A 72089-nucleotide genomic window follows, 5' to 3' on the forward strand; every position below is an offset into this window, starting at 1 on the left:
ATATTGACATAAAAACAGATATATAAACAGATGGAACATAATAAAGATCCACAAAAAAATATCCAAATTATCTTCCACAAGGGTGCTAATACCCACACTGGAGGAAGAAAAGTGTTTTCAATAAACAATGCTGAGAAATTTGCAGATTAGATAATCTAGACAGATACCTATATCACATCAATTAAAGAGATCAGCTCAAAAAGAATTAAAGATTTAAATCTAAGATGAGAAAATCTGAAACTATTAGAAGAAAACAGAGAAAATGCTTGAGGACATTGAAATGAGTGAGGATATTTCAGACAAGACCTACAAAGCATAGGAAACAAATGTTAAAGTAGAAAAACAGAATTGTATTAAACTACGTACTTCTGCATAGGAAAAGATACAACCAATAGAATGAAGAGATAATCTACAGAACAGGTAAGAATATTTTGATCTAGATGTATGATAGTGGATTAATATTCAGAAGACATAAGAACTCAAAAAGTTAATAGCAAAAAAAAATCTTTTTAAAAATAGCAATGGACCTAGACATTTCTCAAGCAAAGATACATAAATTGCCAACAGGTATGTGAAAAGTACTCAACATCACTTGTCATCAGGGAAACACAAATCAAACCTACAATGAGAAATCACCTCACTCAAGTAAGAATGGAGTAAGAATGGTTAATATCAGAAATGAAAAAAAAAACAAATATTACTGGTAAGGGTGTGGAGAAAAGGAAAGCACTCTCTTGTTAGGAATGTGAATTAGTAAAGCATGGAAAACAATATGGAGATCCTCAAAAAATGAAGAACAGAGCCATAGAAATCCACTACATATCATGAGAAAATGCCACACTATGTCATGGACAGGCACACTCCTATTCACTGCATCATTATTCACAATAGCCAAAAAATGGAATAACCTAAACATCCATCAACCAATGCATGAATTTTTTAAAAATGTGGTACACAATACACAATAATACTATTTATCCATAAAAGGTCATGAAATTCTCTCATCATCAGCAACATTGTGCTAAGTGAAATAACCCAGGCACAGGAAAGCAAGTACCAAATGGTTTCACTTATATGTGGCTTCTAAAAAAGCTAATGTCAGGAAGGTGAGAGAACAGCAATTACCAGAGCCCAAGAAGAGCAAGAGGTGAAGGAAGGAATGAGGAAATAATGGTCAATATGTACTAAGATATGGTTACATGGGAGCAAGAAACTCTTGTGTGCCATTGCACAGTAGGGTGACTATAGATAATCACAATGTAATGTGCATTTAAAACATCCTGAAGAAAGGATTTTGAGTAGTTTTATCATAAACAAATATTAAGTGTTTGAGGAGTTATATATGTTTAAGCTAATTTAAACCTTAGGCAATACACATATATATTGAAACAACATGGTATTCTAGTAATGTCTATAATTTTATGTTTCTGTATAATGGTTAATACTTTTTAAATTAAAAATAGTGTCATTATTCAACTTTGCTTTTTAAAAGTTCTTCGAAGTCCTATGTCCAACTTTCCACCCTAAACACCTGATGGCATGTCTTCCCATTCCCAAAGTTTAACACTCACCTTTCAAAATCTATGCTCTAATCATTCCCAATTTATTGAAATTCCCAAGATGAACCATTTTCTTTTTCTTCTGATTTTACACATGCTATTCTGTTTTCTTTGAATATCATTTTTTTTTTCAAACGACCACTGTTACATACATCATCCTTATAATTTGGTCAAGCATTTCATGTCTTTCTATGGATGGGATGGTTTCTAGTCTGTACGTTTCAATAGTATCCCATCATTGTTTTTTCCTTCTTCCTTCCTTCTTTCTTCTTTCTTTCTTTCCTTCCTTCCTTGTGCACAGTGGTGGGATTTGTTGTGGCATATGTGTACAGGCACACAGATGCCAAGCTACATGTCACTCCACTGCTCTCTATATTAAAATACTTGGAAACAGGGACAGCATATGGTTCACAGCAAAATGAGAGTAAGTTGTTTATTTTCATTGATAGAAATGAATGATGAAGGAAACAAACAACTTACTCTCTTACCATATAGAAGAATGTCTGGCTTTTTAGGCTTCTATTTCTTATTTTAAAAGGCAGTCCCCAAATGTATTTAACTCTAAGATAGTTATGAACATTTAATGGAAACCAAAGCCCTAAGCTCAACCACATATTATATAAAAATTACAGCAGAAAATGATTTAACCAGCATTGACAATAAAAGCTCAGATATATAATAATGTGTTATCATGATAAAATGTGTCCCTCTGCATTGTATACCTATTATTTCCTGTCAGTTCCAAATAGAATTCTCAAGAACAAAAAATATTACAGGAACGAAAAAGAATACATACACTGTACTTGTTTATATTGTCAGGGATTATCTATCATTTTGAGTGTCTTGTACTCTGAGCAGATGTTTGTTGATAAAATATTACCAAGTGTCTTCAGAAATAGGATCAAAGTGACTTCAGCCTTTATTAGTATATAACCTAGAGCAAGGGTCTTGACCACTCTCAGTTGTACTCTACTGAGCTCAAAATTAGGAATGATATATGGTCTACCTGAAGTGGTTGTAGCAGGATTTGATTAAGTAAAAATAGGAAATAACATGTGTGAAGTTTAGTAATTATATTTGCTCAATAAATTTAATTACTTGCTAACTAATATTAAAGATGGTAAAGCTATTTCCTTTGGATTCCACACATACTTTTTCTTTTTTATCTTCTTAACTATCAAAAAAATTGTTCTTGGTGTTGCTTCTACTTTTGCTTTATTTTCCTCAAGATTTTAAAGCGAATTTGGGAAATGTTTGCTGCTCAAAAATAAATCTGAAAAGAAGAAATGCAATAATACAGCATTTATTTTATTAGCACATATTTCAAAAAAACATTATATATTATATATTATATATATGACTTGTGCTTATATATTAAATAAAAGAATAAATGAATGAATAAACAAAAAAATTTAAACATTGAACTATAATTTTACACATTGATGGTACTTAAAGCATATGGCTGGTTCATCTGACATGAATTTTCTTATCATTTTAACCAGAACATTTCTTATTACCTATTAAAGAATTTTTAATTTTTCACTGTTTCAGCTTTACTAGAACTAATAATTATTTGATATGGACAGTGTTATATACTACAATTGTTACAGAATAGTTGAAAGGTACAGCGAATTTAATAAAGAAAAATTATAACCTCTTAAAATAATATCTCTGTACTGATAGCACATATTCAATAGCTAATGAAGGCAATACATGCTATAGGACTGCAGAAAAATAAGGCTAGTTGATATTCAATTATCATATAAGTTATTCCAATGATTTTCAACATTTTTATGAAACTAAAAATCAATTTCCTACTATATCTGTCACTTCTCAGTAACATTGCATTGCTACTCAATAGAAAAACAAAATTATACATAATTATTGCCAATGTTAATAACATTTGGTCACCTTTCCAAATTTCTCAGTTTTCCTGCTGTCAAAATACATAATTTGAACTGATACAAAATATCAGGTAACCATCTAGAGGAATACATTTTGTCAGTTGTGGTGTGAGAACTTCACCTCTCTGGTCTCTTGCTCTCTGAAACCTCTCCAGTACCTAGAACTGTATCTAGCCACCAAAGGCACTCAAAACTGTTTGATTAATGAATGATAAATGCAGATAAGCATGCAATTAAAGTATTGACAAGTATGAGGAAAAAAGCAAAAGTCTTTCTTTTTTCTTTTTTTTCAAACTGGACAATATTTAATGCAGAAACTTTGACAAGCAGTTGTTTTAACCTTATTGTTACCCAGTAGGGAACAAAGGAAGCTTTATGCTATTAATTAAATTGTATATGCTTTTCATATGTTAGACCCAATTCGATCGTGGTTTGTATATACATTGGACACAGGTAGAGGTGTGATGTTACTGCACTCTGTTGTTCTAGCATGACTGTGCACCACAGTGGGAAACTTACCCCAGCTGTTTAGAAATTGGTGAAATAGCTGGGTGAAGTGGTGCACGCCTATAATCCCAGAAGCTCAGAAGGCTGAGGCAGGAGGATTGTGAGTTCAAAGCCAGACTCAACAAAAGCAAGGTGCTAAGCAACTCAATGAGACCCTGTCTCTAAATAAAATATAAAATAGGGCTGGGGATGTGGCTCAGTGGTCGAGTGCCCCTGAGTTCAATTCCCAGTAACCCCCTCCCCTGCAAAAGAAAGAAATTGGTGAAATGTTAATGAAATCGACAGTCTTTATAAATAAAACTATAGTAGCAGAAATACTTCACATTTTGAAAATTTATGGTTTTATAACAAGAGTGGAGTAGAATGGATTTTTGGTCACTGGTTTTGGGACATTTTTTTTTTTTTTATTAATTGATGCAGCTGTCCACTTAGAAGTTTCTAGTGCTAAAGTTTGATTGTTTTTTATAATGTGATACAATATAAAACCAAATGTTAAAAAAATATAGAGTATTACCTCAAATTCATTTTTTGTTCAAGGGTACCAGGTGTTGATTGATTTTTAAATCGAATTCTTTATGTATTTCTGGCTGTGTTTTTAAAGTAACAGATAAGATAAAAACGAAAAAGCAAACACAAAAAAAAAACATTAAAAGATATTTTGTTTGATGCTTAAACAGTGTTTTTTTTTTTATTTTTAGGACTACACTAAAAACCAATTTAGTATTCTCATGTAAATAAAACAATGTCTTTAAAGATACCAGTTCTGACTCTCCTAGAAGCCTGGCTCCTGGTTTGGAGACCTGTGTGTTATTTCTGGTCCAATCATAGACAATTACAGAGGCTTTAGATGACAGGCTAAAGTGGGAAGGCTGCCCTCTCCATGCAGTCTGTGAAGGGAGAAGCAAGTGAGGACTAGCAATCTAAAGACTAGGTCACAGTCTTTGCACATTTACATTTCTAACCCAGTACCTTCACTCTCAAGTTTTTATTTGAAGGCTTGGACGGAGGGCTCTTCAGGCCTTCTCATGAAGAGAGGAATGGAACAACATGAAGACACTTCTCCTACTCTCAATGACTGGCTTTCTTCATCACACATCCATAGGCTTCAGCATCCCTCTCTAGCACGCAGCTGACCCTCTACTAGTTGAATCCTTCTATAGGTGAAAACAAAGCAACAGGAGTCACTGTTTCTTCAAGTTTCCCACACTTGCTTACACCATGGCAGTAAGTGCTTTAAGGCTGAACTATCATTTTTTGGTCTGTTATGTCACCCAGTTACTCTGACATCTGCCAGCTCAACTCTATTCCTGCTTGAGCTGAGCTGCGGATTCCTATCAAAGGAAAGCAAAGGCAGGGGTATATATTTTTCAATACCTTATATTTAAATAATTATACTCAACCACATGTAAAACTAAGCAAAATGTCTTACTTCTAAATATTAAAAGAAGCATCTTTCTACATATTGAAGATATTTTTAGACTCAAAAATTTTTTTGAAAAGATGAAAATGCTATAGAGTACATCCCCCTTATCCTGGGTTTCAGGTATTAGTTACCTGAAGTTAAACTTGTTACAAAAATATTAAATGGAAAATTCCAGAAATAAAACATCCCTTATAAAAGTACATTTAAGATTTGGCACCTGGTATGGGACTCTTTTTTCCCTTGTGACGGTTTCCCTTTAGTTTCCTGCTACAGAAAAAACTGCAAAACCATATGAGCAGAATAACACATGATGGGAGTTTGGGTGTCGACATTTTTCTATTTCCTCTAGTTCATTAATGAGATTGCAACATGAATGGATTATAATCTATGCATAGGTACTGCAAAATGGACTAGCCCATTTGAAACCTTAACTTTCATGTCTTCATGAATTCAAGGTATTAAAATGTTTCAATTAAACATTTTTTTGTGTGTGTGAAGAACCTACAAAAACAATTTAGAAACCTAAAGTGCAGATGTTTTTTTTTTCCGATTTATAACCTTTTAAAAGTCTTTTGTTTCCATAAAGATTGTATCCTTAATCAAATACTCAACATTTCTAGAACTTTTATTTTCTAAACAAGTAAAGTAACACCATAATTCTAAGTATTTTAATTTATAATTAGATGTTTTACCTATTTGAATGAATTAAAACTCTAATTTTCACATTGATATCTACGTGTATATCCATGTATTATTACATATAATTACACACACACTCACACACACACACAATTGGTTGACACTTTCAGATTACCTTGATGAAAATTTTAAATTTAGTCAGTAAAAGTGATATGTATTTTTAAAATTTTCTATAAGAATACATTAATTTATCACATCATGTTGATTTATTTGATTAAATAGTTTCTATTCCTATATAAATATTTTTATCTAAATATTTCATGAATTATGTCCATAGATTTCGGTTTAATATAATTTGTATCATTAGATTTACTAAGCTTTTTGATAAAAATATACATTTGTGCTTTGGTAATTAGTTATCTTTGCATTATAAAATGATCCATATTTGGGAATTTTACTTGTAAATTATTCCCGGGTTTATTTTAATTTAGTCACACTCATATACATTAGCTCATTTTTAATCTTTGCAGTTGTATTTTTCTGATATTACTTTTCAATAAAACATTAGTAAAGAACAGTAAGAACATAAGTTAGAAGGTGAAAGAAACTATTTCTTAGTACAAAAAAATTTAACTTCAAGTTTATCAATGCAAAGGGTTAAGGTTATATGAATGTCACCTGCTTTTAAAGTACTACACTCTAGTTTTATTACTAATTCCCCTCTGAATCTAATCAAACAGTGCATATGGTTATAACATTGATTTTTTAATTTCATGAAAATTGCCCTACCAACAGCTGGTCTCTTGAACAAATGAATATGTCAACAGCTGATTACAGATTAATGATACAGCTATTCTTCAAAGGTACAACAATTCACATTCAAATTTAGCCTTATAGTAGTTTAGAATGCTTAGTTAAAAGAAAGGCTTTTTCAACATGTACATTTAAATAATTTATTGAATATAATTGAATGTTTTTAACGACATACACAATTTAAAGTAAAAAAAGGGCTAAAATAATTGATATACAGGATTATTGAAAAGCACATCTGCACCAAATATAAAGATTTATCAAGACCACAATGATAATCAAATTATCCCAAAACTATCAGACAACACTAAGTTATCAGGCCATCTTACTTAGGATCAATTTTTAAAACAATTATTCAACTTGCACAAATCTAAATGTTCTTTTTAAAAATCAGGATGCATTCTGAGATCTTTCTATTCCAAGCACATTCTGAAAAGTATGTCATTAGTTATTTAAAACATTATGGAAGTCTAATCATAGAAAGCTTTCTACTGTATTTCAGAATGCTGCAAGAAATTACTATGGTAAACCATTTTTTTTAAATAGTGTGTTTTTTTTAACCTTCTTAATTCTATGCCTATCAGTTGTAAAGGATGTCATTCTTTACTATCAGGGTGTTTGGAAAATATATTTTATACCAGATCTCAGTGGTTAGACAATAAACAAGGAAAGCAAGAGAGACTGAACTTAACAAGTAAATCTATTCTCACTATGTAGTTCTTCCCAATTTTGAACTTTTGCTTTTTGTGTGTGCTGTGATTGCAATATTGAAAAGCTTCAACTAAACTTCACAGCACTTGACATTAGGTTTACAAAAATGTTTCCTGACAACTGAAGTTACAAATGTGTTAAATGTATATGAATAAATTAAAGGCCTAAAGAACTGAAAAGTGCCTTAAAAATGCAACCTGTGGCCAGGCACAGTGATGCCCACCTACGGTCCCAGCTACTTGGAAGGCTGAGGTGAGAGGAACCCAGTGTAGGAGATATAGGAACAAAAATAAATAAATATGTAAATAAATAAATCTGTACCATAAATAAATAAATAAATACATAAACAATGCAAGCAGCTGAATGTCCTCCAAAAACAGCTGTCTTTTCACAGAATTACTTATTAAATTTCTGTAGATTTTTCTTTCCATTTAAACAAATTTATGTGAATTTTGTTTACTTGGGATGTGTTTATTCTTTCATATGATTGTCCTAGAATTTGATTCTAGGAATCACAACATGCTGGATGAAGTCCCAAGAGCATTTAAAGGAACTTAAACATATTAAAAGTACAGAATGTAAAACTATTCTCAATGTATTAGACAGGTTACCCCAAATTACCCAATATAGTAAGGCACACACCCACAGGTACATACACATAGATGAAGTCACCTAGGAATTCATAGGTTATGAATGAGCATGCAGGCTCCATAAGCCAGAACTCTTAACTTCTGCTGTTGTTCTGAAATATTTACAGGCAAATGTGACTGAGATCAAGGAATATGATTTGTCCATGGTCACACAAGCCTCACATAATAAAGCCAAGAAAATACATTTTAATGCTACATATTATAACATTATTTAGAACTTAATTATTAACGATATTTGATGACTTTGAAACAAAGTTATTTTAAAACTTTCCTGTTGTACACATTTATGAACAATAACTTTGAATGAAAATAAGTTATTTTTATCAGACTTTTTCTTATAAAATTAGATCAGCAAGTCTATAACTAGTATCATTCAAGTGTTAAAAAGTTTTAATGCTTAGAGCATAAAGCAAATTTTATGTATTCATTTCCCTCTGAGTTTAAAACATAACTGCTGAAATTTTATTTTCATAATCTTTTTATCAGTGTATTTTGAGAAAATACAAAACTCACTTGCATTCATACAGGGAAGTAATTTACTTTAATTATTAAAATTATTTTCTATGCACAGGTGGTATATGTTTATGTAATAATTCCCACTTGCTCTAGAAATAGCCATAAAATGTTATTTGCCTTAGATATACAGCTGTACTTAATATTTTCCAAATGTTTTTCTCATCTTTAATTTTAAATGTTTATTCAAACAAAAATAATATGAATAGGCTAATAATATAAAATAATTCTTATCTTAAAACATGTATAGTCTTATCAAATTTTGATGATTCTAATTAATTTAGTAAGAAATTTTCTAATAGCACAATGTTTGCAAAAGCTGATACTCAAGGAAAACTATGTTTTTAAGGGAGAAAATAGGGCAAAAAGGCAGATGAATTAAATTTTTATAATATTTCAACAAGGTTGGTTTGTGTGTTTAGCTGAGGAAATAGTAACAGGGTTGTTTTGCTATAAAAATAATCTCATGTTTTTGTCTCATTATTTGACAGGGAAGCTTTGCTAATATCCAGAAAAAGTTTCTCCCAAACCATTAATAAACCATTACTTGGGTATGTGTTTTTGCTTTTCTGCTAGAAAAGACTATGATTCTAGTGTACATTTCTATTTCTTTTAAATTGAACACTGACAACTGCTCTAAGAAGGGAATCACCATGGATCTTTATAATAATATTATCTGCATATGATTTATTTTTATAATAATAATACATTGCTAATAATTATGTTTATGTCACAAATTGAGATGTTTAAATTTTCTTTACAGAATCTTTTCATTATCTTCAATGTTATATCCTTCATTTAAATCATTGTTGTCTATAAGAAGTAACTTGTTTCCATAATATAGCATGAGCTGGTTAGGAATGGAAAAATACTGTACTCCAAAGTTTTAAATATAAGTAATTGTGTGCAATTTACATACTATGCTAATATTAAAATAATTATAAATACTTATAGCTCACATAATTTTATTCTCAGAAAACTTACATGCATGTATTTCACTAATATGATTTATTATACATATTTTTTTGTCCAACACATAGTTTGTACAAGTAAAGAAGAAATTGTGAACCTCGTGTATTACTTGTATTGACTCCTTGAAGTGCTTTAATTTCAATCTAAGAATATTCCTAAGTCACATTCCTGCCTTCACCTATTCATTTCTTTCTTGTCTTCAAGTGTAAAATCTTGTCTCAGAGGTAAAGAAGCTAAATTGAGCATCTTTCTAATAAAAACAGAAATTTCAAATAGGGCACTTTTGGTATACTGATGGCAAAAAAATTTTTCACGTGGCTATCTAAAAAATCAGTATAAAGGACAAAAGTATGATCAGCCATATTTTTCAGGAATATAATAGAACTGAAAGTGTCAATAAAAATCTGTTGTGAATGTGAAAAATGACATATTAGTTTGAGAGGAAAAAAATATTGGGCTTTCTTGCTGTCACCTATGTACTTCACATCCATGAAGTGTTTTGATGCTTACCTGATAGAGAATTAAATTAGGTTGCATATATTCGTAGTAAATTGACAAGGCTACTTGATGACTATGTACTATCTAGAGTATTCTGACATTATAATGATGTAATTTAATAGACTTGGAGGATACTTGCCTTTCTAAATAAAATATAACATGCTGATTCAACTTTCTATTATTATTATTATATTATATTATTTGGTACTGGGGATTGAACCTAGAGGAATTTTACCACTGAGCTACATCCCAGGACTTTTAATTTGAGACAGTGTCTAAGTGGCTTAGGATCTTGATAAATTACCGAGACTGGCCTTGAACTTGCAATCCTCCTATTTCAACCTCCAAAATAAAAGGCATTTGCCACCATATCTGGAATTCTTTAATTATTAATGGGTACTAAATATAGAAATTGTCTACTTCTTTTTGAACAGTTTGTTATTGGAGCAAACAACTCTGATTCCACTACAATGAACCTTCACAACTTCCTGAAGTGAAGATGTGAGATATATATATATTTCTATACTCCAATAAGGGAAAAAAAACTAGATAATTGGTCAAGTCCATGTTCAGGTAAAGAGAAGACCTGAGAAAGTGTTATGGTTTAGATGTTGTGTCCCCCAATAGCTCACGTGGAAGACAATGCAAGATGGTTTGGGGGAGAAATGATTTAATATATTCAGTGAATTAATCCATGAAGGGATTAACTGGGTGGAAACTAGAGGCAGGTGGGGTGTGGCTGGAGGAAGTGGTTCATTGGGGGAGTGGTTATGGGGTATGTATTTGTATCTGCAATTGGAGACTTCTCTCTCTGCTTCCTGATCATTATGTGAGCTCATAATTTTGTCTGAAAATTCCCTTCTTTTCAACTTAACTGGATTATTATTATTATTATTATTATTATTATTATTATTATTATTTCCAATTCATTGTTTTCTGTTCTTTTCTAAATCCAAGGTAACCACATTGAACGTCATCATTTGAATAGCCATGTTTAGTGGTTTACAGTTTGTTTTTCACAATGGAAAGCAGCAGAGACAAGTCTGAAGGCGAAAGAAAGAGATCAGGATATTTATTCCCTAATTTTCTTCTTGCTTTGTCATTGTTCCAAAAGAGGCCTTAATGTATGCTACAGCTCCTCAGTTGTTATAATCTCCATAGATCCAACTCACTTGGATGCAAATGTACTGAGGAATGTTTGTTAAAAATTAATTTTAAAATGTTAAAGGAAAAATAAACTATTATTTTAAATTCAGGAGAAGAAACTACACAACTGCATCATTCCAACTCAAGGCAGGAAAGTGAGTAAATTTAGAAAAAAACAAAGGACCAACTTATTGGTCTCTGTTTGATAGTTTTTTTGTACTGTAGTACAAATGTGTTCAAGGAATCAAGGAAACAAAAATATAGCCTGATCTCACTTATTTGTGGAATCTGATAAAGTAGAATACATGAAAGCAGAGAGGAGAACAGTGGTTATTCTTCGTACCACAATAATTAGCAGTATTTAGCATTAGCTCTGGTTAGAAATGCTGAATGTGCTCTGGTTTCAGTATGCTTCGATCACCTAGCAATTAATGTCATCAAAGGTCCTGGTTGTTCCCAGGACACTTATGCTGGGGCAGATGTCCTCTTGTAGCCTGCATTCAAAGGATGAGATGAACAACTTGGACTCATATTGCTTTCACTTCACCTTATCAAGTTTTTAGTGACTGGCTTCTTTCATTTAGAATAATGTTGTCAGGTTTCATCTGTATGATAGCATATATAAGTTTATATAGTTATCAATTCTGTGTTACTGTAAATAATATTACAATAAATGAGCACATCACATTCATTCATTCTTCACTTGCTATACATATCAGTGGCTATCATTTTTTTGACTATTTTGAATAATTTTGCTATGAGCATCTGTGTTCATGTCTTTGTGTAGACACATGTTTTCATTTCTCTTAAGTATACACATTGCAGTAAAATCTCTGGGCCCTGGAGCATATCTCTAGCATTTTGAGGAAATGCCAATTTTCCACAGTGACTGGACTACTTTTAATTCTGCTAGCAGTGTTTAAAGATTAATACTTATTCATCAACACTTGTTCTTAGCCATATTTTTTTCCTTAGAGTATAAAATGTTAATTTTCTTATCATTTCATTTTTGTAATTACTAATTTATTAAACATACTTTCATGTTGATATTAATCATTTATATGTATGTTTGGGGAAGTATATATTCAGCTAATTTTCCCTTTTATTTGTTTTTAAATAAAAATTGTATTTAAGGGATACAACATGTTTTGAGTCACACACACATATATAGTGACAGATTACTACAGTTAAATAAGTTGGCATATCTATTTCTTCACATGAGTAGCTTTGTGGTGGGGGGGAGAGGGGGGAGTAGGTGAACCTGAAATATAGTATCTTTGCAAATTCCCAGTGTAAAATACTACTATCTATAGTGATCACCTTGCACATCACAACTCTAGACTGATTAGTCCTATTTAACGGCAGCTTGCTAACTTTTGCCAACATCTGTCCATTGCACTTGCTTCTCTTCTTTTTAACCACCATTCTCCTCTGTGCTTCCATGTATTCTACTTTTTCAGATTCCATAAATAAATGAGATCAGGCTATATTTTTGTTTCTTTGATTCCTTTCACACAGCATAGTGTTTTTGTCATAAATAACAGAATCTTATGTTTTTAAGTCTGAATTATACCTCCCACATATGTGTGTGTTATATATGTGTTTGTTTCTTTACCCATTCATCTCTTAATGGACATTATATCTTGGATACTGCAAAAATGTTTCAATGAATCCTTTGCTCATTATTTAGCAAGTTTCTTTGGGTATGTTTTTTTTTTTTTTTCCTATTGGGTTGTGTGATTTCCTTGTGAATTTTGAGTATTAACCTTTATCTAAGATTTGCAAATATTTTCTTCCAAACTTTAGGCCGAATTTTAATTTTCTGATTGTTCCCTTTGTTGTGTATACTCCATAGAAGTTCTTAGTTTGACATAGTCTCTCATCTTTGTGTTTGGAGTTTTGTTTTTCTGTTTTGCTTTTGTTGTCTGAGGTTTTGATACCATATCCCAAAAATAATTGCAAAGAACAATGTGAGCAAGGTTTTTACTCAATATGTCCTATCTTCTTCTAGGAGTTTTGTAGATTCAGATCTTATGCTTATGTCTTTTGTTAATTTGAGGTTGACTTTTATATGGAGAAACATAAGGGTATATTTTCATTATGTTGCATGTGGACATCCTATTTTACCAGCACTATTTATTGAAGAAACTATCATTTCTCCATTCCTCTTCTGGTGTCTTGGCCAAAAATCAGTTCGGCGTATATTCTTGCATTTATTGCTTTTTTTTCTGTTATGTATTTTTTTTCTGGCCTGTATGCGTGTATTTTTCCCTTTATTATTTATGCTTTATTATTATTAGCATTAAATCTTTTTAGTATAATTTAAACTCAGGAATGTGTCTTCATCTTGATTTTCCTCCTCAAGATATTTTTGGGCTCTTTATATGTTCTTCTTGTGCTCTGAAATTTTGATTTTTTAAAAAAAATATTACTTGGAAATTTGACAGAAATTGCATCAGATTCATACATTGTTTTAGGTAGTATAAACATTTTAACAACATTAATTCTTTTAGCAAACTGACATGTTATCTGTTTCTATTTATGAATATCATCTTAGATTTTTTAATCAATATTTTATACTTTTAGTGAACATATTTTTCACAGTTGGCTAAACATATACAGTGTTTTATTCTGACACTATCTTAAATGAGATTATTTTATTGATTTTTGATAGATCATTTTTACTGGAAAGAAACAAGTTTCTTGTATGTTGATTTTGTGTCCTTCCATTTTACTGGGTTTACTAGTTGTCACATTTTCCCCCACTCCATGGATTTTTAGTGTTTTCTACAGGAGAGATCATTCCATTTGCAAATAGAGATTACCTATTTAAACCTATTTTTTTAAAAAAAAAATAGGTCTTTTTTTCTTCTACTTTGGATAAATTTTAAAAATAAACTTTCCTGGATTGTTTTTATTATTTTTTTCTTATTTCTGATTGCTCTTGCTAGTTATATCAAATAGTATGCTTAATAAACTGGACATCTGTATCTTCTGCCAAATTCTAGAGAAAAGGATTTTAAGATTTTTCTCATTGACCAAAATGTTAGCTGTGGAATTTTATAAATGAATAGATGTTAAACTTTGTCAAGACATTTTCTACATTTATCAAAATGGTCCTGTAATTTTTATCATTATGCTTTTTGTGTGGTGGGTCACATTGATTAATTTGCCTATGTTAGAACAACCTTGTATTCTAGGGATAAAGTCCACTTGGTCATGATATGTGATCTTTTGGAAGTGTTTTTAAATAGATGTGCATCTATGTGTATCAGAGATATTGGCACACAGTTTTGTTTCGTTTTTCTTTTGATGTCTTTGGTATCAAAATGGTGCTGGCATTAGAAAATAAGTTTGGAAGTAAATTCTTATCTTTTAAAGTAAATTTCTTATTTTTATTGTTTTTATATTCACTATTTAATATATTTCAGTTTTGATCTTTATGATTTCCTTTCTTTGGCTAACTTTTGAGGTTACTTCGTTCTCATGTTTTCCAGTTTCTTCAAATATAATGTTGTTTATTTAGATGTTTCTTTTTTAAATTTAGTGTAGGTGTGTTTATCACCATAAAACTCCCTTTTAGTACTATTTTTGTTTTATTCCATAAGTTTTGGCAAGCTTCATTTTCATTTTTATTCAAATTTAAGATGAGAATAATTTTAGAATACGCTGGGGTTGGAAAGTCCTAAAATAGGAAGGAACTGCCTGAAACAGCTCAGACTTTGTCCGTGACTGTTCTGGAGAAGGCTGTCCATCAGTGCTGTAGCCATGATATCATATTCCCCTAAGGTTTAAAACCCAGAGCTGATGCTGTTCATCTCTGTTGCAAGTGGAGCACCCACAGAAGAAGCTCTACCTACTGTGGGCAACTTTCCTGAGCCTTGGGAGAATGTCTTGCCATGAATCAAAGTTGTCACTTACTGCCTATCTGTAAATAATAAACCTGCTTCCCGTGATTTATTATATGTGAATGTTTTGTATATCACTACACTCAGGCAAGTAGCAAAAGTAGCCCAAGGTGCAGCTCAGCTGAAATGCTCAGACTTGGTTTCTGGCAGTTGGCAAGGTGAAAATCTTTGCTACTGTCCATGCAGGAGAACCCTTTCTTGGGATTGATAAATCAGCAGACCTACTTTACAGTATTTAAAATTGTTTGACTTGGACATGGGTTTTAAGAAATAAGATGGACTGCTATTTTTTTTCTTCAAAAATGCCATAGGAATTATAAAGAAAACTTGTGTTAGAGCTCAGGCCATAAAAAAACAGAGCATTAAGAAGTCCAATAAGAGAAGAGTGTTCTGAGTGTGTCAGAATGAGTATTTGTATAAGTGAAAATCCTTAGAATTAATGAAGCATGCTGGAGGTAGTTACTGACTACAGGATTATTGATAGCACGGGAGATAATTCTTGAAAGACAAATTGATTTCAGATTGCTGAATGTTTGGGTTTTAAGTACTTAAGGATCTTTTAAGAAGAAAACAACTACACATTTTGCTGTTGCTATTGCCATTGCTATTGCTTTGTACCATTCCCTGGAATAGAAGAAATTGATACATTAGGGAGATAGTAGATATTATGAATCATAGATAAAACAGTCATAAGACAGAGTCTCAATTTAGGGGTCAGTCTCTGTTATCTAAGTGTGAGTTGATAAGGATCAGAATCAGGGAAGTAGCTGTGTGAATGGAAAAACAGGGTCCAAGTGTGATAAAAGTTATGTGTATTAGACTGGTAGACTTCAGAAGAGAGAGAGAAGCATCAAAAACAACCATGACTTTATAAAATACAATGAAAACAAAAAAAGAAAGAAAGAAGTTGATCCTGGAGACTTTGCCTCTGTGAAATCTGTGTACAACTGTTTATTGCTTGCAGATAATATCCTGCACTACAAGAAGATCTCAAATCTAAAGTAATAAGCAGAAAATGTGGTGCATTATATCAGAGATAATAAAACTGCATAGCCTCAAGTGTCTGCTCTGAAATTCCCTTCATAAAACATTAATTATATGAATGTGTCACATTAAGCACTTCTTGAGAAGAATTCTTATGTTCTACTCAGAAAGGAGGATTGATTTTTTTTCTACTCTTAAACAGTGAAAATTCAGTTAAAATATTGCTTCTCAAGGATCTTACTTTTATGCATAAGGGATTATTTAATATTGGCTATCAATTCAGGTAACAATTATTGCCAATGGCTAATCTGTTCCTAAGATGTACAAAACTGAACAGAAATTGAATAGGTGGAATGTTTAATTATGAACAGTATAACTAATTTAAGTTCACCTAATATTTTGAGTCTTTGAAATTTTGAAGAAGCTAGAAAGATACATTTTCCCAATCAAGACACATGATTAATCAATCAAAATTTCTCCAGTGTGGAAAAATATTATAATTTCCCACATTCTGAAAGTTTACATTTGGCAAAATGTATTGGTACTTGTAATATAGCTGATTTGGAGTTTAATAATAATTTTCATTACTAGAATTAATTATAGGCATATCTATTTATTATTTACTTCATTAGGAAAATCTAGAGTAGCTCATTAGTCAAAGAATGACTTGTTACTGTCAACATCTTATCAGTTGTTGCTTAACCTCATAAGCAGTGGAGATTTAAGCCTTCAGATAACTTTGATTATTGATATTGAGACAAAGCAATTAAAAATGCGATAAGATAACCTCCCTCATGTCCATGTTTTGAGTCTTGAAATTTTTATTTTTGGAAGCACTTTCTAAGGAAAAAAATAAAGAAGGCTACTTATAAAGATCTAAATAAGCTGGTCACAGTGGTACACACTTGTAATCCCATTTACTTGGGAGCTGAGGCAGAAGGATCAAAGGTTAGAGGCCTGGATAATTTAGTGTAAATCTGTCTCAAAACACACTTTTACAAAAGGACTGAGTGTGCTGATTAGTGGTAGAGCACTTGCCTGGCATGCAAGAAGCTCTGAATTCCATCCCATTACTGAAAAAAAAGTATAAAAAAATTAGTATCTTGGAAAGAGACCATACAAGTTAAACCCAAAATGGATTTGGCATGGTAATACTGTCTCTAGAAAAGACTATAGTTATTATAGCACTTAAATAGTGAGACAAATAAATTTCTGTGAAGGAAAATGTTTGGTAATAAGAGGTAGTACAAAAACAGGGTCAACTAGTAGCCTTTTACTTCTTACATCTTAGCAAAGCTGGTGGTTAGAAAATGGTGTGTCACAGTCCTTTGTTTTCTGTGTTATCAAGTAAGCTTATGAAATGTTAAGCAAAAATAAAAGTGAGTTTGATCAAAACAAAACTTTTATTTGTTAAAGAAAATTTAGCAATAGAGTGAAAAGCAACTCAAGAGGAGATAACATATTTGCAAATGATATATGTAATAAGAGTTGATATTCAGAATATACACAGAATTTCTACAAATCAACAAAAAAGTAATGGTATTAAAAAATGGGCATAGAAATTATAGAGACTTAGCTCCAAGGATATACAGGTAGTCAATAAAATGAGAAAATATTAACATTACTAGTATTTAGGAAAATTAAAATGGAAACCACACTGAGAAACCACATTTCACCCATTAAGAAACATGTTGTTCTGTTACTTAGAAACAGCATCGAAGAATGAGAAATACATGATAGCCTGTCAAATCTAGTAGCCCACTTAGGCTCAGGGAAGAAGGCTACTACCTTAGGCTTTATGCTTTAGAAGCCATAGTGATATGGAAAATAATGAACCCACACACCATTCACACTCACCCCCCAAAAATGGCATCTCTCTCATTGGGCATTCAGAACTTTCTATCAGTACAATGCTACTGGGCATGCTTCTATCAAATTCCATAAATGAAATGCATTCTTGAATATAGAGTTTCACATACTAATAATGTCATATATCAAAGTTTATACTGATGGGGGCTTCATTTCATGGTTTCTGAATTACACACAAATTGGTGTATTATTTTGATAAATTATTTAAGTTGGAAAATTATTACCAATGATTGCAAGAAAGTGTTTCATTATTAACTACACATTATTTATATTAAACCAAAACACAATAATTAAAACATAAAATAGATTTATAAAATCAGAAACAAAAATTTAAAATAGTTTTAATATAATGTTTTAAATATCATCTTTGATTTAAAATGTTTATATGTTAATCATAATTTGTATTTTACCTATAATTTTTATACATCATTCTGAATATTTTTGCAGAAATACACTGTTTTGAAATTTTTTTGTCATATATAATTAAGATTTTCAGTTTCTATATTTATTTTCACTATTATTTTTAATAAAATTATAGGTTTTTACATGAATTCATTTGCATGTAAATATAGTTATGAATTTTAAGAGCATATACAATCTAATTCACTAAATTAAAACCCTATAATTTTGAAATATATTCAAAATATCATAAATATGACAATGAATAGTACATTTGTATTGTATTCCATTTGATACTCTGAATCAACTGTATAATTTATCACATCTACAGGGATTATTCACATTTCAGGAATAATATGTTTCTCATAGTATTGATAAGAGAATTTAAGTTTGAACATATTAAAAAACCTCTAATAGTTCAGATGTGACATTAAGAATGTAACAATATTTCAAAACCTATATTCTAATTATTAGGAAATACCAATTTTCTATTTAGGATATGATGACAACAACATCCAAGATTTAGTATTAATATCACTGGACTAATCACTTCAAAGCTATGCAGCATAAAAGACCACACATTATTTTCCTCCTCTGCAAAATAAGAGTGTGTCTCATAAGGGATTAGTTTGACAATAAAGAGGGACAGAGAATTATTGGGTTTGCATTTTATGTATGTTAATAATCCCCAGGACCAATGATATGAAGTAACTATTATTATTTCCATATAGAATTTTAAGAGCCGAAAGTATAATTAATTTCATCAAGGTGTTATAGTAAACTTTTATCCCATTAATTTGAAACATGCTATAATTCTCACTGTATCATAATCCTCTCAAACAATTTAAATATATATGTATGTATATATATGTGTATATATATAAGCTGACATTCTGTATGTATGTATTTATCTTTGCATAGCACATTTCTTAAATCAATCTTTAAAGTGATGTTCACACATATAGAGAATAGATGAGATTCATGTGAGTGCAAGGTTATGCTTCCTACTTCCTAGAAATTTCCCAAAATTTTTTCATCAAACTAATTTATTCTTTTTTCATAGTTAATGTTTGATTTCTTTAAAGGAGACTTTAAAATCTCCTCTGCAATTTTAAGCAACATAAATGAATGTCCCACATTTTAATGAGTAATGTTTTGTTCCTTGTTATGTTAGTAAGCTTTTATCATTGTGACCAAAATACATCAACAGAAAAACGTAGGGGAGAAAAATTTTATTTTGGCTCCTGATTTCAGAGGTTTGGTCCATGGCCAGCCAGCTTCATTATTCCATGTTTATGGTGAGGCACAACATTGTGGCAAAAGGACGTGGTAGATGAGAACTACTCAGGTCAAGTGGCTGTGAAACAGAGAAACAAAGAGGAGACAAGAGACAACATATAATCCCCAAGAGCACACTGACAGTGATTTATTTCCATCCATGTCCCACCAGCCTATAGTTATCACCCAGTTAGTACAAATTGGGATAGACTTATTAAACTATAGCTCTCATACTCCAATCATTTCACCTCTGAATATTCCTGCATTGACCCAGTTGTTTTAGAGGAACATCTCATAATCTAACCACAATATTTTTCCTGTGGCCCCCAAGAGTTCATGTTAATCTCACAAAGCAAAAGGCATTTATTTAGTCCGTCTCTAAGAGTTCCCCGTCTTAATATTTCCAGTATTGTTCAAAATTCTATGTCCAAAGTCTCCGCTAAGACTTAAAACAAATGCTTGGCTGTGAACCACTGAAAAAATCAAAAGCAGGCCATTTTTCCATTTCCTGTTAGGCATGAGCATGGTGAGGAAACAACTGTAGCTTCAGGATCACCTGGTTTCATTGTGTAAATATTTCTACTGTAAAAAAATGGTCAATATAGCTAAAACCCAAAGGACTTTCTGTAAAACTGTGGCAAGCATCAAGGTCACAAAGTGATTCAGTATATCAAGTGAAAAAATTGCCTGTATATCCAAGGAAAGAAATGCTATGATGTACAGACAAAGCCAGTTTTCAGCAAGAAGGCAAAAGCACACCAAAAACAATTGTGTTAAGGATTGAATGTGTTGAGCCTAACTGCGGATCCAAAAGATGCTGGTCATTAAAAAATGCCAACATTTTGAACTGGGAGGAAACAAGGAGAGAAAAGGCCATGGGTCTGTTTTTAAACTTAAAAACATTTTTTTTTGATGGAGATATATTGAAGCTACAGGAAAATTTTAGTGTAGGAAAATAAACACAATGTTACAATCATATCCCTCCAAAAAATCAGAAGCAAGTTATACATATACAATATTGAATGGAATAGAGTAAACATTCTCCTTCTAAAGGAAAGAAGTAGAAGCATATGAAAAAGGGAAAGGACCCAAACAAAGGTGGAAAACCAGCTGGGTGAGCAAGTCTTTTTAGCTCCACATCTGGCACATGGTGCCCATGGTAGAAAGACGTATTCTCCAAAAAGCTTGAACAGCCATGTCCTTTCAGCTTGTCTACTGAAGCTTTCATTGCCTTTCTCTTACTCTGAACTTCCCCCCAGACAGGAGGTTTTCTCAGCAGTGGTCACATTACTCGTGTCTCTTAGGCCATGGGGTCTCCAGTACAGCTTTAGCTTTCTTCTCACAGACTTATGCATCTTTCTTTCAGGAGAAACGGGTAGGGATTCTGACTCTGGCCCATTTTGCCTTCCGCCTAAGCCTTTCTTTGAAATCTCAGAAGAAACCTCCATGACCCCCCTCCTCAACACTAGCATCCTGAATTCCTACAGAACCCGCATTTCATGGATAGTGCTAAGATCTGCCCCCAGTTTGAGCAGTAGCTGAGTTTTGGGGACCATGGCTGTGGAAGCAGCCACTGAGTACGTGGATTCCTGAGCACAGCACGGAAACAACTGTTTGGAACCCCTGTCTAAGAGGAGTGCTCCTAAAATCTCACCTCTAAGGAATTTTTACTTTACACCATTAAACCTGGGATGGGCATGTTTTTTCCAATTTCTGAGATTCCCTCAAGATATATTTTCTATCATCCTGTGCAAAATGCTGTACAAGTACAACTGCCCTGACCCCAATTTTACATGCACTTTTCTGGTTATGTTGAAAGATTTTAAAATCCTTCAGCTCTGCTTTCTCTTACTGATTATTTATAATAAGCCTGGCTAAAAACTGCTAGCAACACTTCTGCCACTGCCTGAATTCTCTGCTACCTTAAAATTGGCTCAATTAACACATCACTTTAAATTTTTCTTCGTAAAATATCAGGAGGTGGAAAAAATATATAAACAAGTTCTTTGCCAGAATATGCCATGTGTGGCCTCTGGTCCAATTCCCAACTGAATTCTCATTCTTCTCTAAAAATATCATGAGCACAGTCTTTACTGTCCACATTCTTATTTTCTAATCTCCCACCAGAATCACCAACTAAAATCCATTTACAAAATTCTAAAGCTTCTTGAGACTGCATCTCCAAACTTTTCCAAACTCCTCACACAAACCTGTTCCAAAGGCTTTTTATCCATGTTAGTCACAGCAATGACACAACTTATCAGTTTCAATTTCTATATTAGTGAGCTTTTTATAGATTTGACCAAAGCACATGACCAGAACAAGCTAAATGAAGAAAAGTCACTTGGCTCAAAGTTTTAGAGTTTCAGTACATGTGGAGTCAGTTCCATTGCCCTGGACCTAAGGTGATTCAGAGTATTATAGCAGAAGGGCATAGTGGAGGAAAACAATATAGGGCATAATGACCATGAAACACAGAAAAAGGGAAGAGAGAAAGAGGAAGAGAAATGTGCCAGTGAGCAAGATATAATACCCATGGAAATATTTCCATTGATCCACCTCCTCTACCACGCTCCACCTGTCTACAGCAACCATCCATTTAGCCAATTCAAATTAGGATGGGTTGATCAGATTAAAATTTGAATTATATAATCATTTCACTTTTGAGTATTGCTATGCTAACTCAAGAGCTTTTGGGGGAACAGCTTATATCCAAATCCTAACACTTGGATTCAATGTCTCCAAATCTGATATGGCATTCAATGTACCCATGCCTGCGCTGCTGCAGTAGCAGTTGAGGATCTCTGAATTTCACTCCTATACAATTAGAACTCCAAAGCTAAGGAAAAGAAAAAAAATACAGAAGGAACAAAAATTATAGAATTAAATTACTTTAATCTACTGGTCATTCACTTACCACTAGATTAAAATCATCTATGCCATTATATAATTAAAAACATTTAAAGACATATTTGAAATTATAGTTTATACCAGGTAGTATTTTGCAAATGTTGAGGAGTAAAAATCTAGCATTCCATGCAATGTAGAGCCAAATCACCACAAGAGTCAATCTCTGAGGAAATGAGAACAATTAAATAACTTTACATTTCAAAATCTCAAAATATTCACCATCGTATACAAGATTTAAAATTTATAGAGTATTTGTTATGTAGATTAATAATGTTAGTTGGATAGTTATTCATAAAGTAAATATTGGATCAATTGAATAATGAACATCAAGGAATTCCATGTTTTAAATTACCCTGTCAGAAACCAAAGTATAGCCAGATTTATGAAAAACCTCTGCCACAGAAACTGGTAATGAACATTTCATACTTTAAAAAAAAACAATTATGCAATGTTTCTTGATATTGAACAAAAGGCTTATAATAATTTGAGAAACAGTTATTTCACAAAGTCAATGGAAAATTTTAAGAATCTGTGAAAGTAGAAGTTACAATTTTCCCCTCAAAAACTTTTATGTAATAAAAAATGATTCCGGGAGTCTTTGCAGCTAAGTGACTACTCTCTAGTCAACTTTTCCAACTCTCTGGGGTAGAAGTGCTCTTCTGAGTGGATTTAGCATCCACTGAACATCAATAGATCTCATCTCTCAGGTTGTGGGGAATGGAAGTTACACTAGATGAAAAATTCACTAAAGGATCTCTCAAGAATAGACTTGAGCTGATAAACTTAAAGACCAGAAAACTGGAAAATAGATTGATCAAGACTATGTGAAACAACAGAAAGAATAAAGCAATAGAATGAAATTAACTGAGCAGACTCTAAGAAAAAATGTGAGACAAAATAAAGTGTACCAACATAGGTGCAATTTGAATACCATAAGGGTAGAACAAAGGTACAGACTAAATATTTGAATAAACAATGGCTTGAAACTTACTCTATTTGGAAAAGATATTATATAGTTCATATTATATATGCACAAAAATCTGACACTATACACACATATTTTTTAAAAATGAACAAAGACCTATCTATATGTTATAACTAAAACTATAAATTTCTATATGCAGAAATATTTGCACGAAATTCCAGATACTCATTAGGCTAAGGTGGGGGTCACTAGAGCTCAGGAGTTTGAATCTAACCTGGGCAAAGTAACAAGACCCCATCACAAAAAATCATGCAACAATAAAATTAAAAATAAAGAAAATAATTTTTTAAAAAGACACAAATGAAAGGACAACTCAATAAAAGAGAAAAAATGTTTATAATTCATATGACTAACATAGGTTTTGTATCCAGAATCTATTTTAAGAATTATTAGAACAAACAACAACAAAAAGAAAATAGTCTAAGAATTCGGTAAAATATCTGAATAAATATTTCTTCAAAGAAAATACATAAATGGTGCTATAACCGGGTGCTATAAATGATGCTGTTGTCAAAAACTGTGAGTAAAAATAAATTTTTCCTTTAATAGTAAATTATCTCAGGTTTTATTTTATTTTAAGTAATGGGATGGTAACTACCACAAATAGATAATAAAAACCTAATATATATTCCCTGTATTTTCCCACATAGTAAAAGCAAATCAAAATCACAATATGATGCCACATCCCACTTTCATAAATGGCTATCTTAAAACAATACAGAATCCAGGCACGATGGCCAACACCTATAATTCCTTTGGCTGAAGGAGGCTGAGGCAGGAGGTTAGTGAGTTCAAAGCCAGCCTCAGCAAAAGTGAGGTGCTAGGTAACTCAGTGAGATCCTATCTCTAAATAAAATACAAAATAGGGATGAGGATGTGGCTTAGTGGCCAAGGGCCCCTGAGTTCAATCCCTGGTATTCCCCAGAAAAATCTATATGGAAAAAAGCAAATGTTGATGAGGATGTGGGGAAATTCTCATTGCTTATATATTAAAATAGTGCATGTATCTAACTGTGCAGTTATTTTGCATAACAGTTAAACAATTCTGAAAATATTAAGCAGTCATCATATGATCCAAAAAAGAAAAAAAAATTCTAGATATATTTCCAAAAGAAGTTAAAACCTGTGTCCATATGATTTGTTCATGAATGACTGCACCATAATCCCTTATAGCAAATCACGCAAATATCCATCTTTTGAGAAGTGGGTAAGCAGAATCTGATATGTTCATGAAATGAAATCTTTTTTTTTTTTTTTTTTTTTTGCTAGTGAAAAGGAAAGACTGATGTACAGTATAACAGGGATGGAATTCAACAAATATTACAAAATGTAACACTGCATTTAAGAGCCAAAAGGGCAAAGCATGCTTGCTTTGATTTAGAAGGAAATGTCCCTAGTTGGCAAATTTATGGTGGTAGAATGTTAATTTATGGTTTCCTGAGACTGAAAAGGCAGTTGAAAGGAAGAATGGGGAATGACTCCTAGTGACCAAGGGTTTTTAAAGGGAAACAAAGAAAATGTTGGTCAATAAGATTGCAATGGTGATTACTTAAGCAATGAAAGTAGAATTGCACAGTTAAAACAAATGAATTTTTTATGCAAATTATATGTCCTGATAATACAATATTCTGTATGTTAAGAACTTTGAAATCATTTCCATAAGATTGAAAAAAAAAAGTTACGATTCAAATTGAGAACACAATGACCACAAAATAGAGGCTTCAATGAGTGTGTCCTAAAAGGGGCCATTCAGCTGGGCCTATTTGTTACTACAAAAGAGTAAATTGGTGTAATCAGTAGAGCAGTGATTTATAATAGATCAATTAAACTGAAATCCTATGTACAAAAGAGTAGTACAAAATATTCAAATGTAACACTATTTGCTTGACTGATGTGATTTATAATACACATCCACAATAGCAAATCTATTTAGAGAAATTATTTGTATAATATTGTGACCACATGCACATCATGTTATACGGGAAGTATTTTGCATTTTGACATACAAGAAAAGGCTTTCAGAAACTCAATGTACATACTTTTATGTTTGTAATCAATTTTTTCAAATGAAATGCATCATTTTAAGGGCTCTAATTTTCTGATTTTTGAAAGTTTAAATATCAACTGTAAAGATAATACTCATTAATATTTTTTGAAATGATAAGACTATATAGTTCTCATTGTACTCTTGTGATTAGGGGAAAACATTGGAATATTAAAATAATACTGATTTCACCAAAAATCGAATTTTAACTTGTATATCTTGTGAAAACCAAAACAAAACCATGTCTTGAGAATAACTCCTTTTACTAACAAAATCATCCAATTTCAAGATCAATATTCCATCCAAAGGCTAACATGCTTCTGTGAGAAGCATATTTTTTGTGTTTATCATCTCATAAACTTTGCCTAGTATTGTTATGCCTATGACTGATTTATATGCAAAAGAAATTTTCCAGATACAATCAAGGTTACTAATCACCTGGATTTAAAATAAGGACATCATTTTGGATCAACCTGGTGGACAAAACGTCATCATAGGCATTCTGAAAGCAGAGGAAGTGGAAAGAATGATCTGTAAAAAGAGTGGACTTGAGGTACTTTGCTTAGCTTAAAAGTGGAAAAATGCAGCATAGGAAGAAGGGCAGGTGACTTACAGGAGCAGAGCACAACCTTGGGTAACAGCCAGCAATAAAAGGGGGACTAAATTCAGCCAATGCCCTGAATTAATTTAGAAATAAATTCATCTTTTGAGACCCAAAGTGAGAGCTCAGACCCAGGTAATACTTTGGTCTTAAGAGATACTAAGCAAATCATTCAGATGTGCCATACTGGACTTATGACTTAGGATCTATGAGATAATAAATGGTGCTATTTTTCATCTGTTAAATTTATAGTAATTTGTTAAATTGAAATAGACAGCCGATATACCTAGGCCAGTGAGATTTAAATTTTAGAGTGAATTTTACATAAAGACCAGCTCTACATTAATAACTATGTTACTCATCTACTCATTTAAAATTAATCTGAGAAAAGTACTCACATTACATCCATTCTTTTCCTTTATGTATTATTTTTATTACTATATCTTAATCCATATAATACCCATAAGCATAGCAATGACATTCTTCACAGGGCTAGGAAAAAAATCCTAAAATTCATATGGAAGCAATTAATAGCTTTGAATAGCTGACGGAACTTTGAGCAAAAGTGGAGTCATTACAATACTTGATCTCAAAACATTCTATAGATACAAAGGAACAAAACCTGCGTGGGTTTGATATAAAAATAGACATATAGACTGACAGAATAAAACGGAGAACCCAGAAATGATGCATACATCTACTGCCAACTCCATCCTGGAAAAGATATCAAAATATGTATTGGAGAAAGGACAGCCTCTTCCACAAATAGTTCTGGGAAAACTGGATAACCCCATGCAGAAGATAAAAGCTTGACCTCATTTCTCACCTTGTACAACAAACAAACAAACAGAAAAAGAACATCAGAATGGACCAAAGACCTTAATATAAGACCTGGCACTATGAAAGTACAGAAATCCACACAGAGGAACAGTTCAAGATATTGGTATAGTCTATGATATTCTGTACAGAAGCCCAAAATACAAGAAGCAAAAGAAAAAAAAAAGGTAAGTTATGTTAAACTAAAATGATTTTCAACAGCAAAGAAACCGATCACTAAAGGGAAGACACAACTTACAGAAGGGGAGAAATACTTGTGAGAAGTACAGTAAATCTTAAATTAGAAAACACTAGTCAATACCTTTGAAAATACAATTGATATACCATGTGATATTTTGACAATAATCCATATCCCTTTGCCTGTTAAGTAACCCCTTACTTTATTATGTGGACTTATTTTTAGTAGGACATATAAAAGCTTTTCTACCTAAGTCTAACCAGTACTTAAATGGTATACAAATGACCCAGTTACAATAATGTGAACAGATGGATATGCTCACCATCCAGGTCAATAAAGAAACTGTCTCAGAGGTCAATAAAGAAACTGTCTCAGACAACCCTGAACTAATCACCTTTACGTGGACAAACAAAGCACTGAATTGTAATTGTTATTCTCTATTCTACAAAAGACTGCAAAATTCTTCTGTTAAGATAAATAAAAATCTTGTACAACTCTATGTTAGCACTGTTTAGCATAAATGCCATTTAGCATTTCTATACCTCAGGAATAAAACAAATAGTGTAAGATTTTCAAAAGTGAGCTAAACAATGAAGGTATTTTACCTCATATATAATATAGTCAATTATAATATCTGCATGACTTCATCTATATTAAAATTAAAAACAGAATAAATAATGAAGTCAAGCAGATTCATAATTTGGTGGCAAAAGTATTAAACGTGTAAGTGCATGACTATAATAGCAGCAACAAGGAGACTGAGACAGGAGGATTGAAAGTGTGAGGCCAGCCTCTGTAACTTAATGGGACTCTCTAAAATAAATAAATAGGCCTGGGGATATAGCTCAGTGTTAAAATGTCCTTTGGTTTGATTCCTAGTACCCAAATAAATAAATAAATATGTCCAAGCATGCTTCTAGATCACAATTAACTAATGTTATACATGAAATTTTTGTTCTCTGAGACTGTTTATTCCACTATTGCATCACCAGTCAGTTCCTTTGGCTCAATAGCTTCAACATTTTTAGAATTTGGCATTCTTTCAGCTGAGAGAAATATATAATATTCTATAACATATAAAGATTAAATGAGGAATATGATGAATTAAATGCAGTGAAAGATAGAAAAGATAATATTGATATATATGCCATTCAGGCATTTTTGTGCAAACATATTTTAACAAATGCATGTAATTTACTAATGTGAATATACTAATTTTTGAACCCAGTACTTAATAATATTCATAGACATGGACTAAATGAATGCAGCCCTTGTGGCTAATGATATTTAGTGAATAGTCTATATTACAGGAGAAGGCTGTTTTGATTATGCACCTTACTTTTTCAGAGAAAGCAAAGGAAGTGAAAACAGGTTATTACATGAGAGTAATCTTTAACATTTTTGGAAAACAAATATATGCAGTCTTATATCTAACTTCAGGACGCTCATTCAGAGATAGATGAGTAGTTTCATAAGCCTTAAGGAAAACTAGTTCCCAACTATTTCCACCTTTGCTGATGACATGTGTTCCACCTCAAATACATTCCATACCTTAAATCTATTTGAGATTTTAACTATTCTTCAATATATTATATTTTTTATAAATCTTTTTTAATTTGCTAAAATTTATAGTTTCTTCTTAATATTTTGATGGAAATAGCTAAACAAATGATATTTGAAATTAATTTTAATCCATTTAAACTTGAAGTCTTTATGAGGGGACTCTACTAAGTGCTGAATATGTAAACTCAGTCCCAGATTGCCTTGGGATTACATTTTAATGAGGAGCAAAAGTGATACTGAAGCAGTAATCCCTTAATAGCATGACACCATAGTGAAAATGCTGAATGCTGTGGGAATATAATGCAGGGACATTTATCCTGGACATGAAGATTAGCTTCCCAGAGGAAACTTGGCAGAACAAGTCACAGATTGCTTATTACCTTCCTGTCTATTCCTTATTTCGTGATAATTTTTATCAGGAAAAAAACAGATGTTATTTTTTTCAAAGGCTTTTACTGAATTATTGACTTGATTCTGTTTTTATAATTTGGTATGTTGGCATTGATTGGTTTTTTTAGTGTTGACTCAGCTTTGCATTCTATAAGTGATTTTATTAGACCATACTGCATGATGAATTTATATGTTATTGCATTTAGTTTGCTCATATTTCAGTTTCTTATTATAGTTAATTAATGAGATATTAATATCTAATTTTCCTTCTTTTATTATATTTATCAGATGTAAGTCTTATGGTAATGTTGACCTCTTAAATTATGTAATATTTATGTCCAATTTCTCTATTTTCTAGAAAGTACAATGAAGAATTGTTATTTCTTTCACAAACATTTTTTTAGATTTCAATCATCTACACAAAGTGCTTTACTTTTGGAGAATTTTTGAACAACTAATTCAATATCTTTATCAATATATCTGTTCAGATTATCTGTTTTTTCTTAAATGTTATATTAGTCTGTATCTTTTAATTTTTTCATTCTACATGCTATAAATTCTAAAATATAGAGAGTTGTTGATAATGTTGCTTTAGTATATTTTTGATGTCTATAGGATAAGTAAACAATTGTTTCCATCTATAACATTGGTAATTTGTCTTCTTTCTTTTTTTCTTGGTTATCTTGGTTTGAGGTATGGCAATTGTATTTATCCTGTCTAATTCTCAGCTTTTGATACTGTTTATTTTCTCTATTGTTTTCCTGATTCAATTCTATTGATATCTACCATATTTGATTATTGAAATTTTTTCTAGTTCCAAATTTAGTTTTCTTTCTTTCATTTCCTCAAAGTGGATTTTAATTTATCAATTATCTTTCTATCTATATACATACTTATAAATATATATGTATATTGTGTGTATGGATATATATGCACACAGATATAATATATTTTATAGACTATATTTTTGGAGTAGTTTCAGGTTCACAGAAAACACTGAGAAAGTATAGCACAAATATTTTCCATATACCCTAATCCCATACATGCATAGCCTTATCCATTAACAACATCTTTTGTCAGAGAGATAAATTCCTGATAATTGAAAGACCCATGTTCACACAGACTAATCAGCTAAAGTATGTAGTTTATACTATATTTAATTATTGCTGTTGTGCATAGATCTGGGAAAATGTATAATGGCATGGATCCATTACAATGTATTTGCAATACCCTAAAAAGTCTCTCTGCTCTATCTGTTTATGTTTTTCTCCTTAACCCCAAGCTTTCTACAACACTGTAATTTGACTTTTGTTTTCATTAAAACATTTTGTTTTTTATAACATCAATGCATACAGTTAATGTTAAACATTTTCTAATAACTACTGCTTTGGCTTCCTCCCATAAATTTTGGTTTTATTTTCTTTCTAATTTAGCTCAGAGTCTCTTCATTATTTCCTTTGAAACTTCCTCTTTGACCCACAGACTTTTGAGAAGTACACTCACTGTTCAATTTCAAATTGGGTTGGGGTTTTCCAGCTATATTTGTGTTGCTAATTTCTACTTTAATCACCCCTGGTCTGCAGGCAAAAATTGCAGACCTCTAGCCTCTACCAATCTTAATGCTAAGAATTCTGTAAGATAACAGCTGAAACCTACAGGTAAGAATTGTATATTTTGCTAGAGCCTTGAGTTTTTGATGCTCTCATAAATGTCATTTGTAAATATTTTGATTCATGATTTTGTTGTTGTTGTTGTAGTTCTGAGACAATAAACGTTCAAGTAACCTCTTCCAGAGCGGAACATGTCATTCAGGTTAGGTAACTTGAATACACATTCTAGATAGGTGATGGTTTCTCATATTTGGTTCACAATAAGCTTATTTTTTTTTCCTTTAAAGCAGAGTCAGTATTGTACATTAACATCTCCTTTGCTTGCAAATTATATTTTCTCTGTTTATAAAATTCCAGTTGGCTAGGAGGATTTTTTTTAACATGTGAAAGATTTTACTCCACTCTATTCTTGTTTGCTTGATTTCTGATGAGAAATTTTATGTATTTATTTTTATTTTTCCAATAGAAGTAAGTGCCTCCATCTCCTTTCTAGCAGCATTCTTCTTATTTACTTTTTTATTGTTTCAGTATGATATGCCTAGTTATGGCTGTCCTCCCCATCACACACACCCCTTTTATTTAGTTTGCTTGGTTTTCTTGTATTTGGGGCTTGTTGTCAATATTTTTTAAAAAATATATTTTACTATTATTTCTTCAAATTTGATGTGCCCCTTTCTTTCTCTCTTTCTTTCTTTCTTTCTTTCTTTCTTATCTTTCAATATTCTGACTACAGGCATGTTACACTGTTGGGGTTGTCACAGGGTGCTTTTCAGTTTTGAAAGTTTCCACTGAGACATCCTCAAGCTCATATTTTTTTCTCAGTTATGTACAGTTTATCAATGAACCAATAAAGGTGTTATTCATTTCTGTTACAGGAGTTTTTTTTTTTTGTCTCTAGAATATTTTGGAGCTTTTAACTTTAGGATGTCCAGACTTTTACCTACATTATCCATCTGTATCTTTCTTACTGTCTAATTGGTCCATTTGATTCCTTTACATATTAGTCATGAATGTTCTAAATCCCTACCTGTCCATTAATTTCATCAGCCTTCCATGTCTTGTTCTGATTCTTACTCTATTATTCTTTCTTTCTTCTTTTGGTATATCTTGTGACTTTTTCTTAATGGCAATACACATTAAGTAGAATTCATACTCTGGACTTTAAATTTTGATCTTTTCCTGGGCTACTGACATGGGGTCTGATCTATGATGGTGGGCAGTGTCAGTGAACTGAAGCCCCAGTAAGCCACATGATAAGGAGCACTGGCACCTAGTGCTCCACAGTGTCCTGGGTTGCTAAGCTATAATGTTTGACAAACTAGTTGCATTAGATGCATTTTTTTTAACTTAAAATATTTTCAACTTATGATGGGCTTATCCAGATGTAACCTCATCTGAAGTCCAGGACCATCTGTACTAGTAAAAGAAAAAACTGTGCTAGGGTGTTAACAATGTAAGGTTCAGAGGAGGAGAAGCATTCTGTGTACTGATGATTTTGATTTCAGTCTTTTAGTTAATCTGTGCTTCTGGATTCTGAACTTCACAAGGGCAATTTTTTTTTTCCTGACATTACTATGGGAACTCGGTTGAGTTCCTGGAAGTAATTCACACAATATTTTATAATCCCCATCAATATGAAGGGGGATTTCTAACTCTCAGACTTGTCTGCAGAGAGCCTCCAGGAATTCTTCAATTACAGTTAAGGGTTGTTCTGTGCTGGCAGTTCCCAGGGTGGTTTCACCTGGTGACTCTCTTTTCTGTCTAGAGATGACTCTATTTTTGTTTGTCTATCTCTACAATCTTGGGGGACTAAGTTTTGTTCTTTACTTTTCCTCTCTTATGGATCCAAGAAGAGTTGTTGATTTTCCCATCTTTTTCAACTCTTGCATTTTTAGGATGAGCTGAGACTCCTAAGCGCCTTCTATACAAAACTGGGAACTGGAGTTGTTTTAGGCTTTTTAAAAGGCCTACTATATCTTTGGGGCCAGTAACTTCCCAGTTCCCTACTGATTACACTTTACCTCGGCTCTGGCATTTCCCTCTGTGGTCCTCTTCTGGAACAGTCTGTCTCTAGAAGCTCCAGGTTATCAGAATGGCAATTGGAAGCAGGGAATAAGAAAATTCTCTAATCTAGTTAGTTCTCAGTCTTATGGTGGGCCTCCCTAAGTGTTTCTGTTTAACATTCAGAGGTTCAGCTTTCACCCCTTTATCTTCTAATGCCTTTATTATCTGCAGAGGGCCTGGTGCCGTCATCCCTGGGTATTCATAGAGACTTAGTTCCAGAAACCCTTCAAATAACAAAATCAGTGGACATTCAAGTTGTTAATATAAATTGGCATAATAAGTGCATATATCCCACACACACTCTCCAGTATACATTTACTAATCTGTAGACTCCATGTAATACCTAATATAACATAAACGCCATTTAAAAAGTTTCACAGTGTATTGTTTAGAGGTTACGGACGAGACAAAAAGTCTGCCTATGCTCAGAACAGAAGAAATTAATTTTTAATGAATTCTGATATCTTATTGGTTGGATCTGTGAGTATATAAACAGAAGATTGTGTATTTCAGATCTCCAAATACAATGTATATTGTCATGTTTTCATTGCCCTCTCACCTGTATATTATATATTTTCTTTCTATTTCCTTCTACTTTTCTCCTTAGGTAAACGAGGGGGATTGGCCTGGAAATGCAACTAGATGGTATTTCCTTCTCTTATAAGAGATAAGATTCACCTTTGACCTCTTGCTAGGTTCTTCTTAGACTAAAGCTGTTGTTCCTTAATGGAGAAGGCCCTGAGAGGAATGCATAATGAATACTCTTTCCATTTCACTATCAGAATTATGGGGTAATTTTCCCTAGATTCTCCTGGATGCTTCTTGTGAAAGCCTGTTGGATTTCCCAGAGAAAAGTTTATGAAAGTACATGCGTGAGTATGTGTGTGTGTGTGTGTGTGTGTGTGTGTGTGCATAAGAGTAAGAATGGGCATCTATAACAATGACAGGCACCTTAGATTCTCAGATTTGCCTCACTTAAAGAATGAGAACAGAGATCAGTCAATACTTTTTATTAAACAAATGTATTCCTTATAGTTCCTGCTCTACAGCATGGATGACAAAACAGGCTCTGAAGGTCAGATTATGTCCCCTCTGAAAAAATACATGTATTGGCAGCTGTAGGTTGAGTCAGTATGCTACGAAGTGGTGTCAGCACCCAGTGCATGGACCCTTACTACCACTGTCTGGTAGTCTCCATCATTCGGCTGAATTGAGATTTAACGATGTCCTGGTTAGGTAAAATCAATCTGATAATTGAATTTTGAAGGTGGAGGATAGCAACAATTTATAAAGTAACTAAGTTAATTTCAGGATTTTTATTGCATAAGAATACAGATCTCAATTTTTACTGCTGAATGTGGTCCTGAGATAAAAACTGATATCTAGTGTCTCCATCATCCATTTGTTTTCTGTTTGAGACCTTCTCATGACCAGCATCTCTGCTATTCTAGACTTGTTTTATGAAGTAATTCTGACCCTGAAGCCACCACTTATCCCCTTTCTGTGACTTCTGCAATTGACATTGATGACGGTGTCATCATAAGGAAGTTTAAGGAGGTCTCTTGGGAATCAGAGGCGACTTCTACTTGAACCTCCGGGCTCTTGACATAAAATAACTTAAAGACACACCAGGTTTCATTACAGAGGAAGAGCTTTATTAGAAAATGAAACTTTGAGAAATGGGGAGATATGCATTCTCAAAGTGGGACATGGGCTACATAGACAATAAGAAGAGCTTTGGTGGTGCTAGGCTTTTCTTTAAAGGAAACTTTGTGAAAGGAGGGTATAGAATATGATGAGGTAAATCCCCCTCTGCTTTATCAAATTGAAAATACATTGTACAAGATACTATTTATAGATGAGTAAATATAATTCTGATTTTTAGATTTCTCAGAAATTTGGAGTGACAGGCCTACAGGAAAACAAGTCTAGTAACTAAGTCTGTTTGCGGAGGTGTTTTTAGATTTATAGCCAGAATAAACCCTTTTCCTTTTTTGTTTGTTTGTTTTGTTTCTTTTATATATATCTTTAGTCTTTCTATCTTACCTCATTCCCCATCCCAGAGACTTTGGTTCCTTTTTCTTAAGGGTGGGTGAAGGTCCAAGATCCATCTTCAAGAACTGTTTCAAACTGACAAGGGATAATGTCTCTGCCTTCGTAGAGATCTAAAGACTCTACCTTGCTGATTTACTAGGGACAAAGAAAAATGTCTTGAATGTTGGGATAGGTTGTAATCCTTGTATTGCCATTAGCTTAACATGGGATTGTTGTAGTCTAGAAAATCCAAATTTTATTAGAAGATTAATAATATAAAGGCTGGATAATCACAGTGGTGCATGCTGGTAATCCCAGTAACTCAGGAGGCTGAAGCAAGAGGATGTTAAGTTCAATGCCAGCCTCAGCAACTTAGCAAGACCCTAAGAAATTTATCAAGACCCCATTTCAAAATTATAAATAAAAATGTTGGTGATGTTGCTTAGTGGTTAGCACTCCTGAGTTCAGTTTCTGGAAAGAAAGAAAGAAAGAAAGAAAGAAAAAAGAAAAGAAAAGAAAAGAGAAAGGAAGGAAGGAAGGAAGGAAGGAAGGAAAGAAAGAAAGAAAGAAAGAAAGAAAGAAAGAAAGAAAGAAAGAAAGAAAGAAAAGAAAGAAAAAAAACCAAAATGGAAACAGTAAGGTCTAAATAGTAGAAGGAATACAGAAATTAAAGTACTAATAGTGATAAAAGCCCAGTTAGGTTAGACAAGCAAGCTATCTAATAATAGTATTATTATTATTCTATGCATTGCTGTACAATGACTCAACAGGGCGTTAGACAGGCATAGAGGTGCATGCCTGTGATCCCAGCAACTCAGATGTCTAGGGCAGGAGGAACACAAGTTCAAGGTCAGCTTTAGAAACATAGCAAGACCCTGTCTCAAAGTAAAAAATAAAAATAAAATGGTCTGGAAATATATCTCAGTAGTCAAGTGCCTTGAGTTTAACCCTCAGTGTCAAAATCAATCAATCAATCAATCAATCAATCAGGAATGTGAGGAGTGAAAAGAGTAGGGTTGCAGGAGAAAGCAGATCTCTAGCCATCAGACTGGTTACTAATGGAGTAGTGTAATTCCAATAAGAAAAAGAAAATTTCCCAGAAGAGTGAAAAGGAGCAAGATTCCTGGTATATAGTGCACAGGGGAATTTATTTTAAATAGTGTTTTGGTTTGTATTTCTTTGACCAGAACTAGAAGATCCCCTAGTGGCTCACACAAATAGAAGTTTTTTGTTTTTTTTTTTTCTTCTCTTCTCTGTGTTATCATGTGGTTCTGCAAAACCTCAAGAGGAACAGTTTTAATTTTATTTAAATGAGCCTGGGTTTCCAGTTTTCCCAGCACCATTTGTTGAAGATGCTATCCTTCCTCCATTGCATGCTTTTAGCCCCTTTATCAAATATAAGATAGTTGTAGTTTTGTGGATTGGTTACTGTGTCCTCTATTCTGTACCATTGGTCCACCCGCCTGTTTTGGTACCAGTACCATGCTGTTTTTGTTACTATTGCTCTGTAGTATAGTTTGAAGTCTGGTATCGCTATACCGCCTGATTCACACTTCCTGCTTAGTATTGTTTTTGCTATTCTGGGTCTTTTATTATTCCATATGAATTTCATGATTCTTTTATCTATTTCTACAAGATATGCTGTTGGGATTTTGATTGGCATTGCATTGAACTTATAGAGAACTTTTGGTAATATCGCCATTTTGATGATGTTAGTTCTGCCTATCCATGAGCAGGGTATATTTTTCCATCTTCTAAGGTCTTCTTCTATGTCTTTCTTTAGGGTTCTGTAATTTTCATTGTATAAATCTTTCACCTCTTTTGTTAGGTTGATTCCCAAGTATTTTATTTTTTGGGGGGATATTGTGAATGGAGTAGTTGTCCTCATTTCCGTTTCAGAGGATTTGTCGCTGATATACAGGAATGCCTTTGATTTATGCGTGTTGATCTTATATCCTGCCACTTTGCTGAATTCATTTATTAGCTCTAATAGCTTCTTTGTAGACCCTTTTGGGTCTGCTAGGTATAGAATCATATCATCTGCAAATAGTGATAATTTAAGTTCTTCTTTTCCTATTTTTATGCCTTTAATTTCTTTTGTCTGTCTAATTGCTCTAGCCAGTGTTTCGAGGACTATGTTGAACAGAAGTGGTGAGAGAGGGCATCCCTGTCTTGTACCAGATCTTAGAGGGAATGCCTTCAATTTTTCTCCATTCAGAATGATGCTGGCCTGTGGCTTATCATAGATTGCTTTTACAATGTTGAGGTATGATCCTGTTATCCCTAATTTTTCTAGCGTTTTGAACATAAAGGGATGCTGTACTTTGTCGAATGCTTTTTCTGCATCTATTGAGATGATCATATGGTTCTTATTTTTAAGTCTGTTGATGTGGTGAATAACATTTATTGATTTCCGTATATTAAACCAGCCTTGCATCCCAGGGATGAATCCTACTTGATCATGATGTATAATTTTTTTGATATGTATTTGAATCCGATTCGCCAGACTTTTATTGAGGATTTTTGCATCAAGGTTCATTAGAGATATTGGTCTGTAGTTTTCCTTCTTTGACGTGTCTTTGTCTGGTTTCGGAATCAGGGTGATGTTGGCCTCGTAGAATGAATTTGGAAGTTCTCCCTCTTTTTCTATTTCCTGAAATAGCTTGAAAAGTATTGGTGTTAGTTCCTCTTTAAAGGTTTTGTAAAACTCTGCTGTATACCCATCCGGTCCTGGGCTTTTCTTAGTTGGTAGTCTTTTGATGGTTTCTTCTATTTCCTCTATTGTTATTGGTCTGTTTAGGTTGTCTATATCCTCCTGGCTCAATCTGGGCAGATCATAGGACTCAAGGAATTTATCTATGCCTTCAGTATCTTCTATTTTATTGGAGTATAAGGATTCAAAGTAATTTCTGATTATCTTCTGTATTTCTGAAGTGTCTGTTGTGATATTGCCTTTTTCATCCCGTATGCTAGTAATTTGGGTTCTCTCTCTTCTTCTCTTCGTTAGCATGGCTAAGGGTCTGTCAATTTTATTTATTTTTTCAAAGAACCAGCTTTTAGTTTTGTCAATTTTTTCAATTGTTTCTTTTGTTTCAATTTCATTAATTTCAGCTCTGATTTTAATTATTTCTTGCCTTCTACTTCTTTTGCTGTTGTTTTGCTCTTCTTTTTCTAGGATTTTGAGATGAAGTATGAGATCATTTATTTGTTGGTTTTTTCTTTTTTTGAGGAATGAACTCCAAGCAATGAATTTTCCTCTTAGAACTGCTTTCAATGTGTCCCATAGATTCCGATATGTTGTGTCTGTGTTTTCATTTAACTCTAGGAATTTTTTAATTTCCTCCTTGATGTCTTCTAAAACCCATTGATCACTCAGCAACCTATTGTTCATTCTCCAGGTGATGCTTGATTTTTCCTTTCTTCTTTTATCATTGATTTTCAGTTTCATTCCATTATGATCAGATAAGATGCATGGTATTATCTCTACCCCTTTGTATTGTCTAAGAGTTGCCCTGTGACATAGTATATGGTCTATTTTTGAGAAGGTTCCATGTGCTGCTGAGAAAAAAGGTGCTGGGAAAACTGGAAATCCATTTGCACCAAAATGAATCTGAATCCCTATCTCTCGCCGTGCACAAAAGTTAACTCAAAATGGATCAAGGAGCTTGATATTAAATCAGAGACACGGCATCTGATAGAAGAAAAAGTTGGTTATGATCTACACGCTGTGGGATCGGGCTCCAAATTCCTCAATAGGACACCCATAGCGCTAGAGTTAACAAATAGAATCAACAAATGGGACTTACTCAAACTAAAAAGTTTTTTCTCAGCAAAAGAAACAATAAGAGAGATAAATAGGGAGCCTACATCCTGGGAACAAATCTTTACTCCACACACTTCAGATAGAGCCCTAATAACCAGAATATACAAAGAACTCAAAAAATTAGACAATAAGATAACAAATAACCCAATCAATAAATGGGCCAAGGACCTGAACAGACACTTCTCAGAGGAGGACATACAATCAATCAACAAGTACATGAAAAAATGCTCACCATCGCTAGCAGTCAGAGAAATGCAAATCAAAACTACCCTAAGATACCATCTCACTCCAGTAAGTCTGGCAGCCATTAGGAAGTCAAACAACAATAAGTGCTGGAGAGGATGCGGGGAAAAGGGCACTCTTGTTCATTGCTGGTGGGACTGCAAATTGGTGCAGCCAATTTGGAAAGCAGTATGGAGATTTCTCGGAAAGCTGGGAATGGAACCACCATTTGACCCAGCTATTCCCCTTCTCGGTCTATTCCCTAAAGCCCTAACAAGAGCATGCTACAGGGACACTGCTACATCGATGTTCATAGCAGCTCAATTCACGATAGCAAGACTGTGGAACCAGCCTAGATGCCCTTCAATAGATGAATGGATAAAAAAAATGTGGCATTTATATACAATGGAGTATTATTCTGCATTAAAAAATGACAAAATCATAGAATTTGGAGGGAAATGGATGGCATTAGAGCAGATTATGCTAAGTGAAGCTAGTCAATCTTTAAAAAACAAATACCAAATGACTCCTTTGATATAAGGGGAGTTAACAAGGACAGGGTAGGGACGAAGAGCTTGAGAAGAATATTTACATTAAACAGGGATGAGAGGTGGGAGGGAAAGGGAGTGAGAAGGGAAAGTGCATGGAAATGGAAGGCGATCCTCAGGGTTATACAAAATGTCATATAAGAGGAATGGAGGGGTAAGACAAGATAATACAAATGGAAGAAATGATTTACAGTAAAAGGGGTAGAGAGAGAAAAGGGGAGGGGGGGAGGGGAGGGAAGGGGAGGGGAGGGGGGATAGTAGAGAATAGGACAGACAGCAGAATACATCAGACACTAGAAAGGCAATATGTCAATCAATGGAAGGGTAACTGATGTGATACAGCAATTTGTATACGGGGTAAAAGGGGGAGTTCATAATCCACTTGAATCAAACCGTGTAATATGATGTATTAAGAACTATGTAATGTTATGAACGACCAATAAAAAAAAAAAATAAAATAAATGAGCCTGGGATGTTGGACCCTGGTGTTTGATAGTTACTTGGGTGCTTAGGGAGATCTGGAAGGGGCCCATTCATCTAGGGAGTAACTGGAATATGTGTACATACATGCACACAAAATTGCAAAAAATAGGAAACAAAGATTCTATAACTTTTACTTAACAGATATTAGATTCCTGTAGCTTGAGGTCAAGAGAGTTTACAGATGATGCTCAATAATCAGAGCATGCATCAGATTTAGAGTTTCAGAAATCAAAACATAGACTTTCTCAGATGTCTATCATGTGACACAGTGAACAACAGGGATGAAAGAAAGATCTCAGCATACAGGACACATCTTGGGGAGGCCCATACAATTGGGAATGGTCTGAATAGTATCCATCAGTCATGAATGACTTGAGGTAATGGTGTCAGTGGCCACTTGTCATCCATGAAGCCAACCACTACCACTGCCTGGGCCCCTCTGTAGGGCACTCTAAAGGGAAATAGTCACCTTCCTCCTCTTCTTCCTTCCTCTTCTTCCTCCTCCTCCTCTTCATTTTCCTTCTTTCAGTTTTGAGTTTGACAGTTGACCCTTGCATATTTGTTTTTCAGTCAAGACTGATTAAAATAATAACTATTAAATAACTATATAGATATAAGATAACAGAGGGAGGGGGAAAAAGTTCAAAGAGCTGAAAACCTTTGTTTGAATTAACCCCTAAATTGTAATTTAATTATTTTCTTGAATCTGTTTATAAGAACTATTTTGGGCATGTCAACCATACAAGAACATTGACCAAATTTTCTTGCTTTTGTAGTAAAAGTAAATTTAAAAATTCTCTCTCTCACCCCCCCCCCACTTTGATAACCCATCACAATGAGTCCTGATGAATACAATTCCCATGGAGCCATTGTCCATTGTTTTGGACTAAGTTCCCACACTGGTCCCCAGCAAACCAGACTGAATATTAAAATGGAATCACTCATGCTGAAATTCCACATCGACAAGCTGAAACTAAGCTGTTTATCTGACTTACTGAAAAATCAGTATTAGAAAGATAACAGCCAAATTTTCCCAACAAGCCACTTTCAATTCACATAATAATGAAGTTCTTTCCCTCTGCCTTAATCCTTGCACAAAAATGTTAATTTGACCTAATCTAACATTGACTCAACAGTTATTTGTCTAGCTTTGTCTCCATGTCCCTGCCTGACAAGGAAAATAATTTCAAAACTACCAATTTTCTTTACATATTTTTTATTGTTGTTTCTTCGTTTTTCAGCTCTATCTGTCATTACAACCAACATCCTCTATTCAGTTCAATTGCACACTTATTCTGTTTCATGGAAGAAAGCATTACTGGATTATAAAATTGACAATAAAGCCAATTAAGATTATTAAACTAAATGGTTGTAATTTTATCCTTTGACAGATCCAAATAATCAAAATGGAGCAATATGTTTAGATTTAGTTAAATCCTTCCTGACATCTGGTATAAGTAACACCCATCATCTCAAATCAGGGCTTGCATTGTAACTGGAGCCCATGGTCTACCCCTTGGTGAGTGCAAAGCTGATTAGTGTGACCTGTAGATAAAAGAAGGGAGAAGTGTGTTTACATATAGCAAGTGAGGAGCACATTGGAGATAATACTCAAAGCAGTGCCAGCCAGAATAGAGAAAGTAACAGACTTTTTATTAGAGATACTTAAAGGTAGTTATATAAGACAGACTCATCACATATAGATGTAGGCACATTCTTGAGCATGCTCAGTTTGCAGTCATGCATTCTATTTTTCAAAGAATGCACAAATGAATCAGGCATGGGGGTGCATGCTGTGATTGCACTTACTCAGAAAGCTGAGACACAAGGATCACAAGTTTAAAGCCAGCCTGGGAAATTTCCCAAGACCCTGTCTTAAAATGCAAACAATGATAATAAGAACGGGATGTAGCTGAGTGGTGGAGTATTTGGCTACACATGGGAGGCTTTGGGATCAACCCCCAGTACAAAAAATGAAAGCAGTCTAGTAAAGAGGTTGAATCTGAGCAAAGAATTTATTATTTAAATGAGCTAAATTCACTCTTGAACACCTAAAACAAATGAGTGGAATGACTTGGTGATTTTGGCTAGTTCCTTGTTAGTTTCTCTGTAAGGCATATTCTGAAAAACTAAGAAGAGTCATTTGAAAAGGGCAGCAGCTCTTGCCCCTGCCTCCTGTACGCATGGGCAATTGCCTCTAAATGTACCTGACTACTGGCTGACATTATTTCAGCAGAAGTAATCATCAAACAGTCTGCTTGTCTACTCATTGTCCACAGCCATGGATCCAAAAAGTTCTCATTGTACATGCCCTTTGCAAAGTCACCTTACCACTATTTCCTTTGTGATGATGAATCTATCCCCAATTAAAAACCAAACAAACAAACAACAACAACAAAACCTATAGGTATCCAGGTATCCTCAAAAACAAAACAAACTTTCAAAAATTGGATTATATCAGAGTTACATAGAAGCGGACTTGGAAGTATCACCAGTGTCCCACACAAAGGGCAAAATGAGGATCAAATAAAGTCATGACTCCAGTTGATTATACAATATGAACATTTTTTCAGATACATTTTTGCTGAAATGAATGCTGATATTTATAAAATAACAAATATTTCCCACATTCATCAAGATGGGTATTGACAAGAAATCATCTCACTAATATAAAATAGGTCAAGAAAAATAATTATGCACTTCTAACTTTCCTGTCTGCAATATAACTTGGATTAATTAAACAAAATATGAAAGAAGCTGGGCCCAGTAGTTTATGCATATAATCCCAGCAACTAGGGAAAGTAAGGCAGAAAGATTGCAAATTCCAGGCTGACTTTGAAAACTTATCTAGGCCCTAAGCAACTTAATGAAACAGTCTCAAAATAAAATGAAAGGGCTGGAGACATGGCTCAGTGGTAAAGTGGTCCAGGTCTAATCCCCACTCCCCACTACCAAAAAAAAAAGAAAAATATTTTATAGTGTATCCCCAGTTAATAAATATAAAAGAATAATTTATCCTTACTTTGTATCATCTAATAAATTACTGGATTCAAGACACCGATTTGCAATGAAAGTTGTTATAAATAGATAAATACTGATGAAGAATGTTATTCATAAGGAAATGATTGTAACACTTGCTAATTTATAAAAGTGAAAAAACTATCTTAAAGGCTTCCTGATATGATGCCATAGAAAGTTTACTATACTACACCTACCAAGTCCCCCTTTTGTTGCCAATAATGCAATATCACAAACTTGGTGAATCTGAAAGTAAAGAGCTTTTTATTTGACTCATGGTTCTACAGATTCAAGGTCAAGGGACTCCATATGGAGATGATCTTACAGCTGACCCTATCCCCAGATAGCTCAGAGAAACACATGGCAATAGATAGGGAGGGAATATGTGTTTCTTTTCCAGTGTCTCTCCCTGTTATGATAAAACCAGTAGGATTCAACTATAGGAGTTCTACTCAAACAACCTTAACTGATATTAAGCCTTTAAATTCCAAAGTCAGATTAAATTTCTACCATCATAATTCCTCACAATAGTGACAAATTTCAATATATGAACATTCGGCAGGCACACGGGCAAACTATATCTCAACCATAGCACTACCTATGATACATTCTTTTTTAAAATAATAAAAATATTAAAACTCTATAATTACTAATTTTCAAGACACATTTACAGAAATGAAGGAAAAAGCAAATGTTCAAATGTAGAATGTGTATTAATTTAGAGGAAAGTGTTGTAGCATAAAAAAGAAAAGTGGTGCTTAGTCATAGATGATAGCTACAGAAAAAAAAAAAAGTACAAAACAAAGCTCCTGTTTGGATCCTTATTTATACAGTGAGATAGAAATTGGAAAAGACCTCTTTCAGACAATTACATATATCTGAACAAGCTTTTAATGGAATGGTAGCTGGATTGAAAAATAACTTGATTATTTGTGAGGGTGAAAGTCTTTACCCAAACATGGTCAGGATAATTGAGATATCCTTTAAATCAGGCCAAAATAAACAAACAAACAAGAAAATGGGACATACGCAGTTTAGGTAAGAGGGGAATAGTACAGTGCAGTAAAGTAATGGTCATTTATATATAATGTCACAATTTAACTGTTTCCCAGCTCCCTCATCTATTTCCAGTATAAATTCAATCCTGTGGATTGTATTTCCAGAAACTCTGCATCTATGTATAAAAGAGCTCACTTTACACCCCTCTTTGCAATTAAAAGGTAGTCTCCAACATTGTTCGTTTTTTCTTCTGGGTCAATTTTTCTATTTCTCTGAGGGATTATTCCTACTAGCATATGAACATGCTGTTAAGGTCCCCTGTTTTCAATTCATTCTATTTTTTTCTTTGTAGCCAAAGTTGCTGAAATAATTGTTATCTTTAACATATTACGTCTTATTTTACCCTGAATCCACTCTAATACTTAAGAGTTGTTGAATTATCAGTGTTCAGCCATTACTATGCTCACTAACAACCTCTGTGTTCTTAAGTCTCATGATAGTTAGAGGTTTAAACATTTTATTTTCATTCTTATTCATAAAGTACTTTTTAGCTGTTCTCTACAAGTAAACAGGGCATGTTATCCCTCAGGAGCCTCTTTATTATCGTGTTGCTCTTAATATTGTGGTTTACAAAGGTGGTCCCTTCAGTTTCTTCAAATCTTCTCACAAATTCATAATTATCCACAACCCACTTCCTTATCATTTTTTCTCTAATTTACACTTAAAAATATTAGAATAATCATTATTATAAGCTATATAATATATGGTCTATATTTATCATTTATATTTTATACCTCCTGCATCAGAAAGTAAGCTCCAGAGATTTTTAAATTTAATCTTTCTTATTCTGATGTTATAACATTGCTTCAAAGAGGATCTGAGCCATGATTGGTGACCAATGTTATTTCAATGAAAACATGAACAAGTGGACAAATAAATAGTGTTTTGTAAATACTTTTTTGTAAACCATTTACTAAGAATATTAAATAGTCCACAGTAACCTCTTCATATCAGGAAATATACCTTATTTTTTTCCATTTATTCAAGTATGTAGTGATTCTAAAATATATAAATATAGGAAAATTTTGCTCTTTTTCTTACTGTGGGGGAGAAAGTACAATAATGTAAATACATAAAATCTGCAGAATTAGTAGATCAAATAATATTGGTTTAATTAGTTTATGGAAAGGTAAGCATGGGAAAACTTTAGATGTGTGAATCAAATTTTCAATGAATCACTTTATATATTATATTGGGTCAATTCTGGATACTGATACAGATTGTTATTCCTTTCCCTCCATCCCCAAGATTTTTTTTATGATTGCTGTTGTTGTTTTATTTATTTATTTTTCTTTTCTTTCTATCCATGATTTTTTTCTAAATTGATTGTATAAATCATGTGTACTTGGCTGTGTGTGATCACTGATATTGTTGTTACAATAACTACATGCCCTTAAGTGAAACAAAAATAATAACTAGCAAATAATCTAGACTATGACTTTGTATTTTGGCTGACCTTCTACACTCAGCTGATAGTTTATAATTTTGCCATATCTGTTTATATCCATCTCATGCCTAACCTGAAAATCAACCAAAGGTGGAAGTGCAGGACCCTCTGGTATCTTTCCTGTGCATGTAACCAGCCCTGAGCTTGCACGTGTCTTTATGAGGTACTGTAATTATGCAAGAGCTTTTCAAAAACCTTTAATATCTAAACACCATATACTTCTATTGAAGGAAATCAATTAACCCCAACAAAATATGATATAAAAAGAGAAATATACTCATTTTTTATACTAAAATGTCTTACTACAAAACATAGCAAGTCATTTTCCCCTAATCAGTCAGACATTCACCAGCTCTGTTGGAGTTTTATGTAACCTTGTCTAAAAATCATTCTACTGAAGAAAACTTTTGACCAGTGCTCTTGATTTGATTTTTTTAAAATTTAAATATAAGAAACAAAACAGAAATGAAATATTTGCAAGATTTTTCAACTTCTAAAAATATAATGGCATACACAAAAAATTGAAAACTGTTCCAGATTTAATCCATATTATTATTATCTTTATAGGATTGAAGTCTCCATAATAACACAGATTCTAATTTTTAAAATCTGTTTGCTTGAATTGTAAAGTGAATAGAAGGAAGTGTTTTTACTATTACACTTTAAATGGCAAGAACCCACTTGTGTTTTCTTCTAACCATGCCCCCCATGTCTCCATTAGTGGTTTTCTTGTTGGAAGCTGTGAAGAGATTGAAATAAGTGGTCTTGGAAATCTCTCAGTAAAATCTATTATTTTCTATTCTCCATACTAGAAGTCAGGAGGATGAGTTCTACTTCTCTCTGCTTAGCTGTAGGACTGAATTTTTTATTGACTTTAAGTGCTCTGGGCATAATGTCCTTCATGAAGAAATTAGGTAAACTTAACTAAAAAATTATATGAATCTCTAGTAACATGAATAATTAGTAATGAGGTTTGAAACTGATGAAAGTCTGATTTTCATGTAGAAGATAATTTATCAGTATTGTAGATCACTTGATGTCAAGTACTAATTCACCCAAATTATGATGTTGCAGTTGGGGTGACAATGATACTTCATGAATTAGTGGAATTCTATTTAAAAATTATCAGTAGAAGAACCTTTTCATTTTGTCCTGTATAACATGTTTCCAGTATTTCCTGAGAGAGAAACCTTCTGTAAATATCTTGAGCACAAGGCATTTCAGTATAAAAAGGGGACACATCAATGCATTTAATTCCTAAAAATGATTTCCATGATTTGTTTATTTCAGGTTGATTTAATTTCTTCTACTAGAAATCATAATATCTGTACATTCTCTAACTTGTTAAATAACTAAATTTATTTTGAGTTCTGAATTTTTTTCATAAAGTATTATTGAATGCAAAAGAGAAAGGTGAAATACTCAAAATTAACCAAACAATGACATATCAGTCTTCCATAGACTCAAATCCTAGTTAGACTATTTTCTTTTTAAAAATGAGAGATTATCTGGTTCTTTTCTCAATCACATCCCATACATATGCAAACTTTCATGCTATATAATTCCCTTAACTGTGTTTTTCCCCCCAGACTTCTTCAATTTACTTTGCTGCTGCATTCCATATACAATTGGAATGAGTGTTAGCACCAGTCTCCGATCTTAGCTACAACATTTGTGCTCAGATTACTCTTAATGGCTTTCAGATATCATCAGACATTTTTATTTTTATACTTCATTTGTTTTGTTAGTGCGTGGCTCCCCTTGAAGCATCTAGGATCTGTATGTATAATAACACAGCAGAAGTTTGAAAGCAAAATTTTCGTACCTCAAAGTTGCTGATGTTTTACTTTTTTTTTTCACTTGATAAGGCTTAAATCTACACACTAAACAACTTTTTGACTAAGTATATTTTTAATTTGTTTGCATCTCTAAAATTTAATTATATTCTTTGTGGTGTGTATGTGTGTGTGTGTGTGTTTATTAAGGATTATGTAGTATTAAGGATTAAACAAAAGGCTTCATGCATGCTAACAAGCATTCTGCCACTGACCTATATATACCCCAGTCCTTTTTAAATAAAAAAATACTTTAAGACAAGGTTGGTTTTGAACTTACAATCCTCTTGACTTGGCCTCTTGAGTAGCTGAGATTACAGGCAGGACTGTCCACATTTTGTTTATTATACTGTTGAAGAAACAATTTGGTCTTACCAACCTATAACAGTGAGAATCTCAGTACCTCAATTTTCTTTTTTTTTTTTTTTTTTTTTTTTTTGACCCAGCTATCCCACTCAGTTTATTTTTTTTTTCTTTTTTTTTTTTTTTATTGGTCGTTCATAACATTACATAGTTCTTAATACATCATATTACACGGTTTGATTCAAGTGGATTATGAACTCCCGCTTTTACCCCGTATACAAATTGCTGTATCACATCAGTTACCCTTCCATTGATTGACATATTGCCTTTCTAGTGTCTGATGTATTCTGCTGTATGTCCTATTGTCTACTATCCCCCCTTCAGTACCTCAATTTTCTAAGCATCCCAGTTCTTTGAAATAAAACTGAGAGCATTGATGAAAAATGAGAGTCCCTATGCCTAGGACTGAAATTTCCAAATCTACCAAGAGTCATAACTTCTGAAGTCTTCTTCATGCTTCCTTTTCCTCAAAGGCATGCCCTGATCATCCTTTTTCCTTTTCCTCTTAGACACCCAATGTAATTTGTTCTTGAAAAACATGTTTAGACTTTATGTAGTTTTTGTTCTTTTAATTCTTCTACAGCTTACCTGAGATAAGATGGCACACAAAACCTGGCTAACTACTTGATATGTTAAAAAAATATATATATATAAATATATATATATATATATATGAAAAAAATTATTAAAAAATTGATTTACATTTCTATAAATCACGCCATAACTACTATTAAATTTTGTATTCTGCTTTGCATGAAGAAACTGGATTGTACTGTAGAATGTTGATTTTCTTTAGGAAATGGTACCAATGTCAACTTTCAGAGGTGTGTCAAGTGACACAGCAATATTCCTTTCTGTATTCTTGATACAAATGTATCAATAAATATGCACCAAGAGAAAATGCAAAACATGCTGTGTGTGTGGTGGGCAGGATGGTTTTGATTTTCTTATGCAGACTACTATTGATTTTTTTCTTTAAATGTGTATTGGGCTAATAGTTTGTGATTATTTCATAATTAAAATGAAATAATTTACATATTAATTCAATCAAATCTCTTACTCTCTGCAGAGATACTGATGTATAGATATTAACAAATACCACAGAAATATAAAGAAACATGCAATCTATAGTAGAGTAAAAAGAAACTTCTCTGACAGATTATATTTGGGTGAACATTAAGTTTAAAACATCTACATGTGTATGCTTACAGCAATGTTTTGAGAGACATTATAAAGAAAATCATAGGTGTGTCATAATAGTGATCACTAGGAGATTCATACATAAGACAGTCACAGTTCTTTGCCTTCTGAGATACTATCTGTTGATAAATTAAATGGTGAATCTCTTGAAAAATATATAGTCTATTTCCAACAGACTCTATTTGACTACTGAAGAGTTTCATTACAGAACATTTCAAAGGACCATATTTTGTAGAACACTCAGTTTTACATGCTTCAACATTTTCTTTGAACATTTAAAAAAAGAATCTCTTTTTTCTTCCTCCAATGACCTTACAGTGTTGTACATGTTATGCACTTCAAAATAATCCACACATCTTTTGAAGGTGGAATACTGATAAGACAGCTATCCTTTAATATGTGGTTTAGATGTTATATTATTGCAAAATACAAGTGTCTTTTTACAACAGCTGGTATTTTTACAATCTTATCAGGAATAGGGAATGCTTGAAATTTAGCATTTATTTCCTTTACTATAGCTATGACCATTGTTACAATACTGTTTGATTTGCTTTTGATTTTCTTAATTCCCTTTAACTTAGTCAGATACTTCACAAAGCATGTCATCTCCTTAAAAGTAGACTTTACATATGAGAAAAATGAATAGATTTAACATAATATTGATGAATGTAGAAATTTATCACATGAAGGTAAAACTTCACTTGCATGTTTGAATCTAAAAATACCTCTATTTTCTGCCATATATACATTTCGATTTTAGTTCAAATTCATAATCCTCAAATTTTGACTAAATGATTAAATAATTGGCTTTTGTATCTTTATTAACATGATTAGCTTTACAACTGTCAATTCACTGTTTTTTCATATGTATATGCCTATTGTCTTTGTTGCTACTCTTTTTTTTACTAATGTCTTATGCAAAACAATTGTTTCTTATTCTCTCTTCTTAGTTCATTTTCCCTGTGATTTACAATACACTTCTCAATAATATGGTGCACTTTACATAAACACTAACTTAATTTCAACAAAACTATAACTTTGTCCCATTATTTCTCCATATTCATTCTTGTCTTGTTCGATTATCACATAAATTTTGTCTATTCATTTTATAAATATGAAAACAATATTATAATTAAAATTGAGAGAAGAAATGAGAAAAAAATTGTATGGAAATATACTCCATATTTACTGAAATATATACTATTCCATTCTTTTTCATGTGTTCTTCTGGATATTTGTTAATTGATCACTCTGACTAGAGGTTTATTAATTTTTATGAAACTTAAAAGAATCAATATTTGTTTTTCTATTTTTTGACTTCTATTTAATATTTCAACTTTTATTTACTGTCTTCTGTTTACTTTGTGTTTAATGTTATTTCTTTTGCATCTTTGCTTTACATGAAAAATTAGATGATTTGGAAGGATTCTTCTAATATGCATTTTGAGGCATAAAATTACATTTTTGGACTGAATGTTTACATCTTAGTCAACTTTGCATGACTATATTGAAATATCTTGGGCAATTAATTTATAAAGAGAAAGGTTTATTTTGGATCATGGATCTGGAGGATCCACTATTACTTTGCTTTGAGCCTCTGGAAATGGCAGCACATTATGGCAGGAACATGTGGCAAAGACACCATCTATATTATAAGCCAGGAAGTAGAGAAAATCTGGAAGAGGAAGATACTTGCATCCCACTGAGAACCTGCCCCTTGTGACCTAAGGACTTCCTTGTATACTCAACCAACTAAGCGTATTGCCACCTACTGTTAGTGCCATAATGGATACTAAATCTTATATGTGGGCCTTTGGGGACCTTCATCCAAAATACAGCAGTTGTGTATACAGAAACTCATCTGTTGAAATTGAATCTCCAGCAGGATAGTATTTGAAGGTCAGGCTTCTAGGAGGGAAGGAGTGGAGCATCACAAGTGGGAATTATGTGGTAATGGGAAGAGGTCAGAAAATGTCTTTCTGTCCTATGAGGATAAGAGGAGAACTTGGTGACCTGCAACCTAGAAGAAATCCCTGACCAGAAGCCTGACCATGCTCTAGTCTGTTATCCTTTTTCCAGTTCTAGAACTGTGAGAAATACATTTATATTGTATATAGGCCATTTCGTGTATAGTATATTGTCATTTTTTAAGCTATGCTGTACTAGATCCCACAAATTATAATACCTTTATTAAGATATTTTCTAATTTTTTTCATTAATTTTCTTTTAATCCATGTTTTATGTAGTGTTCTACAGTTTCCAAATATCTCTATTACTTACTTCTGTCTAGTTCTCTGTGATCACTTTGATCATTTTCAATTCTTTCAAATTCATAAAAAAATGTATTTTTTAAAAAATTTGATAGCCCAGGAAATACTGTATCTTTAGGCTAAGGCAGAAGAATCTCACATACAAATTAAAATTTTGAAATATTGTTTTTGCTTTTGTTTTTCAAAAGAAAGTGTATATGTCAATTTAGATCAACTTATGTCCATCACATATTCTATAATTTCATTATTTGTTGCTAGTTCTATTGATTTCAAAGAAAGCTGGATTATTTTTTGAAGTATACTTGTGGATTTTTTGTATTTCTCCCTTGAGTATAGCAGTTTTTGCTTCATGCATTTCAAAGCTTTGTTGAGACTGTTATATATTTTTCCATGAACTGACTGTTTTATTTCTGGTAATTGTTTTCTCTGAATTCTAATTTTTCTGATATTACTATAGCCACCTTTTTTTAATGCATGTTTCTTTTATTTACAACCAAGCTTATTGGAGGTGCATCGTTCCTAGAGGCACTGCAATATCAGGTCTACCTGTGGAATGAATAGAGCAAGCTCCTTTTCATATCCAATTTCCAGAAGCAATACACTTTGGTTTGTTTAGTATTTGCATACTATTTTTTTCCATATTACTAATTTAATATTTCAGTCTCTTCATATTTGAATCAAGTTTTATACATGTGGGTATAGAGTGATTACAGTCCAATCTGTCTCTATCATTCATTGAGTCTAAAACTATTTATATGTAATATATTTAATAAGTTTGAATTTAAGTACATCATCTGTTTTTTTTTTCTTTATTTACTTTATCAGATACTTTTACTTTGTGTGGGGGTTTGCATGGTGATGGTAGTGGGATTTGAGTTCATGGACTCCTACATGTTAGGCAACACTCTACCACTGATATTCAATTACAAGACATTTTGAGAAAAGGTTGTGCTAAATTTCAAAAGTTTGCATTGTATGTGAGATTCTTCTGCCTTAGCCTCTCAAATTTGCTGGACTGCAGACATAAATCACGAAACATGACTTTATTTATAAATAAATAATTGATTGATTGATGCTAGGTATTGAACCCAGAGGTGCTTTACCACTGAGCTACATTCCCAGCCCTTTTTATTTTTAATTTTGAGACAGGGTCTCACAAAGTTGCTCAGGGGCTCAATAAATTGTTCAGGCTGGCCTTGAACTTCCAAGCCTCCTGTCTCAGCCTCCCTAGTCACCAGGATTATAAGAACGTGCCACTTGTAACCAGCTGCAGTTTTTTATGTTTTGATTTTTATTAGGTTTTTATTGTAAGAATGGATAAATAAGGAATAAAAATATTAGGAAATCATAGCCAAAGTAAGTTCAAGACCTACAAAAATAGCTATAATTGCTACAAACAAAAATTTGTGAAAATTATATGCAAGAGAAACTAAAGGAAAAAAAGCAGAAATTAAAATCATATCCAAATGCAAAATGAGAGGGAAAATGTTTCTTAATGCTGAAGTTAACCTTGGTTATCTTTTCTTATTGACTAACAAACTAATGTCGGTTACTGATATTGTCATAATTTCAGAAATTTGCTGCTGCATCACACTGAGTTCCTGTGCTCTGGAAATACAAAAGAAATGTGACATTGAATGGTTTTGACCTTTAGAAGGCAATAAGCATTTGTTACTAATTTTCCTGAGTGTCCCATTTTTCCGAATACTAATCATTGTCTTATATCAAATTATTACTGAGAGCTAAATACTGTAAGAAAGTATAACTCAGAAGAAGGCAAGTTTCAACAGCCATTTTCCTTCATTTTTCAAGGAAGGTCCAAGTTATTTAAATAGTGTATTAGAATTCTAATAGATTTTAAAGGACCATGTAAGTACTAGAAAAACAAACTTATAATTCGAATGAAATATTTAGGAACACATCCATATGTTCATTGTTTGGCCAAAGATTAATCACAGAGCATAACCAGGGGAAGGAAATGTAGAATTGATAGAAGAAGTCTAGAAAATTTGAATTTTAAGGGTATTTGAGAGGTTTGAGGATTACCTCAACACATTTATTCAAAATAAATGTAATTTGTCATCTTACAAAGATTAGAAATAGTGATTATTGAGCCTATAAACAAAATAAAACAATCTAATATGCGTTCTTATAGTAAGTTATGGTAAAAAAATCATTACAGTTAGATAAAAGCATTTTTCAAAGCAATTCTAGTACTCTACACCAAAGAATCCTGGAGTGTATATTCAGCAAAAGCTAGGAATCTTGGCAAAAGAAACTCTTTCTATGGGAAAAAAGGTCTTGGCTGAAATATATCAAACAAGAAGTACTACATTATTTTTACTACAGTAATCTCCTAACCACATATTTAGCTAAAGTAGTTTTACATGCTTTTCATTAATACTTAGTCCCACGAAGGATTTACATTCTTAATGCTTTTTAAAAAAAATAGAATTAAAGTATCAACTGCACCTCCTAAAAGATTATTCTGGGAATACATGGACATCTGGATGATTCAAGCCCATTCTGGTTCTTAGCAAACTAGTTGCTATCATAGCTTGCTTTTATTCAAAGTACGTGTACTAATCAATGCTGATTACCCATGTTTTATCCATAATTTCAACTCCTGAGTATAGGGGGATGCTATTATATGTCTTCTATTGTTGAAACCATTATGAGTTAAATTTGAAGTATTCTTAAAGAGGGTATTGGAAAATATTTTCTGGGTTTCTGGTGTTTTTCAAAACACATTTAATGTACAAAGAGAACATCACCCATGGAAAAAATATTTTTAAAAAGAAAGAAAGAAAGGAAGGAAAGAAAATGGCATTTAAGTAAAGGGAAGAATGATTGTAGATTACTATTTTTGCCAAATACCATGACATATCTCTAAGAAAGAAAATAAAAACCATGTTTTACATCTTGTTTAAATGCATGAACGTTCTCTATGAGTTTGGGCTTGTTTAAATAATAGCTGACAAATATGCACTTCTTATTTTAAACTTTCAAATTACATAAATGTAAATCTACAAAAATGGGGAGATATTTTCATATGTAATTATCATCAGCAATAGAAAAAGGATATGATTTTGCTTGATGCCATTTAAATGTGGATATTGTTGTGTTTTGAATACATCATTTTTATGATAATGAAGAAAAGAGAGTAAAATTATTCAAATTTGAACATTTTCTTCCACAATTTGGGGACTGCAAATTTATATTCCTCTTAGAACTGTTAACGATGTTGTAGGCAGGGGAAGTCTTCTACATGATTTAAAAAAGATAGATATGCTTAGCATTGAGAAATATTATATTGCATGTAAAATTCAGAGGGTTTAAATAATTTTTTGGCAAGATGGAAAATTTTTTTGGCAATCTTTTGAAAATCAGTGGGATATGGCCAATTCCATCCATTTCTATGCTCAATTTGGTTAATCTATGTAAATAAATCTTAACTAATCCCATTTTTCTGTCAAGTCCATAGCCAACGGTTTTTAAGATTCATTGTCTACCATATGTTAGCACAAAAAGTTTTCCAGAAGGAGATTAGAATAGCTAGTTCAGAGTACTCCTCTCAACATATGTCAAAACATCTGCTCTTGCTTGAGGGTAACTAATGCCAAATTTTAAGTGTCTATATAAGCTCTCAAAATCTCGGGGAACATTAATAAAGGCAATATTTCGAATTGTCTCTTCAAAGATGTCTTAGAATAGGTCTTGAATATGTAGTATATCTTGAGCAAGCGTAAAGTGTTCCATGGAGAATATTAAAGGTGTAATCTTTTAAATGTACCACATTTTCATATAAAATATCTTTAGGCAGAATGAACTGAAGGACATCTATTATTAAAATATGAGATGTATTTTAAAACACAATTACCTGTACACAAGTGTGTATAGGCATATACTTGAAAAGATTGAATTTTTTCTTTTCATAAACCAATTATACATACCTTACTGAACAAGAAGAATCATGGGTAAAACAGGAAAGTTGTTTTAATATTCTGCATACAGTTACTTAGATATATAAACTGAATATGATCCATAAAACTTCCTGAAAATATAATACACAATTAATTCAAGCTGACCCATCTAGTTACAGAGGAATTTCTAATAGTCTAATAGGCTGTATTTATCATATGGAAGAAGGGTGGACTGATACCAGGAAATAATTTTCAGTCCATACAACATGTTGTAATAAATTAATAGATTTCTTACTTTAATTCTTCATTGCACTTTAACAAAATGGTATTGGTTTATAATTTGGCAGGCTGCTATTTTATTCAGTACTATTAAAACTATGTTTCTAAGTTAAACATTTTTTCCATTCTATCCTTGACTCATTTTTCTTATTATCATGTATTTTTTATCTTAATCCAAGTTGTGAATTTGTTTTTCCTTATTCTCCCTCTCTCTGTTTGTTCTCTCTTCACTCTTCAGTTTTCACAATTTTTAAAGGAATGGTAGAAGACATACAACATATTATCAAGCTTTTTTGTTTTGTCTCTGTGTGTTGTGCATAGATGTTTTTTGAACTATTAAATCATAATTTATATTTACAAATCTCAATTTATTTATCAGAAGGTCTATAATTATAAATCATTATTGCCATATTGTCATAGCTCTTTAATATGCTTTTGTTCATCTCCTCTCTCATTATCATTTCTTATGTATTTATTTAATACCAAGCTTGGAATTTTCTCTCTCTCTCTTTCTCTCTTTTAATTATTTGAACAAATGTTTAAATCACTTGTTAGTACATAAAAAATTCTGATGGTTGAAACATTCCCTCAGAGGTCAAATTAGTTCACTATAAATTTTGATCTGATATATAATGTTTTGAAATTATTGCCTGGTGATACAAATGTAGAATAATTGTGAAGAAAACACTGCTTTCCCATTAACTTTTTCAAAGAAAATTTCTGAATTTTCCAGTATTCTTTTTTTCTGCTTTCTCTATATTAATAAATACTCTTACTTCTTAGAACTTCAATCTTTTTTTTTAGATTTGTGTCTTCTATTCTTATCTAATCAATTGATACTTAGATCATTATTTTTTAGTATTCTTCATTTTATCTATTTTTAGATTTTTCTTGGTTATTTTAAGCTGCATCTTATATGTAAAACTTTTGCTTCTACTTCTATTTCTTTTTCTACTGTTGCTTTTACTGTCTTCATAAATGTTGAAATTTTTGAACATGTGTACAGGTGTTTGTGTATGTGTTTTACGTTTAAATATAGAAATGTTCTCTGGGTTTCTCTTAATTATTGGTTTCTGATTGTATTTCCATTTTGAACATAGATGATGTTTTTCTAAAACATTTATTATTACTTGAAGATATTTTATGAATTGCAATCTACTACCATACATCTTCAGGTCTCTTTGGTTTATATAAAATATACTTGCTATTCTACATCAGAGGCAATGTAGAAGACTTTCATTTGTAGCCCACATTTTTCTAATACTAAAAAGATAGATGTACACAAGCCAAGGAAGCATATACTTATTCAACAGATATCACAAGTCAATTATTATTATTATTATTACTTAACGTAGCAGTAAGACCAAAGGAACTTTATTATTCTTGCTCTCACTTTGTATAATGAAGAAAATAATCCTTCCCAAAGAGAGGACTGGTCCTTGCTCTCGACAATGAGGCGGCATTCTCTGAAACTTTGGAATATCTTGTCTGATAAAAGTGTCTTCCTTTACCTCAGTGTTGGGCCAAGACTGTCCAGCAATGTGACTTGATGTGAGTCCTTTGGGTCTCATGGAATCAGCTCTGGAGGGCCTAAAGGCCCAAGTCAGGCATGTGTGCAATTAACCAGGTTCACAAGCCAAATCCACAAGTAAAACCTCTGGATCCAAACTCAGATGAGTTTCACTTTTTGTCAATGCACCCTGAACATTTTTTACATATTTCTGATAAAAATGATGACTGCCTTTCACTGCACAGGGGACAACAGGAAACCACATGTGCACTTCTCCTGGCCCCATCTCCCTTTTCCTTCACTGATTTTAATCTGTAGCCTTTCATTGCAATAAACCATAACTGTGAATGTGAGAACATTCAGACAGTACCCTGAGTCTTTCTACTTTTGAAAGTCAGGGTGGTCTTGGTGATCTGCAGACTTGTCATTTGTGTCAGAAGTGAAGATGGCCTTGGAGGTTGACAAACTTGGCGGTTGAATACCTGTGATTGAATACTTGTGGCAGTTGAGCCTGTGGTTCTTATGGGGTGTTCCCTAATTTTGCACATTTGCATGAAACTTTTTCTCTTTGAGGAAACTTATAAAAGTATATGTATGTTTACATGCTTTTAAACAATTTACAAAAGTAATACATTTTTACAAAAATTGATTATGATCACTGATTTCTAATCCATATATCCTATCATCATGATTTTTAATTATTTCAATAGTACCCATAGGGAGAAGTTCGAAATAAATTTACATAAATTTGAGAGTGAGAAAAAATTATATAAATTCAATTCAACATTGAACTTGGAGTTCAATATTTTTCCATTTGTATCAGTCAGTATGTATTCCATGATCTTCTATGGAAAAGGGCATTATGGGTAACTATCTGGGGATTTAAATGGCTCTCATGATAGCTCTCAACCACATAGTGTGCTATCTCAACTGGTGTTATTTCATTTATGTAGAGAGTCAGAGGTTTTAACAGGATATGTGTGTGTCTTATGATATTTCACACTGAAAACACGTGCATAAAGATTAGAAACCTCTTACAGTTCCTTTATAGCACTGAGATTATCAGGAGACAAGGAGACAATATATTCTAGTAAAAAATATTCAGGGAAAATCATGGTAAAAACGTCTTCAAAATCTTACTATCAATTCAAAGATGAGTAAGAATTTATGATCTCTGGATTTACATACTGGTTTTCATATATATATATATATAAACTTTGAAGGAGTTATTTAATCATTTTTCTTATTATGCAAAACTGAGATAATAAAAATACACAGTCTGTACAGTGATTTTCAAGTTCAAATGAAGCAATAAATGTAGCACCTTACACATTGCATGGCTAAATAATTTCAGACTTGGTATCCATTTTATATTTAATATGAAGCTGTCTATTCCTTGTTTTACAGAATTTTTCATAGTTCTTTTTATTATTTTCATCAGTCTTCAATATATGGATAGTTATCAAAGTTCAAAGTTTTCTAGAAATATATCCTATTTGTAACACTCTTGATTATTGCTTCTGAAAGTTTAGATTGTGCCCATATAATATCTGTCAATGGGGTGAATTCTTTTGTAACAGTTTGCCTAATTCCTGTTAAGTGACTGGTAGGACATTTCTGGTGGGCCAGAGATAGGTCCTCTTCACTGCCTCATTTTCTGATTTTTGAGTAGATGGAATTCAGTTTTTGACATTTATTGTGTAACTGATTTTCTTAACAATAAATTTTCTAAATTGTGTAAACTAAAGATTACTTTTTTCTTTATCTCTTTTGCCACTCATTTCCTTTCAGTTTCATTGATGAAACTTATAGTCTCCTGGTAGAAAAAGACAATAAAAGATAACAGTATACCAGATGTGGTACTGGGTGTATGGATGCCAATGGATAAAAATGAAAAAGCATTCCAAGAAGGTGAGTCCATGCACTGACGTGCAAATTCCTAGGTTTCTAGTTTGCAAAATTTGTGCATTTCTAAAGAGGAGACAGTAATGGGGAGCAACTCCCTTAGTTTCTTACTTTACAGATGTCATTCTGCTGCTCTGAGGATAGTGTATGTTTTATTTTTTGGAATATAAAATTATATTCAAATTAATATTTAATTCTTATTTTTTAACTTCAAATTTAGGTACAAATTTGATGTTTTATGCCTGTATTTTGGCACGTGGGTCAGATTTTTGGGATATGATTCCAATCTATATATTTGTCCGTGTGAAGTATAGCATTAGTAAAGATATGGCAAAGGGAGGTAGAAAAGATATTCACAAAACACAAACTTTGTTTTAGGTGCTGTTACAAAATCTTTATTCAAAATATTTCATAAATCCTTATATATCCTCTAAGGAAACTATTATTACTTCAAATCTTAATGTAATGAGGCTAAAGACACTTGTTGAAATCACATAGCTTTTAAGAGTGTCAGACTAAGTAGCTCTTGAGCAAAAAGGTAAAAATTTGAGTTAAGTCTGTAATGGTAGAGGAACACAAAGCAATAGATTGTGAAAACAAATGTTACTTAAAATAATGAACCATAAGTTTCAGGTTTGGAAGGAAGGAATCTTTAGATAGATCAGAGTGTAAATATTTAAATAATTAAATATTTAATATTTAACATAAATGCTATCTCCCAATAATGCATTGCTTAAACTTTAAATTCTATTATCCTTAATGCTCAGAAATGATAATTCAAAGAATTTAATTCTGAATTGTTGTATTTTTGAGTCACAGTGTGAAAATGCCTCAGAGAATACACTAATTTCAACAAATTTTCTTTATTTCATGAAATTTCATGTTTACTTATTTCAAAACAAATTTGAATGCTATGTGATGAAATACATTTTCAAATGCAGAACATTTTCAAAAGACCCATCTAAAGAGAAACAATTCAGAAGGCAAACGTTTCTATTTCAGGTAATTTACATTCATGCTTTGGTGTAAAGAGGGACAGATGTATCATCACCAGGAAGTAACTGAAATAAAGAGGTCAAAGAAAATATCTAGATACTGAGACACTCATTAAAAGTCACAATGAAAAACTTATAATTACTCCTCGCTGTTTTTATCTTAATATTTAGTTATTATAATTGTCAAAAAGAATCATTGTAAAAAGTGAAATAAATGCAATCTTATCAAAGACTAATTGAATAATACTCCTTCCTCATTCTAAACCTCATCAGCCTGAGATTGCCAGTGAGTGTACATATATGATTGAGAATCCTATTTTGTTATTTGAAACAATGTACGTAGGTACACAAATAAGTCAAATTAAAATTAAAATGTGTTCTTTTTATACTCTTCAACTTACTCTTTTCACTTAATAAGCTTTGCAATAACTGCCAGATCTGACCTATTTAACAAAACATATCCACCATCAATTGTTTGTGCTTTGACTTTCTTATAACTTTAGTCACATAGTAGAAACAACATGAATGTTTAAGGATATAGCTCTCTTTTCTGTTGTTTCCTGGATTTTCTTCCTTTTCTCTAAATTTTTCTTTAAGCCACAGACATATTTGAAATTGATACCGATCTTGGAAATCAGGATAGGTTCTTTATTCCCTTGGTGTTGAAGATTAAACACCCAAGAAATTCGAAGGCAAGCATAGAAAGCAAGTTTTATTTAAGAGACAGAACAGAGAAAGACTTAGCCAGAGAGAAACCATGACCCAGAACTGGTGCCTCTTGATTTTTCTATAGACCACCCCATTCTTTTTCTTTCCTGCATATACGCCCAAAGGCAAGAAAAAGCAGCCTCAGGGGGTAATTGCTGAGTTGGAAAGTGTCCTAACTAACTGCCCCCGCCTCTGTGGCATTTCTTTGATAATCAGCTACTTGTTCTTAGCCCCATTTCAATATGTCCTAGAATTTATCAAATATTTGTTAGTTCTTTAATCTACCTGAAATTTTTTTTTGTATATGGGATTAAATATATAACATGGCTTATTTCAATAGTTATTTTTTCTTATAATTTATTTAATTAGCAATAAAAATTTCTATTTTATGGAATGCCGTCTTTTCCCATATCGACTTGGAAATGTAGTTGAACCTGATCCAGACTGTGTTTTCTGTTCCCCATTTCTACTACTTATCATCTCCTAAGGAGTTCCATTTCTACCACTTATCATTTCCTGTGGTGTCATACTTATTGAAAACACTTTTCCTTAAATTTCAGCATTTGGTGAGATACTTCTGCTTCTGCCCATTCTTTTTTATTGTTTGGCAAAATTTGCAAATTATATTTATGTTTTCAAGCAGAAACCATGCACCAGAGGACTAAGCACTTCTGTCCATTGCCTCTTGGTATCAGAATCACCCAGGTAAAGACAATACAGTGAAGCACGGGTTAGAATAATTTTCAGCTCAGGTAAAAAGGAGAGAGACCCAGAACACTCTGAATAATATGTCCTACCTCTGATGGCCAGTGGGGTCTCTAATCAATTAATGTAGTGATGTGACTATATTCCACATCTTCACTCATAGAAGAAGGACCCCACTCACAGGGGACAGACAGCAGTGGGTTGGACACTTATTAAGTGATGCATGTGATTAAGCAAAACAAAGAAGCAGAAATCCGGCTGACAACAGAGAAAGATACTCCTACTCTGAGGGGTAAGCCCAGCAGGGCCCACACAGTCTCTTTATCTCTTGGTAAGAAAAAAACCCAGGGACAAAGTCCATTTTTACATAGCCAACTTGGGGTCAAAAGATTATCTACATGAGATTGCCTTTCCCAACACAATTTATGAAAAAGCAATCTATTGTATATATAAGGATCTTGATTTAGACATCTATTTCTCTTTTTTATAAATCTTAACTATACGTATATAGAAATATATATGTGTGCATATATATGTATATATACATAAATACAGAAAAAATAAATAAATTCATTTTTTTTCATTTAGATATTTTTAACTGTTTTTCTGGAGTAAATGTTGCTGTGTGTACGCATAGCTAAATGACTTCTTTGATCATTTAATCTACAAAGTTTCACAGTGATAATAAAAAGGCAGAGGAACTTTTTTTTTTTTTTTTAAGGTAGGGCCAGGTTCAAACAAATATAAAATTTTCATTGAAAAGTCTACATATATATCCTCTTCAGGGACAGAAGGAAAAACTTAGATTTAGCATAAATATATCTTGTCATATGTCCAATGTAACCACTTACATAATAAATTTGGTCCTTGACAATTCTATCAGACTATCTCATCAAAAGACCGTGTTTAATTAAGCCTTGATGTATGGAGATTAAGGCGGGGCTATTTCTTACAAAATGATCTGCCTTTTAGACATGTTACACAGTCTCTTCAAGAGGATCTCTTCATCAGTCCCCTGCAAGTGACTATACAAGTGAACAAACTGGATGTCCAAAGTAAACCCCATTGTTCACTGCAATTCCATATCCTCTCTGGAAATTGTATCATTTAGGGAAATCACCACACACTTCAGTGTTATAGTGAGAAAATATCAAGGAAGCAAATGAGTGACCTGAAAGAGGCAAATTTAAATAAGACCCCAGAAGGACTGAGTCTTTAATAAGGATGGTTCTTTTGAAACTTTGTGCTGATTTTGATCAAAAGCCAACATTCACCAATCAAGGGCTAGATGTATCCCACCAAACTGAACAAAGTATTTCATAGGGACACAAAGCAAGATTAAGAGAAAAGTCCTTAAACCTAAATTTGAAGTCATGACCTGGGGCATTTGTCCTAGGAGCTTTTCAAAGGGTCCTGAATTCCTCCTCTGAGGCTCCAAGTCAGAAGTCGCTGCTTCAGAATCCCAAATACTGCACAGGAAAAATATGCAAATAGTGTGTATTGGTTCTTCACCTTCTCACTGTTCTCATGTATTTATGATGATTTCCTTTCTTTTTAATATATATATTTTTTTCACTTATTAAAATTTGGACTGAAACAAGCTAGTATACCTTTACTTGAAACTGAAATCCTTCTTTCAATCACTTTTTTATCTGGTGACAAAATTACTGTTTCACTGTGCCCTTTGTTAAGGATTTTGAGGGTATACTTCCATTTTCTCTGAACTCTCTTATTTTTGTTTATAAGTCAGTCTTGGTTGCATTTTTCTCCCGAAAAATTAGTATATGTTTTTATTTTCATTTGCCTATTCTTCATATTTTGCCTTTAATTTTTTACTATTAGTTTTACAACAATGCGTATAAAAGTGATTTTCTTCATTTGATTATTCTGTTTGGTATTCATAATGGAATTTCACTCTCTTGCTTGATGCCTTTGGTTGATGTTAAGAAATTCTTAGCAACTTAGCTCTTCAAATACTCTCTTGTTATGTTATCTTTTCTTTAGAAAAGAAAATCAGTCATACTTATAGTGGGCATCTTTCCAACCTTTCATTATTTCTGGTTCTTTCCTGTTTTAGCATGATTTTTATTTGATGTACCATATGGTTTATTAATTCGACTTAGAGGTGTCTAATATGCTGCTAAGCATGTTTATTGACTTTTTAAATTCAGTTCCCCAAATTTCAGCTGTAGAAATCTTTTCACTTTCTATTTTTCTGCCAAATATAACATTTTGTCTTTTAACACATTGTCTTTGTTAACTGTGGCTATTTGGGTCTGTGTCTGACAATTATATTATCTGCATCTACTTTGTATATGATTTTATTTTCTGTATATTCTTATGGCTTACAGCCAGTAATGTCTCCATATTTTCTTTTTGTTTTTTATTAGTTGACAAAAATTTTTATGTAAAAAGTAGACTTTGAATTGTAGATTATCTCCTCCCTCTGTAGAAAATATACTTTTGTTTCTAATATGCATCTAGGCTAGGGCATTCACAATTCTTGTGGGTTACTTATTGAACACAATAGCAAAGCAGTTAGGTATCCAATACATTTCAAAATCATTCCTAATTTGATATTAGATCATTGCAGTAGGTTTGGTCATTAATTTCTCTACCTTTCTTCTTGCTGCAATGTCTTAATGTCTGATAGCTGATGTGTGTGAGCAATACTGTGAACACTTATGCATTACACAAAGTGCTATATTGTTTCACTGAGTTTTGTAATAAGTTATCCTACATTGTCTATTGAGAAAAATATTTTAGTTTTGAAAAATTATAGATACCTCATTTGAATTTTAGGTAATAAAAAATAGGATGTTATATTTCCTTCTGCTAACATTAACATTCCCTGTTAGAAAATCTCAAGTGTAATGTTTCTTTAAGCAAGTATGGAATATGAAGACCAAATTGTTGTATGTGAAGCTCACATGTACATTCACACAGGAAATACTGATCAATTTGCTAATTTATTATCAAAAAATAAAATATTTCAGGTATTGAATATTTCAACATATGTGAAACCAAATTCCATCTAATGCAATTAATAATATTAATGGATTTTTAAAATGGACAAAATAGTTTGCTGGGCCCAAGCAAAACACACACACACACACACACACACACACACACAAACACATAAATGAAGATTGTGCTGAGCATGGTGGCGCATGTCCATAATCCCAGTGGCTCCTGAGGCTGAGGAGGAGGATCATGAGTTCAAAGCCAGCCTCACCAAAATGAGGAGATAAGCAACTTAGTGAGACCCTGTCTCTAAATAAAATACAGAATAGGGATGGGGATGTGGCTCAGCGGTTGGGTGCACCTGAATTCAATCCTCAATAACCCTCCACCCCAAGGAAAAGCAAATTTGTTCTCATTCTAAAGAATCCTTTAAGAAAAAAGGAGACATAAGTCATCTAAATTCTAGGATTTGAATTTTAAAATGTCATCAAAGAAGCCAATGCTCCTAAAACTAAGGGAAACAGTGCTATTTTCAAGTGGATGTGTCTTCACGCAGGAAAAGGTATTCCATTTGGTCCTTGTAAGATGACAGCCACAAATCAGATCGTCATAGTGTTTCTAGGGAAGCACACAGTGTTTATATGCCTAGGGGATTTTGATCAGTGCTTCAGCGCGTTCCCTGTGTTTGCAGCAGATTTTCTCAATGACTCTCTTACTCACCAAAGAACCTTCACATCTTACTCTCCATTTTTAATGGAAGGCAGATTATTCATGTTTTTAACCAAGTCAGAGTGTCTATAACCTTTTCTTTTCATGGAAAGAAAATTAAACATAAAATATTTTCCTTTAAACGCCTTAAAGATGAGAAAATAATTGTATCAAGAGAAAAAACCACCCTTTGAATTAGTCTGGAATATTATTTAATTTGATTGATTCATTTGTCTCAACCAAAATGCTTCCTTTTTAGGTAGTTGAAAGCATGTGTATGATCTTTATTTCATAGGATGGGATCTGATCATGATAAAATAAATTTTATGCAAAATATAACTTTTCTATGATTTATCAAATATATGAATCTACCATTTAGGCAGTTGAACCTGATTTTGCAAAAATGCAATTATATTTATCATTGACTATTTCAGACAACCTATTTTCCATGTTTGGTGATCAACAAAGATTTGGGGATGCCAATATCAATTACCTGCTTCAGAGCATTTTCATTTTATGTTCTCTCTGTATGTACTGCTTCTCCCTCAATATCCATACCACTTGTTTCTTCACCCTCCTCTAATCCCTGCTCCAAGATTAACTTTCCCAAGTAGCTTGAAAATAGATTTTAATTTGAAAAAATCTACTTGCTGGTTAAGAATTATTGTATTTACTCTGAAAACCTTTACTTTTGTGCCAATTGAGTGTGTTCTACCCCAAACTGCCAAACCCCTTCATTGTGTACTGCATACCCCCACCTTCCCAGAAAATATCTTTGCTTTCTACTTCATCCATAAAGTGGGACATCTCCGTATTAAGCTTTGAAAGACTGTAGGAAATACAGCTACACTGCACATTTTATACCATTAAAGGGACTAAAAGTGAGCCATGAGCCATTGTTCTTAGAATATCACTTTGTGCTATTTTTGTCTTCCATGTGTCTTGCTTTGTGATATCCCCGTGACATTAGAACAAATAAGAAGGGCTCAGAGTTGCAAAACTAAATGGATATATTCTCCACGTTCTTCTTACTGCACCCAAAATAAACCTTTTATAGGTCAGATAGAGGAAAATTTAAAAAGAAAGTTGAAATGTTATATATTTTTTTATTTCTTTTATACAGTTGTGTAACTACCCAAAGATCTGATTGCTAATACAGAGAAACTTATTTAAATATAGTTTATAAAATACCAGCATATATCCAACAAAGTATTCAATCTTCAGGAAGGCTTAATACAATATCAATAATTGAAGCATCACATTTAACTTTTATGCATCTCTTGATCACTCCTTGTAAATTGATTCTTAAATTTTTTTCAATATTTTATATAATGAAACTAAAAATTCAATTTCCCCATATTTTCTGCTTTATCAAGATTTTAAAAGTTACCACAATTCTATTATCCATATATGAATAGAAAGACTGCTTGTACTGTATAACACTCAAGGTCAGACTCTTTACATTTAATATTATTGATCTTGCATTCATTTCTACTAAAATTTGAATTTGCTATCAAACAATTTTATTACTATCATATATTAATTGTCCACAAAACCAAAAGTCCTCTAAAGTTACGGGAATAGATGAATGACAGAATGAGGGAGACTTATAGTTTTCTTAAGCTTTTGAAAAAGAGAACAGATTAATATTTTGGTTAGTAAAATTGTGTTGCAAACTTTAAGAACTAAACACCTACTCTATCTATCTAAAGAATGTCACCTTTGAATATCCCTTAATTTAAAAATGCCTGCAGGTAATAAATTGTACAACATGTTATAATATGTTATACAAGAAATAAAATGACCTTTACTCAGAGTTGGCAACACTTCAATTATTGCCAGGAATGTGAAAAAGAACACTATAAAAATTATGCTCATTATAAATTAAACCTGTATAATTTTATTAGCAGGGAACTTTTTAAAAATCCCACATATTGGAGGATTGTTCCTTATCCATCAAAAGGAAAATATTAAAAAATGAATCAATACATTCTCCTTTATATGTTAGAGTTCAGTAGCACACATTTTTAAATTACAGAAACGCTTCTATCATTATTGCTTCAGCAATGAATATGATGTTGATACATCATTAACAATTGTAGTGTGAAGTAGCCAAACAATGATATATTCTCAGACCTCAATATGAAAATATAAATACAGTAGTGGACTTTACTTAATGTCATACAAACAGAACTTCTTTTTTTAAAAAAATATTTTTATTTTAGTAGATGGACACAATACCTTTATTTTATTTATTTATTTTTATGTGGTACTGAGGATCAAACCCAGTGCCCCACACATGATAGGTAAGTGCTCTATTACTGACCTACAAACCCAGCCCTACAAATGAAACTTCTAATGAAGATATTTTCCAGTTTTTAGGAAAATGTTTGTAAGGACTAAAAAAGGAAATTTTGAGAAAAAGAAAAAGAAGAATATTTTCTGTTAAGGTTTGTAAACAAGTCAAAATAACACCTGGTATTTTGCCAGGGGAATGTTAGAGTTTGTAAACAAGTCTGGATGGTGCCTGGCAAAATGCCAGAGGGAGTAGTTTGAAAAGTAACAAAAGTGAGCCATTAAGTCTGGAGATTCCTTATTGGTTGACTGATGTATCTAGTTTATGCTAATTAAGATAAACTGTGCAAAATGTATAAATAGCTCTGTTGTCCTACAATAAAGGGCTCGCATTCCTGCTGTATCAATGTACACAAGTTATTCGTCACCCCCAGCTATTTTGCTGCAGCCGGACTGCGGCAATTTTCTTCCTTTTATTAAATAAAAAATACAAATTTAGTGCAAACTTGAGGGATTTTTGTCAAAAGTTAGGGATGGTAAGTATATTTTCAAATTCTTTTCATTGGCCATTTGAATATCTTCTTTGGAGAAATGTCTATTTAAATTTCTTTAGCCATTGTTGAATCAGGTTGTTTAGAATTTTTGTTGTGGTTGTGTTTTAGGAGTTCTCTATATAGTCTGTCAAGGTTTAGATCTGAGGTTTCCTCCAAAAGCTCACATGTGAGCTAATGCATGGTTTAGAGATGAAATGTTTGTGTTATGATAGCCTTAACCTAATCAGTTCATTAATATCCTAATAGGGATAAACTTGGTGGTAACTATAGATATGTAGATTGTGGCTGGAGAAGGTGGGTCCTGGGGTCATGCCTTTGGGGTATATATTTTGTCCTTGTTGACTTGAGCTCTTACTCTACTTCCTGGTATCTTGCTCCTGGCTTCTTCCTTCTACTACACCCTTCTTTCATAATATTCTGCTTGATCTTGAGCCCCAAGGAATGGAGTCACCATCTTGGTTGGGGGGGCGGGGCAAAAGGACAGTATAGATAATGAATGATCAGGTCAGAAAAAAAGGGGGTTGATTCAAAAGGAAATAAAAATGCTAATATCCCCAGGAAATGAACTCCAAAATATAAAGGAGAACTTACTGATTTATTTTTTAATAGTTTCCTTTTCATGAATAAGTACAGTCCTCCAATATGAGGGATTTTAAAAAGTTTCCTGCTAATACCTTCCCTTACTCTGCCACCTGTTGCCAAGATTATCTGCCTCCAGGGAATTGCTCTTCCCAGCAAGGAGTTGTTAGTAAGTACCCAGTGGGTGGTTTCTTTATACCTTGTTCACTCCACCTTTTGATTACCTAGGCAGAATGGAAGGAGGAGGCATGAGAATAAATAAAATCTGAAACCTATAAAAGGGGGAAGGTACCCTCCACTCCCTCTGGCACCAGTTTAGTACTCCCTTCTCTATGGAGGAGTCTATCTCTGTTCAGTGTTTAAATTAAACTTTTTTGCTTTTGCCTCAGCATTTCTCTGGTGTTCAATCTTCAACACTCTCACAATGGGACCCGATTCTGATTTTCAACATCAGTATCACTGGGACTGAGATCTCTGAAACTATGAGCCCCATAGTTTACAGAAACACTTCTTCCTCCTTTAGAATTGTTCCTCCTTTACAATTGTTCTTGTTAGGTCTTTTGGTCACAGCAACAAAAAAAGATGACTAAAACATTTTTTATCAGATATATAATTTCCAACTGTTTCTCCCAGTCTTTCAGTTATGCTTTTAAAACTGTTGATATTGCCTATTAATGCACATTTAAAAAAAAATTAATGAGGGGAAATTTATTTATTTATTTTTAGTGTTATACCCAAGAAATCCAACTAATTTCCAATTAATGTCATGATGCTTTTACCTTGTATTTCATTTTAAGCATTTTATAGTTTTCAGTCTTACATGTAGGTCTTTCATGCAGTTTTTATTTATTTTCATATATACTGTTTGGTAACAATCCAACTTTATTCTTTTGCATGAATTCCAGTTTTCAGAATCCTATTTGTTGAAAAATTGCCCATTCCCAATAAAATAGTCTTGTCAGCCTTCTCAAAACTTACTTTACCATACATGTGAGTGTTTATTTCTGGACTTTGTATTCTATTCCATGTGTTTGTAAGTCTATATTTGTGCGGGTACTGTTATCTTTTTTTTTTTTTTTGGTACTTTTATTTTGATTGTTCCATTTTATAAGTAACTTTTGAAATTGGAAGTGCAAGCCCCCTGCTTTTTTCTTTTTCAATATTGTTTTGGCTATTGAAAGTCCATTGAGATTCAATATGAATTTTAAGATGGATTGTCCATTTTTGTGGGGTGGGTAGTAGGGTCTCACTGTTTTGCCAAGACTGGTTTTGAATTCATGATCCTCCTGTCTAAGCCTCCATAGGAGCTCGGGTGATAGGCACACAGCATTGTACCTGGTTTAAAATGGTCTTTTCTTTTTCTGCAAAAAAATGGCATTTCAATTTTGATACATTGAATTCATAAATTTCTTCAGGCAATGCTATAGTCTTAATGTTGAATCTTCCAGTCCACGAACATGGAATATGTTTCCTGTTATTTATGTCTTTTGAAAAAATTTCTTTCAGCATAATTCCTTGCTTTTTATTGTAAAAATCTTTCATCTTCTTAGTTAACCCCTAAATATTCATTATTTTAAAGGTATTCCAAAAAGATTTTTCCTCTAACATTATTTTCAAATTGCTCATTTTTAATTTACACATAAATTTTGTGTTTTGACTTTGTATCCTACTATTTTGCCAAATTTATTTACTAATTCTTACCCTTTTTTGTGAACTATTTATGTTTTCTGCATTTGAGATTATGTAACCTATAAAAATGATAATTGCAATTCTCTTTCCTATCAGCATGCATTTTCTTTCATTTCCCTACTGAATTGGTCTAACTAAAACACCCAGTAGTATGTTGAACAAAAGTTCCAATAGTCCACTCTTTCCTTGTTCCTTAGAGAAAACATGTTCATACTTTTTAAAAATTAATTATGATTTTTATGTTTTTTAAAAAATATGGCCTTTTTAAAAAATTAAGAGAGTTTTCTTGTATCCTTGGGTTATTAAATGTTTAACAAAAGGATGTATTTTTTTGTGCAATGTATTTTTATATCAAATGAGATGACCATTTGGGGGTTTCTCCTTCACTCTGTTAATATGCTGCATTATATCAACCACACTAATCATTAAGGAAATTCAAGTCAAAACTACAGTGAGATATGACCTCACATGCCTTAGAATAGCTACTATCAAATAAAGAACAATGTTCCCAAGGATAGGGAAAAATGATAACTTTGTTTATTATAGATCAGGATGTAAAATGGTTATGACTCTTGTTGAAAACAGCATAGCAGTTTCTCAAAATAAAAACAGAAATCCCATACATCCATTAATATTACTTCTGGGTTTATACACAATAGTATTGGAAATGGAGTCTTAAAGAAATATTTGTACAATGGTGTTTATAGCAGCTTTATTTAGACCAGATAACTTGTGGAAACAGCTGTTTATATTTGAGTGCATAAGGAAACTGTACATATACAATAAAATACTATTCATCTTTGAAAAGAATAGAAGTTCTGATACATGGTATAACATAGATGAAACTTGAGGATTTTATGCAAAGTTACATAATCCAATTTGGAAAGAAAATTGTACAGTTACAATTCAAATTATACAAGGTAGTGGTATGGTAAAAGTTGTAGAGATCAAAAGTAGGAAGGTAGTTGCCAGACGATGGGAAGGGAGTGATAGGTACTAATTGTTCAAAGGGTATATAGTCTAAGTTGTACAAGATAAAAATAATTATGGATGTGGATGGTAGAGATGGTTGTATGTTATAACAATGTTTACTACTACTGAACCGTATATTTTTTAAATGGTTAAGATGGTAAATTTATATTAAGTATATTTTACCAAATAAAAATGGAAAATTGTGAAATAATGTTATACTCCAAGATGTGCTTAACAATGTGAAATATAATTGGAAACTTAACATTCACAAGTGTTTGATTCCAGGACATCAAGTTCTCTTTGCTTCCTTCAGAATTCTGGACTTTTTTTCCCTTAGTCTCATGTTCTCTTTCATGTCCTTATGTTAAAGTACCCCGGGGCTCACTTGCTGAAGAATTTATTAATCTTCATTGATAGCCTCGGTTACTTCATTCAGTCTCACGACTAAAAGTACCATTATGTTCTGTTAATTATGGAAGTACATGTCTACCCTTGAGCTCTTCCTTGAATCTGGGCTCATTTATCCAGTCATATATTTGAGTCCATTTACTACTTAAAAAGGCATCTCCACACTAATATATTCATGTGTGAGATCTTAATGCCATCCTGTTACCCCTGCCATAAGGAAATATATAAATATGCAAAAAAAGCAATAATATAATTTCTCCCATGTGTTTTATGTTACCAAAATTAATGACAACTTCATTCTGGCACATGCTTAGGTTGTAGACTCTTGGGTCAACCTTGGCACTTACATAATATTGTGATCTATAACCACTATTCTTGCCCATGGCGTTATCATCTCCTTGAATTTTTATCAATGGTCTCCTAAATTGTCTGTTTCTAGTCTGCTGCTCTACCCTCTATTGTTAATACAGCATCCAGAGTGACTCTGTTATAATACAAGTTTTACCTGGTCACTTGTGTAGACTCTGATGTCTTTCTCGGTCATAGAATCAAAGCCTTTAGTATGACATATATGGCTTCCAATGCTGTGTCTCTGCTTTCATCTCTCTGACATCATATTTTACTTTGTCACAATTTTTCTT

This window comes from Urocitellus parryii, chromosome 9 (assembly GCF_045843805.1).
Source record: "Urocitellus parryii isolate mUroPar1 chromosome 9, mUroPar1.hap1, whole genome shotgun sequence".
Classification (NCBI taxonomy): domain Eukaryota; kingdom Metazoa; phylum Chordata; class Mammalia; order Rodentia; family Sciuridae; genus Urocitellus; species Urocitellus parryii.